Raw genomic sequence first — 72,089 nt, forward strand, 5'->3', positions numbered from 1 at the left:
TCTCAAGACTACCAGTAGTAACCACACATGAATGATAGACATGATATACTATAATAGAGTCTCCCACCGGTAAAGATACACACATGAAAGCACTCAGAAAATCACAAGGCACAACCAAATATGAAGCAAAATAGGAGGACACATAGGAATAAGTAAATCCTGGATCAAATAGAACTGAAGCATCTCTATGGCAAAGTGGTATAATACCTGTGATCACAACATCAGATGACTCGGCCTTAGTCCTGGCTAGAAAAGCATAAAATTGGGGTTGAGCCCCACCACTCTACACTGCATCTCTAGGACGGCCTCTAGCTAGCTGGCCTCCACCTCTAACGGCCTGACCTACACCTCTAGCTGCCTGACCCCTACCTCTAGCTGGCTGAGCAGGCGGTGAAGTAACCGGTGCCGGTATGATGGCACGAGAATCCTGCCGAGATCTGTTACTCGACAACCTAGGGCAATACCTCTTGATATGACCAATGTTCCCACACTCATAACACCCAACCTGATGCCGTGGCTGCTGAAGCTGTAGCTAACCCGAACGGGCCAGATAACCACTGTAGTGACTCTAGAGTGGTGGTGCACTGATAGGAGCTGAATATGCACTAAATGCTGGCTTCTCAGAGTAAGGCATAATAGGACCGTGACTCCCTGAAGCACCGGGAGATGCCTGAAGTGCTGAATGAAACGGTCTGGGAGGATGACCCCTACCAAAATTACCCTTGCCTCCAGACGAGGCACCATTGAAACCACCGAACTAATGAGGCCTCTTATCAGACCTCTGCCCTCTCTCCTGTGGAAGAACCATCTCGATCCTCCTATCGACATTAGTAGCCGCCTGAAAGGAAATCTCACTTCCGGTCTCCTTGGCCATCTGAAGCCTGAGAGGGTGAGTGAGTCCCTCAATAAACCTCCTCACTCTCTCTTCCTCAGTAGGTAGTAAAAGGAGAGCATGAAGGGCTAAATTCACAAAACGGGACTCATATTGAGTAACAGTCATACTGCCCTGCTGTAGACGCTCAAATTGCTTGCGGTAATCCTGTCTCAGTGTGATAGGAAGGAACTTCTCCAGAAATAGCTGAGAGAACTGCTCCCATGTAAGTGCAGGCTTTCCAACTGGTCTGGTCAATGTATAATCTCTCCACCACCTCTTGGCGGAACCCATCATCTGAAATACAGCAAAATGGACCCCATTGGTCTCAACTATACCCATGTTCCGCAGCACCTCATGGCAGTGGTCAAGATAATCCTGTGGGTCCTCAGAAGGTGTACCATTGAAGTGAACTGGGAAGAGCTTAGTAAACTTGTCCAGTCTCAATAAGGCCTCAAAAGACATGGCGGGCCTATCACCAGTCTGTGCCGTAACAACTGGCTGAACTACCCCAACTGGCGGGGCTGCTGGAGCCTGATTCTGGGGAGCCATCTGCTCCGGAGCGAGAGTAGTGGGAGTTTGTGCTCCTCTCCCAGCCTGTGAGACGGTTGGTGCCACTGGAAAGTACCATTCTGGGTCACGCCCTCCATAAGACTCACCAAACAGACTAGAGCATCCTGAAGCACTAGAGTAGCTATGAATCCTTTCGGGATCTGAACTGGTCCAACTGGTACATTCTGAACTGGAACCTACTCCTGAAGACCCAACTGAAGTTCTACAACAGGTGCAGCTGCTCGTGCTCTAGACTGAGCTCTACCTCTGCCTCTGCCTCTGCCTCTGCCTCTGCCTCTGCCTCTAGCACGACCTCAGCCTCGACCTCTACCCCTGGCCATAGTTGCCACCGGGGACTCAGGTCCCTGTCCATTGGTAGATATATTACGTGTTCTCACCATCTGCAAGAGAATAAGAGTAAAATGGTTCAATCATCGATGATAGAAATAAATCGCACGACAAAATAAGAAAGAAGTGATATTGTTCCTAAACTTCATAGCCTTTGAGAGATAAGTACAGACGTCTCCGTACTGATCCTTCAGACTCTACTAAGCTTGCTCGTGACTCGTGAGACCTATGTAACCTAGTGCTCTGATACCAACTGTCACGACCCGAAATTCCCACATTCGGGACCGTGATGGCAAGCCAACATTAGAATAATATTAGCCATTTTAAAACAATTTTAAATTAATTAATAACAAAGAAACCAATGCGGAAGTAAAGTCTGAAATGTAGTGATTAATCCATAAAAATAGCGATGTCTAAATACCATCCCAAAACTGGTGTCACAAGTGCACGAGCTTCTAGAATAATACAAATAAAGGTATGAATAAAATAAAGTTGTCTGAAAGAAAACACACAGCTAAAATAAGGTAGACAAGGACTTCAGAACTGTGGACACTGTGCAGTTATACCTCAAGTCTCCTCTGAATAGCTGAAATCCGAGCAAGTCTATGGTACGCCGCTGGGACCAACTCCGAAATCTACACAAGAAGTGCAAAGTGTAGTATCAGTACAACTGACCCCATGTACTAGTAAGTGTCGAGCCTAACCTCGACAAAGTAGTGACGAGGCTAAGGCAGGTCACTTACATTAACCTGTACGCAATAATAGTAATAACCACAATAATAGAAATAAATCAGGTAACTCATTTTAATAGTTAAAGCCAACTCAGTAGTCATAACCAAATATTATTTCAATCATTTTTCATTGCAGCATGCAACCCGCTCCCACAATATATTCATATTCAATTCTGTTGCGTCGTGCAACCCGCTCCTCTAATATATTTATTTTACTCAAGTCTGTTGCGGCGTGCAACCCGATCCCCCAATATATATAGACTTTTAAATAAGTCTGTTGCGGCGTGGAACCTGATCCCCCAATATGAACTTTTAATAAGTCTGTTGCGGCGTGCAACCCGATCCCCCAATATGAACTTTTAATAAGTCTGTTGCGGCGTGCAACTCAATCCCCCAATATGGACTTTTAATAAGTCTGTTGTGGCGTGCAACCCGATCCCCCAATATATATTCATTTTCATTTTTGTTGTGGTGTGCAACCCGCTCCTCCAATATATTTATTTTCCAATTCTTATAAAAGAAATTGCCCTAATAAATGCAACAATTAATATGAAATTATAAAACAACAAGCATACAATAATTATAATTTATTTATAAAACAAACAATGACAAGTAACAATTTATTATGGAAATCAGGGAGAAAATAGGCAGTTTAATATTTAATATGCTAAGTGTCAAGTAGCAATTAAGATACATAAATCAAATAAGCATGTAACAATTATTGCAGAAATTCAAGAATTAATATTTGACAAAGAATAGGAGAGAAACAATTATTATAACAATTAATTCGTGTCTTAAAATAATTTAAGATGTTTAAACAATTAAGAAACCAATTTAATTGACAAAGTATAAGCACTCGTCACCTTGCCTATACATCGTTGCACATGAAATTCACATAGCAAATAATTCAGGGGTTCTATTCCCTCAAGTCAAGGTTAACCACGACACTTAGCTCGCTTTGCAAATTTCAATTAATTACTCGACCACAACTTTTCCTTTTCAATTTGTCTTCAAAAGTATCAAATCTATTCACAAACAATTCGATATACTCAATACGAATCATAGGAATTAATTCCATATGAATTTATTAATATTCTGGATTAAAATCCGAAATTCATTTTAAAAATCGACAGTGGGGCCCACGTCTCAAATCTACAAAATACTTACAAATTCTGAACACCAATTCCGAGACGAGTCCAACCACACAAAAATTATCAAATTCCGATGTGAAATGGACTTTCAAATCTTAAATTTTCATTTTTGGAATCATGAAATATAATCAATATAGGATAAGGAACACCTACCCCAATGTTTTCCCGTGATAATCTCCCAAAAATCGCCTTACCCCAGCTCAAAAATAGAAAATGGTTGAAAATGGGACGAAATCCCATTTATAGAACTTAAGTTCTGTTGCCCAGCTTTTTTACCCTTCGCAAACGCGGTCAGTGCCTCGCGTTCGCGAAACACAAATTTGTGTTGTTCAAATTCTACCCTTCGCTAATGCGAGGGCTACCTCACGAACGCGATGCTTGTCTAGCTTGGCCTTCGCGAACGCAAAGACAAATTTTCCTGACCAGCCTTTTTCCCTTCGCGAACGCGAGACCCCTCTCGCGAACACGCGAAGAAGGAAACGAGAAGCAGATTTCTGCAGTTTTTCCAAGTCCAAAAATGATCCGTTAACCACCCGAAATCAACCCGAGCCCTCAGGGCCCCAAACCAAACATGCACCCAAGTCCTAAATATCATACGAACTTGCTCAAGTGATCAAATCGCCAAAAACACCTAGAACTATGAATCGGACACCAAATCAAAGGAAATTTTCAAGAAAAACTTTAAAACTTATATTTTCACAACTGGACGCCTGAATGACGTCAAATCAACTCCGTTTCTCACTAAATTCGACAGACAAGTCATAAATATTATAATGAACCTGTACCGGGCTTCGAAACCACAATACGAACCCGGTATCAACAAGACCAAACATCGGTCAATTCTTAAAATCATCATACTTTCAAACTTTTAATATTTCATCAAAATTCCATATCTCGAGTTAGGGACCTCGGAATTTGATTCCGGGAATACACCCAAGTCCCAAATCATGATACGGACTACCAAAACTGTCAAAGCACTGATCTGAGTCCGTTTGCTTAAAATGTTGACCAAAGTCAACTCAGTTGAGTTTTAAAGCTCTATTTCATATTTTAATCCATTTTTAACATAAAAACTTTTCGAAAATTTATACGAACTGCGCACACAAGTCGAGGAATGATAAATAGTGCTTTTCAAGGTCTTAGAACACATAATTAATTATCAAATTTAAAGATGATACTTTGGGTCATCACTGTTGCGAAGAGAGTTAAGTATCGTGGTTAACCGTGACTTGAGGGAGTAGGACTTATTTATCTATTTGTTACGTGATTTAATGTGCGGGTATAATGTATATGTGAGGTGACGAGTACTTATACGTTGTGGTTGAGTCAAAGCATGCGGGTGGAATTTGTTTACAGTGAATAATTGTCTATTTAATTAAGATATTCCTACTTAAGTTATTATTGTTTATTTGAACTTTTTTTTCATGAAATTATTGTTGAATATTTTGGAAAGTGAGGTCGTTATTCTGGTATTGAATTGATTGATAAGTATATATCCCCGCATTTTAATACTCTTCCGAATTTGTATTATTATTATTATCATGGTAAGGAAGAGTGTAAATCACGAAGGGTGATGTCGTGCCAATTTCACATTATTATTTATTGAATTATGAAGTGAGGAAGAGAGTTAAAGCATGAAGAGTGATATCGTGCCATTTTCAAAGAGTGTAAAAGCACGAAGGGTGATGCCGTGCCAGAAGAGAGTTAAAGCACGAAGGGTGATGCCATGCCAAAAGAGTGTAAAAGTACGTAGGGTGATGTCGTGCCAATTATTATTATTTATTTATCAAATTATGGGAAGAATGAGAGTAAAATCACAAAGGGTGGTGCCGTGCCATTTTCATATTATCAGTTTCTCATTTTATTATTGAGGAATTAATTGGCTGCTAAGTGATACTTCTCCTGCTGAAATTATTATTTCATCCCCTTTCGCATGTTCCCTCCCAAATTTATAAATTGTTATTTTTTTTATTATTGTTTCTTCGTATTTGTATATACTTGTACAGGTTGTTTACGTACGTGTCTTGTCATAGCCTAGTCACTACTTCGTCGAGGTTAGGGTTGACACTTACAGAGTACATGGGGTCGGTTGTACTCATACTACACTCTGCACTTCTTGTACAGATTTTGGAGTTGGTCCCAGTAGCGTACCATAGACTTGATCGAATTCAGCTACCCAGAGGAGACTTGAGGTATAACTACACAGCGTCCGCAGTTCTGAAGTCCCCTTCTATCTTATCTTAGTTGTGTATTATCTTTCAAACAGCTTGAATTTTATTCAGACCTTTATTTGTATTATCCTAGTAGCTCGTGCACTTATTACACCAGATTCGGGGATGTATTTTGATGATTCGGTTGTTGTGGTCTTCCGCACTTTATTTCAGTAATTGACTTCCGCTTAAATTGATGTTTTTAAAAATGGCTAAGATTTTTATAACGTTGGCTTGCCTAGCAAGTGAAATTGTCACTACCCAACTTAACCCTCCGTAAGGTGTCGTGATGGCACCTAGTCTTTACGACTAGGTAAGCCTAATATTACGAAAAATATAAAGAAAACACAACATCTTAAAGATAAATAGCATATAATGAATAGCCAAGAGTAGTACCACTCGGCATATACAAAATAATTTTTCTAAGACCCGGAATATCACTAAGTCACAAGCTGCTATAATCTATGTAGCTCTATACAAAAGTCTGAAGATAATAAAGAAAGTCTATAGGCGAGGGAGTAGAAGGGGACTCCGAAGATCTGCGGACGCAAGCATAAGTACCTTGAAGTCTCCTAGAATTAGCAGCACGCACTAAAACCAAGGTTGATAGCTCGTACCTGGATCTGCACACGAAAACATGTGCAGGAAAGGGCATGAGTACACCACAATGGTACCCAATAAGTGCCAAGTCTACCCTCGGTCGAGTAGTGACGAGGTCAGGTCAAGGCCCTACCGGAGTAAATATAATAAATTAAACAGTAAAAGATATAAGCAAAATTTATGGTAACGCAGTTAAAGAAATTCTCGACAATTTAACAGTTAAAGGAGCCCTCGGCTCAGAACAAAGTAAACACAATGGGGAATCTCCCGGGATACCGTCCCATAGTTCCAAAGTAAATATGCAGTGCTGGGGGATCTCCCGGAATACGTCTGTAGTCCCATAGTAAATATGCAGTGCTGGGGGATCTCCCGGAATATGTCTGTAGTCCCAAATTAAATATGCAAGATAGGGGGATCTCCCGAAATATGTTTGTAGTCCCAAAGTAAATATGCAGTGCTGGGGGGATCTCTCGGAATACCTCCGTAGTCCCAAAGTAAATATGCAAGATAGGGGGATCTCCCGGAATACGTCTGTAGTCCCAATTTAAATATGCAATGCAAGATGAAATGGCAGGTATGGCATCGAGTTATACAGTTTATACTGAACACAGACAAGGAAAATAGGGATTTAACTAAGCATGGCGCACAGAATGTCAAATAGGCAGTTAAAACACGCAAGCATGCTTTTCTAGTCTAAACTAAATAATTAAGCATATTAGTGCAATTTAATAAGAGGAACAGTTTATGATAAAAAACAAGGGATAAACGGTATTTTTGCAATAACAGCCCATGTACGTACTCGTCACCTCACGTAACGGCGCTCACACACCAAATTATATCGAAATTTCCTAAGGGGAAAGTCCCCAACACAAGGTTAGGCAAGTCACTTACCTCGAACCGCTCAAATCACCTCGATAATACATTCTGGCCACGAGTATCCGACTCCAAATGGCCCGAATCTATTCAAATAAATTGCATAATGTAAATATAATTACAAGTAACTAATTTAGCTAATTAATTCGAAGCTAAAGCGTGAAATTAGGAAAAACGTCCAAAAGTCATCCCGGGCCCAAGCCTTGGAATCGGGTAAAAATTACAATTTATAAACACCCATTCACTCACGAGTTCACTCGAACTAAAATCATCTAAAACCGACGGCAAATTCTCATTCAAATCTCAGATTTTCAATTGGGGAACCTTTTCCCCCATTTCCAAACTTTTACACTCTAATTCCTTAATTAAACTAGGAAAACAATAATAGATTATTATATTATGATCAAAATAGAGTTAGAATTTGTTACCCAATAGTTCTCCTTCAAAATCCCTCGAGAAATCGTCTCCCACCGAGCTCCAAATCAAATTTTTTGTTATGAAATTCAAACCCTCGAAATCCCCTTTTCTGCCCAGCGATTTCCACATCTGCGCTTATGGGGCCGCATCCGCGGTCTCACACCTTCAGAAAAATCAACGCAGGTGCAGAAGTCACTTATTGGGCTGGGTCGCATCTGCGGCTCCGCTTCTGCGGACGACCAGCCGCACCTGCGAGCCCAGCATGCCCTATCCATTTCCGCATCTGCGAACTCTCAAGCGCACCTGCGAGTTCGCACCTGCAGACTCTCCTCCGCAGGTGCGAAACACCAGAACCAGCAATGCACTAGATTTTCCTAAGTCCAAATTTCTTCCCGTTAAATATCCAAAACACACCCGAGGCCCCCGGAACCTTAACCAAACATACCAACCACTCCTAAAATACCATACGAACTTAGTCGAGCCTTAAAACCACGTCGAACAACACCAAAATCATGAATTAAGCACGGATTCAAGCCTAAGAATTTAAAATTTTCCAAATTCTACAAACGATACCGAACCACATCAAATCTAGTCCGAATGACCTCAAATTTTACACCTACAACCACTTTCAGAATTCCATTCCGAGCTCGATATCAAAATTTTCACTATAGGCCGAAATCGCCGAAAAACTAACTTTCGCCAATTCAAGCCTAAATCTACTACAGACCTCCAAAACACATTCCGAACGTGCTCCTAACCCCAAAATCACTCAACGGAGCTAACGGAGTCGATGGAATTCCATTTCGGATTCGTCTTCACATAGTTCCGACTACGGTCCAAACTCTAAGGCTTAAACTCACAACTAGGGACTAAGTGTCCCAAACCTCCCCGAATTCCATAACCAAACACTCCGGCAAATCCCAAAAGCAGGAAACAAAATGGGGAAAGCAGATATTAGGGGATCGGGGCTCAAATTCTCAAAACGACCAACCAGATCATTACAGAAATGATAGACATCATCATGGTCCAGAAGGTGGAAATTTCGGGTCGTGACACATAGTAGGTACTGTAGGGACCCACATAGGTTGTGTACATATTGAATTATCTGCTAAATTGTTGTTTTGTAATCAGTCACAGTTTTACTTGCATATTAGATCTTAGTCTTTATTGTTCATTATTGATGCATTATATCCTTTCTGTTGGGGCTGATTCTCAAGATTTCTGAGATCCCGAGAGACTGTAGAGAGTTATGACGGAGTGAGGCCGAGGACCTGTGTCACGACCCAAAATCCCACCATAGGCGTCGTCATGGCACCTAGTCTCTAAGACTAGGTAAGCCGATTTCAATTACATTTTTGAAGCCATTTTTTTCTGAATTAAATAAGTAATCAAAACTAACAGTGGAACAAATATAAATATACAACCTCCCAAGACTGGTAGTACTGAGTCACGAACTCTAACTGACTACATGGAATGATTACGAGGACCGAATATACAATACTGTTTGATTACAAATTAACAGTACAATGAAATGAAAAGATTCCAAGGGACTGCGACGACCAAACAGCTCTGCCTTGAATCCTTACAATCCTGCTTTAATTCTGCTCAAGCCCGATATCTCCAGTACCTGGGTCTGCAAAAAAATGTGCAGAAGTGTAGTATGAGTATACCACGATCGGTACCCAGTAAGTATCAAGACTAATCTCAGTGGAGTAGAGACGAGGTACAGTCAAGACACTTACTAGTCTAATAACTTGTACAATATAATATACAAAATAGTAGGAAACAAATAACAATAAGGGAAACATAAAACAACCAGTGATATGCACAGCAGACAACAATAATACCATTAATATCGCTCAACAATTAATAAATACAAATACACCCAATTAAATCAAGTCCTTTAAATAAATGTCTTTCACATATAATTCTTTCAAATAACTCTCTTTCAAATATAATTTTCTCAAATAATTACCTTTCAAATATAATTCTTTCAATAAATCTTTTCAAATATAATTTTCCTCAAATTAATATCTTTCAAATACAATTCTTTCATATAATACTTTATAAATAAAAATCCTTCCAAATAAATATTTTGAATATAATTCTTTCAATTAAAAAGTCACCATGTTACACCTCAATTCATAATCATAAAATTATGGGTCTCAGCCCATTTTCATATTTTTCGTAAACATGGGTCTCAACCCATTTTTTATATTTTCACGGCACCTCGTGCCCATAATTAAATTATCATATTTCCCCGGCACCTCGTGCCCTCATTTCATATCACAACTACACGGACAATTCACTTGCCAAATATCATAATCATTTAATCATAGCACCTCGTGCCCATATTTTATATCACAACTGCACGGACAATTCACGTGCCAATATCCTCATTATTTACTCACGGCACCTCGTGCCCACATTTCATTTCATAATTCGCCTAGAAATAGCCACATGCTCTCAATTTCAATATAAATCAGATTGTTATCAATTTACCAACAACAAGACCAATGGCACAAGATATTAAAATAAACACAAGAAAAATCACAATATGACATAACAATCACCAATGCAACAACTCCACATCATCACATATCACCCTGACAATAACCACCCTTATCCCTCCTATAGCCACCCTTATCCCTCAGTCCTGACAATATCAATAGCCACCCTTATCGCTCTTATAGCCACCCTTATCACTCTGCCCAGACAATATCCCAACACACATAACAACAGTGAAATGCCATCCTTATACCCACATAATATCAATAATGGAAGGCCACCCTTATATCCTCAAAATAACAACTCACACAACACAATAATTTACACGGAAAATTACCGTGGCAACATAACAAAAATCAATTCACAATAAAATTTGCCCAATAGCCACAACAAATTCCAAGGAAATAATACAATCAATTAATTCACAACATATAGCCCAAGGCTCCATACAATGTATATAAAACCTCAAAACAATCAACAGAGATAGAAAATAATCAACATAGGGCACACCTTCATTAATCCAAAGTTAGATAATTATATTAACACCTCTTCTTAAGTTCATTTAATTAATTATTTGCAGAGAAAAAAATCCATAATGAAATTAAATCCCACGAATATCAAACCATCAAACTCACGGAATTCACATAAATATACAGGTAACATGCACATCAAATCGTCATATAAAAATAAATTCGATAAATGCGAATTGAAGCATGGCAAACAGATGACTAAATAAACGCCAACAATTATCCAATTTACTACACAATATGCTCAAGACTTAACTCAATAAAATTTGTACATATAAGTCGAGTACGTACTCGTCACCGCACGTACATGGCTTTTCATATTTCACAAATGGCACATAAGACTCGATGCCTAAGGGGTAATTCCCCCACTCGAGGTTAAGCAAGACACTTACCTCGACTTGCTCCAATTTAATCAAGTAGTATGTATTTTCCTTGATTTTTCCAACTCCGGTCGACTCGAATCTAGTCATAATTAATTCGATACAGTCAACAAAAATTATAGAATCAATTCCATAAAAAAATACTATATTTTTCAATCAAAACCCGAAATTAACTCAAAATTTTACCCGTGGGGCCCACATCTCGAAATTAGGCAAAGGTTACGAAATATGAACAACCCATTCACTCACGAGTTCAACCATACTAAAATCATCAAATTTCGATATCATTTCATCTCTCAAATCGTGATTTTTTATTTTGAAAATTTGCTTCAAAAACCAACATTTACCTCAACTCAAAACACAAATTAAATGATAAAAATAAAGATAAAATCATGGAATATATTAAATTCTAGGTAAAGAACACTTACCCAATCGATTTGCTTGAAAATCCCACAAAGAATCGCTCAAAACCGAGCTCTACAACTCAAAATATGGTGAAAATGGTCTAACCCTCGATTTGAGAATATATTATGCTTGCCCAGGTATTTGTACATCGCGATCGCGGAAGAAATGATGTGATCACGTAGAAGGAAATTGGCTACTGTCCAAAATGTGCTACGCGATCGCGGAAGGGCTTATGAGATCGTGTAGTGAAGGAATTATCTGCTGCCCAAAGCCACACTTCGCGATCGCGAAGAAGAAGATGCGATTGCGTAGAAGGAGTAGACAGACTTCGGCGATCGCGAATCGTATGTATTTTGTGGGTCTTCTACTTCTTTTTCGTATTTAAGTATTTTTTCCCAAATATCTATTTTTATGTCAGTAGGTTTTAATTCTTTGATAAAATATAGGACTAGTATTTTATATTTTTCTAGCATTCTTTTTGTCATGTAAGTAGTTATTCTGTATTTTTCTATCATTCTTTAAAAGTGGTTCAGATTATATTTTTGTTTAGTCTTTAGTGGATTTGTTGTATTTATGACTATTTTTATATTGTAAATATTTTATTGTAATATTCTGTTTGTAACGGTTTTATTTTTAATATTTCCGTTATGTCTTGTTGTATATTTATCAGAAGGTCTATATCCTTTGTTATTAAGTAAGTATTGATTGTTAATTTTAGTTGTTGTTCTAAAGCTTCTATTTTTTCCGTAATTTCTATCCAGTATGGTAAATATTCTTGATTTATCATGCTTAATCATAATATTCTCTTATTATAGATTCTAATTTTGATATTTCTATTTTATAATTTGTTATATATTCTACATATTCTATTTCTCCTGTTTCTATATATTCGTTTATATTAATTTTTTGGAGTTGGAAGAATGTTATTAATTTGTTTATATTTAGTTTTTCTAGTTTATCCTTATTATGTAGTTCTTTTAATTGTTTTATATTATCTCTTATATGTTCTAAAAAGATTAGATCTTTAGATTCTTGATATAATTGCATATTTTGATGTAATCTATGTTCTTGTAATTCTATTATTTTTCGGGTTTCTGTTAGGTTCATCTAGTCTGAATATATATCCTCTGTAAGTATATCAAATTCAGATAGGCTTATTGTATTCTCTTCTTCTAAGTCAGATAATTCTGCTAAATCATACCATTGTTGGGTCATTAGTTCTAGTATTTCGTTCATAAGTAATTTGTCAAATATTATATTTTTGATATCATTATTTAGTGATCTAAGTATGTGTAAAATGGTTATTTTATATTCATCAGTGTTATCTAAGATGTAAGGATGATCCATTTTTGTTTGATGTTTTGGCTAAAAATATTCCTTTAATCTCTTCGTTTATCATGTTTATCGTCATCCTATAACAAGTTATTAAGAACAATTCTTTTAGTCACTACCATGATTTTTTGCTTCAATCGTTTTACCCTAACAGCGCCTCAACTCTGGTTACTTCCCTACCACGGCCTTCTGCCTTACTGGTTTCACCCTTAGGATGGCATAGTCTGGGCTTAAACTACTCTCAGCATAATTATTCATGGCAAACTTACTAAAATTATTCTAAATAACAGTTATAACATGATAACAATTATGATAATCTAGAGATTTCAGGAATATATGTATTTAGCTATACATATTTTAAAAAAAAACTTACTTGATACTGTATATCGGGGATTTCTTCTTTCATAGGTTTGGATTGCTCCATAGATTAAAGATGTTAATTTATTTCACTGAATAGATTTTTACAAGAGAGGTTACAAGAGAGTTTTTTCAGAAGGATGTGAAAGGGGTAAGGTAAGGTGTGTCCCTCTAAGCCTTAAGGGCTGTCTATTTATAACGGAAACTAATCCAAACATCGTCCTCCTAACTTTACACTTGGACGGTCTAAAATTAAAGTAAAAGACGCGTTCCCAACAGTTTTTCCACTGACAGTGGTAGTGATAAAGTGGGACTCACAACAACAACTTAAAAACTAAAAGACGGAAAATAATTTACATAAAGTCAAAAGTTGCTTTAATAATTACATAGCTTTTTTCTTTATGTCATTTTCTGCTTCTTCTTGGGTCCTGCCGATCCTGCTAGCTGTCCTTTTGTTTTTGTCTTGTAGCTTTTGTTGTAAGATTCCTTTGTCTCTTTCTTGATATTTTGTTGCGTATCTTTTTAGTTTTCTTCTTCTTCAAATTTGATTTCTGGAACTATGTTTTTCTCTCCTTGACATTTCGAACATATGTGCTCTGAGTAGATTGGACTAATTTGTTTGCAGTATCTTGTCATTAAGTTTTGAGAAATAAATTCTCCTCTAATAGCTCTTGTAATGGGTGCTTCTTCTGGTTGGATTAATGTTTTAATCCATCTCCGTATCTCTTCCATGTCGTTTTCCCTTAGGTTTTTTGAATGGGTGTAGATCATCGTGTGTTCTCGGGATTGGTATCCCCAAATAGGTTTTTCTTCTACATAATTGTTGACTAGTTCACTTAGAATGGTTGATAGTCCTATAATTCTTTTGTTTGAGTAGAATGCTGGTATATCAGGTTTGGGTATTTCTGGTTGTATTTGTACATTTTCTGGGATAATCATTTCTCTAGTTAGTCCTAATTTAATAACTTGGATTATTGGTTTTATCTCGTTATAGAGTATCTCTGCTGGTGCTACATAAAATTTTATATAAAATAGGTCTCCTTTGGTGATTCTCTTGTAGGTAGTAAAGGCACTATATAGCTCTGGTATTGTAGCTATTTCTTGTCCGGTTTGTGTGTACACTGTACTTAATAGTCCGTAATTGTAACATGTTTTAACTAAATTTGCATTCGTCCCTGGTTGGGCAATCAGTCGGTTGTATCCTTGTAATGGTTGTGTTATATAGTCTGTTTTTGGGTTTTGGATTGTTTTTGATCTCGGATTTAGGTTTAAAAAGGTTTGAATCTTGTGGATATTTTGTATATAGCTGTTGGTAATATAATCGTAGGTTTGTTTTTCCTGGTTTAAGCTTTCTCTATAGCTAGTTGTTTGTGGTGATGGTGTCAAAGGATTTTGGGATTTTGGGGTATATGGCTTGTTGAACATGGCGTTCATATTTGTATTTGTATGTTTTCCTTTTCTTATTGCTGATGTTGATGTACCTGCAGCTGTATGTAAAATAGTGTTAGTTTGTAGGTTTTGGGTTTTTAGGTGTTTCCCAACGTCACCTCCTAGGTCCGCATGTTTTGAGCCATGCTGCTGGCTTAGTTCCGCATGTTTTGAGCCATGCTGCTGGCTTAGGTTTTTTGCTTCTATAATCTGCAACCTCTTTTCTACTTCCGTCATTTGTAGTGATAGTGTAGTAAGTATTGAAAATAGGTCTTGTGTAGTTTCTTCTTCATTTGTTTGTGTACTTTTGTCTTGATAAGTAATCTGCAATCACATTCTTGTCAGTAGGAATTATTTCTATTGTAAATGTGAAATTTAGTATATTTAATACGAGTCTTCGTATTTCTTTCGTTGTAACTGAGTCTTGTACCTTTTTGGTTATCCACCATTTAACTTGTGTGTTATCTGTTCTAACAATAAATTTGTTATATACTATATATGGTTCAAACGATAATAAACACTTATATAAAGCTAATAATTCTTTTCTATTTATTTCCCATTTTAACTGTGGTTCCGTAAATGATCCTGAATAATATCTACAGTGATGTTCTATTTTTTCATCCTTATATTTGTATTTAAGTACTCCTCCATAACTATGGTTACTTGAGTCTGTCTCTACTATATATATAAATTCTCTATTTTCATCTGGAAAATATAGTTTTGGTAATTTTTTACACATATCTTTTATTTTTTGTATATATGTTTTGTCTTTTTCATCAAAGTGATATTCTATATCTTTCTTTAATTTTTTCTGTAAAGGTTTTAAATTTTCTGCCAATTTAGGTATATATTCTCTAACTTGGTTAACTAATCCTAAGAATGATTGTAATTTCTTTTTTGTATCTAGGGTTTCATTTAAATTTATTATTTTTTGTACTATATGTGTTTGCATTTTAATTCCATTTTTATCTATTTGAATTCCTAAGAATTCCACCTGATTTTTAAGTATTTCTGCCTTATTTTTACTAAGGCTAATTCCTGAGGATTCTATTATATGTATGAATTTTTCTAATAATTTTATATGTTGATCTTGTGTCCTTGAGTATAGTAGTATATCGTCTATGTAGATTATACAGTTTTCTAATTGATTAAAATAGCTATCCATAAAATGTTGGTATCTTCCTGGTGCATTTTTATATCCAAATGGTAAAACGTTCCATTCATAAAATCCTTGTGGTACTGTAAAAGCTGTTAATTTTTTAGATTCTTCTTCTAATTTTAGGTGATAAAATCCTGATTTACAATCGAATTTACTGAAGTAATTATATCCTTGTACTTGCCTTATTTTTAATATTTTATTTGGTATCGGGTAATTATATGTTTTTGTTTTTGCATTTAAATTCCTATAATCTATTACCATTCTACTTTTACCTCTTTTTTGCTCATTATGTTTATTTACTATAAATGCTGGGCTATTATGTTTACTATTACTTTCCTGTATATAATTATTTTTTAATAGTTCTTTTATATGCATTTTGAATTCTTCTAGATCATTAAAATTATATTTTAATGGTTTCTGTGTTATTATACTATTTTCATCTATTAATTCTATTTTTACTTTCGTTTTATGTTTATCCCATCCTTGAAGGGGATTTTCATTATATAATGATTCTAATTTGTCTTGAATTATTTTTATCTTATTTATAGCAAATATTATTAATTCTATTTGTTGCTCATTTATTTTTTCATTTTCTAATTTTTGGGTTACCTTTTCACTTCCTTTAATCCACGGTGTTGTTTTTCTTATTTTATTTCTTACTCTTTTTGCTCCTATTTTTTGTTTGCATGGTGTAGTAAACCACCAATGAGTTTTTGTTATTATATGTGGGTATAATTTATCTAAAAAGGGCATTCCTATTAATATATCTTTATTTGTAAATTCATAACTATATATTTCATCCATAGTTAGTATTTTATCCCATATTTGTATTTTTATATTTTTTGCTTTTTGCGTTATCAAGCTTCCTTCATTGTTAAATCCTGTTACCACAATAGGTGTTAATAATTTTTCCCATTTATCTTCAGGTAAACAGTTATGTCTGCATACATTTACTCCTGCTCCTGTATCTATCATGGGTGTATAATATCTGCTGTAATATCCTTCTATTATTATTTTTGCTAGTATATATATTTTTGTCATGTTAAGGTTCTTTCAATTGTTATTTTCTTATTTTTATATGTTATTATAAGATGTCTATCTCCTAGGTTATATGGTTTAACTGTTTCTAACCATTTTATTCCTAAGGTAATATTTTCATTTCCTTGGTAAATATTAAATTCTATTTCTACTGGGATTCCTCCAATAATTAGTTCCTTCTTTGTTATTTCTTCTGTTCCTACCAAATTTTTAGGTAATCCTGGGCATATTATTTCTGTAGTTATTATTTCACTTTCTTTAACTAGTTCTTTAGTTATATAATTGTCTTCTTGTCCAGTATTTATCATTATTAGGTATTTTCTTTGATCTATTACTCCTGTTATATAATAGTTGTGTAACTCCGGTTCTTTTATTAATCTTTGTGGGTTTGTATATTCTAATCTTCTCGAGGTACTTGCTCTTGAAGATGTAGTTTGTGGGGATTCATAATTTATTCTTTTAGATGTGCTTAGTCTTTCTCTTACTATTTCTAAATCTCCTTCCATATCTATATCTTTGTAACTATAATCATTATTGTCTATGACTGATATTATACTATCAAATGGGTTTTCTATCTTTATTTTTTCAATCTTATTTCGTGCTGTTATTTTGTGATTGGTTGTTAATATATATAAATTTTTACATTTTGCTGTAAATATTTTACTTCCTGGTGCCAGCTCTATTCCTGACATTTTCCAGTACAATACTAGTGATTTATCTATATTAGCATCTTTTAATGCTACTGTATAGTTAGCACTAATTATAAATTTAAATTTTTGGTATATCAAATTTCCTTTTATTGCACAAATTATACTCTTTTCTATAGGTTGTACTATTCTATCATCTGCTAAATATATTTCTATTGGTGTATCTATCCCTTCTCTAAAACAGGCTTTTATAAGTATTTCTGTTCCTCCTAAGTGTACATATTTGATCGGATTTTTTGCTTTTATATTCTGAATTTCTTTATTTATTGTTCTTTTATTTATTATAGGTATTTTAGCTTTTCCTCTAGTATATTTACAATCTATTATATGTTCTTTTTGACTTATTACATAATATTCTTCTTTTTTAATTTTGAACCAGTTTTTTATTGTTGGTACTTCTAATATTTTACCGATGCTTAAATCTAAATCTTTTCCTTTTATTTTTTCAAAAATATCATTATCAAATATTACTTTTTGTTCACTTGATTCTTCATCCTTATATTCTTCTCTGCTTATTATTTGTATATCGTTTTCAGTCATTTTCCTCTATATCTGATAGTTCTTTTTCTGATTCTATTTCTGTTTCTAATTCAGGTTCTAATTCATAAATACTATCTTCACTATCTATTTCATAATCTATATAGTCTAGTTGCATGTATTCTTCATTATCAGTGTTAATTTCTGTTATTTGTTTCTTTTTAGGGTCTCTAGGTAATTTACAATCTTTGGCTAGGTGTCCTAATTTTCCACAATTGTAACAAGTACATTCGGATAATTTTTTCTTAATTCTATATGGTCTTTTTCTTTTGTAATCTTTTATATAATATCTTTTCCTCGGGTTTTTATACTTATATTTTAACTTATTTCTTCTATATTTTTTATATTTTCTTTTATAATTTTTCTTTTTATAATAATTATCTGTACATCCAAACTGGGGTGCAGTTTTAATTTTACAACATGTAAGGTTTTTTATCAGTGTTTTTTCCATTTTAATTTCTTCTTTATGTTTTTCACATAATTCTATAAACCAATTCTTTAAATATCTAATTCTAGCTCCTAAGGTATCTTCTAATCCTGCTTTTTCCCAATCTCTTATTATTTTAGAACTAAAAGGTTCTGGTAATTTTGTAAAGTATATTTTTCTGATTTCTTTTCCTTCTTCAACACTATATGTTCCTTTATAGTAATATTCTTTAAATGCACACGTATATTCGTCTATGTAACACATGTTACATATAGCTAGTTTGTTCATTAGATTTCTACTTACTGTTTTTTCTTTTTGTTGCTCTTCTATTTCTGTTGTCATACTACTAAATTCATTTCTTATAGCTAATTCATATTTTATTAATATGTCTATAGTTGTTGTAGCTGATTCACCATCGAATTTTTTATTACTTCTTAATGCTTTTATACTTTCATCATTTAGATTTTGTATCCATAATTTTACTGTTCCTATTATTGTCCTTTCTATATATCCTGGTGCTTCTGGAATTGGTATTTTATTATCTATTAATTGTTTTGATATATATCCTACCCATAGTTGTATTATTTTATTAACGTCTTCTACGCAATCTGATACCATTTTGGGGGGTTTGTGGGTCGGATTTAGCTCCGATTAGCTTTTGTTCATAAATCTTCATAAGTCTGAATATTCTTCTACCAAATCGTATGTATTTTGTGGGTCTTCTACTTCTTTTTCGTATTTAAGTATTTTTTCCCAAATATCTATTTTTATGTCAGTAGGTTTTAATTCTTTGATAAAATATAGGACTAGTATTTTATATTTTTCTAGCATTCTTTTTGTCATGTAAGTAGTTATTCTGTATTTTTCTATCATTCTTTAAAAGTGGTTCAGATTATATTTTTGTTTAGTCTTTAGTGGATTTGTTGTATTTATGACTATTTTTATATTGTAAATATTTTATTGTAATATTCTGTTTGTAACGGTTTTATTTTTAATATTTCCGTTATGTCTTGTTGTATATTTATCAGAAGGTCTATATCCTTTGTTATTAAGTAAGTATTGATTGTTAATTTTAGTTGTTGTTCTAAAGCTTCTATTTTTTCCGTAATTTCTATCCAGTATGGTAAATATTCTTGATTTATCATGCTTAATCATAATATTCTCTTATTATAGATTCTAATTTTGATATTTCTATTTTACAATTTGTTATATATTCTACATATTCTATTTCTCCTGTTTCTATATATTCGTTTATATTAATTTTTTGGAGTTGGAAGAATGTTATTAATTTGTTTATATTTAGTTTTTCTAGTTTATCCTTATTATGTAGTTCTTTTAATTGTTTTATATTATCTCTTATATGTTCTAAAAAGATTAGATCTTTAGATTCTTGATATAATTGCATATTTTGATGTAATCTATGTTCTTGTAATTCTATTATTTTTCGGGTTTCTGTTAGGTTCATCTAGTCTGAATATATATCCTCTGTAAGTATATCAAATTCAGATAGGCTTATTGTATTCTCTTCTTCTAAGTCAGATAATTCTGCTAAATCATACCATTGTTGGGTCATTAGTTCTAGTATTTCGTTCATAAGTAATTTGTCAAATATTATATTTTTGATATCATTATTTAGTGATCTAAGTATGTGTAAAATGGTTATTTTATATTCATCAGTGTTATCTAAGATGTAAGGATGATCCATTTTTGTTTGATGTTTTGGCTAAAAATATTCCTTTAATCTCTTCGTTTATCATGTTTATCGTCATCCTATAACAAGTTATTAAGAACAATTCTTTTAGTCACTACCATGATTTTTTGCTTCAATCGTTTTACCCTAACAGCGCCTCAACTCTGGTTACTTCCCTACCACGGCCTTCTGCCTTACTGGTTTCACCCTTAGGATGGCATAGTCTGGGCTTAAACTACTCTCAGCATAATTATTCATGGCAAACTTACTAAAATTATTCTAAATAACAGTTATAACATGATAACAATTATGATAATCTAGAGATTTCAGGAATATATGTATTTAGCTATACATATTTTAAAAAAAACTTACTTGATACTGTATATCGGGGATTTCTTCTTTCATAGGTTTGGATTGCTCCATAGATTAAAGATGTTAATTTATTTCACTGAATAGATTTTTACAAGAGAGGTTACAAGAGAGTTTTTTCAGAAGGATGTGAAAGGGGTAAGGTAAGGTGTGTCCCTCTAAGCCTTAAGGGCTGTCTATTTATAACGGAAACTAATCCAAACATCGTCCTCCTAACTTTACACTTGGACGGTCTAAAATTAAAGTAAAAGACGCGTTCCCAACAGTTTTTCCACTGACAGTGGTAGTGATAAAGTGGGACTCACAACAACAACTTAAAAACTAAAAGACGGAAAATAATTTACATAAAGTCAAAAGTTGCTTTAATAATTACATAGCTTTTTTCTTTATGTCATTTTCTGCTTCTTCTTGGGTCCTGCCGATCCTGCTAGCTGTCCTTTTGTTTTTGTCTTGTAGCTTTTGTTGTAAGATTCCTTTGTCTCTTTCTTGATATTTTGTTGCGTATCTTTTTAGTTTTCTTCTTCTTCAAATTTGATTTCTGGAACTATGTTTTTCTCTCCTTGACATTTCGAACATATGTGCTCTGAGTAGATTGGACTAATTTGTTTGCAGTATCTTGTCATTAAGTTTTGAGAAATAAATTCTCCTCTAATAGCTCTTGTAATGGGTGCTTCTTCTGGTTGGATTAATGTTTTAATCCATCTCCGTATCTCTTCCATGTCGTTTTCCCTTAGGTTTTTTGAATGGGTGTAGATCATCGTGTGTTCTCGGGATTGGTATCCCCAAATAGGTTTTTCTTCTACATAATTGTTGACTAGTTCACTTAGAATGGTTGATAGTCCTATAATTCTTTTGTTTGAGTAGAATGCTGGTATATCAGGTTTGGGTATTTCTGGTTGTATTTGTACATTTTCTGGGATAATCATTTCTCTAGTTAGTCCTAATTTAATAACTTGGATTATTGGTTTTATCTCGTTATAGAGTATCTCTGCTGGTGCTACATAAAATTTTATATAAAATAGGTCTCCTTTGGTGATTCTCTTGTAGGTAGTAAAGGCACTATATAGCTCTGGTATTGTAGCTATTTCTTGTCCGGTTTGTGTGTACACTGTACTTAATAGTCCGTAATTGTAACATGTTTTAACTAAATTTGCATTCGTCCCTGGTTGGGCAATCAGTCGGTTGTATCCTTGTAATGGTTGTGTTATATAGTCTGTTTTTGGGTTTTGGATTGTTTTTGATCTCGGATTTAGGTTTAAAAAGGTTTGAATCTTGTGGATATTTTGTATATAGCTGTTGGTAATATAATCGTAGGTTTGTTTTTCCTGGTTTAAGCTTTCTCTATAGCTAGTTGTTTGTGGTGATGGTGTCAAAGGATTTTGGGATTTTGGGGTATATGGCTTGTTGAACATGGCGTTCATATTTGTATTTGTATGTTTTCCTTTTCTTATTGCTGATGTTGATGTACCTGCAGCTGTATGTAAAATAGTGTTAGTTTGTAGGTTTTGGGTTTTTAGGTGTTTCCCAACGTCACCTCCTAGGTCCGCATGTTTTGAGCCATGCTGCTGGCTTAGTTCCGCATGTTTTGAGCCATGCTGCTGGCTTAGGTTTTTTGCTTCTATAATCTGCAACCTCTTTTCTACTTCCGTCATTTGTAGTGATAGTGTAGTAAGTATTGAAAATAGGTCTTGTGTAGTTTCTTCTTCATTTGTTTGTGTACTTTTGTCTTGATAAGTAATCTGCAATCACATTCTTGTCAGTAGGAATTATTTCTATTGTAAATGTGAAATTTAGTATATTTAATACGAGTCTTCGTATTTCTTTCGTTGTAACTGAGTCTTGTACCTTTTTGGTTATCCACCATTTAACTTGTGTGTTATCTGTTCTAACAATAAATTTGTTATATACTATATATGGTTCAAACGATAATAAACACTTATATAAAGCTAATAATTCTTTTCTATTTATTTCCCATTTTAACTGTGGTTCCGTAAATGATCCTGAATAATATCTACAGTGATGTTCTATTTTTTCATCCTTATATTTGTATTTAAGTACTCCTCCATAACTATGGTTACTTGAGTCTGTCTCTACTATATATATAAATTCTCTATTTTCATCTGGAAAATATAGTTTTGGTAATTTTTTACACATATCTTTTATTTTTTGTATATATGTTTTGTCTTTTTCATCAAAGTGATATTCTATATCTTTCTTTAATTTTTTCTGTAAAGGTTTTAAATTTTCTGCCAATTTAGGTATATATTCTCTAACTTGGTTAACTAATCCTAAGAATGATTGTAATTTCTTTTTTGTATCTAGGGTTTCATTTAAATTTATTATTTTTTGTACTATATGTGTTTGCATTTTAATTCCATTTTTATCTATTTGAATTCCTAAGAATTCCACCTGATTTTTAAGTATTTCTGCCTTATTTTTACTAAGGCTAATTCCTGAGGATTCTATTATATGTATGAATTTTTCTAATAATTTTATATGTTGATCTTGTGTCCTTGAGTATAGTAGTATATCGTCTATGTAGATTATACAGTTTTCTAATTGATTAAAATAGCTATCCATAAAATGTTGGTATCTTCCTGGTGCATTTTTATATCCAAATGGTAAAACGTTCCATTCATAAAATCCTTGTGGTACTGTAAAAGCTGTTAATTTTTTAGATTCTTCTTCTAATTTTAGGTGATAAAATCCTGATTTACAATCGAATTTACTGAAGTAATTATATCCTTGTACTTGCCTTATTTTTAATATTTTATTTGGTATCGGGTAATTATATGTTTTTGTTTTTGCATTTAAATTCCTATAATCTATTACCATTTTGGGGGGTTTGTGGGTCGGATTTAGCTCCGATTAGCTTTTGTTCATAAATCTTCATAAGTCTGAATATTCTTCTACCAAATCGTATGTATTTTGTGGGTCTTCTACTTCTTTTTCGTATTTAAGTATTTTTTCCCAAATATCTATTTTTATGTCAGTAGGTTTTAATTCTTTGATAAAATATAGGACTAGTATTTTATATTTTTCTAGCATTCTTTTTGTCATGTAAGTAGTTATTCTGTATTTTTCTATCATTCTTTAAAAGTGGTTCAGATTATATTTTTGTTTAGTCTTTAGTGGATTTGTTGTATTTATGACTATTTTTATATTGTAAATATTTTATTGTAATATTCTGTTTGTAACGGTTTTATTTTTAATATTTTCGTTATGTCTTGTTGTATATTTATCAGAAGGTCTATATCCTTTGTTATTAAGTAAGTATTGATTGTTAATTTTAGTTGTTGTTCTAAAGCTTCTATTTTTTCCGTAATTTCTATCCAGTATGGTAAATATTCTTGATTTATCATGCTTAATCATAATATTCTCTTATTATAGATTCTAATTTTGATATTTCTATTTTACAATTTGTTATATATTCTACATATTCTATTTCTCCTGTTTCTATATATTCGTTTATATTAATTTTTTGGAGTTGGAAGAATGTTATTAATTTGTTTATATTTAGTTTTTCTAGTTTATCCTTATTATGTAGTTCTTTTAATTGTTTTATATTATCTCTTATATGTTCTAAAAAGATTAGATCTTTAGATTCTTGATATAATTGCATATTTTGATGTAATCTATGTTCTTGTAATTCTATTATTTTTCGGGTTTCTGTTAGGTTCATCTAGTCTGAATATATATCCTCTGTAAGTATATCAAATTCAGATAGGCTTATTGTATTCTCTTCTTCTAAGTCAGATAATTCTGCTAAATCATACCATTGTTGGGTCATTAGTTCTAGTATTTCGTTCATAAGTAATTTGTCAAATATTATATTTTTGATATCATTATTTAGTGATCTAAGTATGTGTAAAATGGTTATTTTATATTCATCAGTGTTATCTAAGATGTAAGGATGATCCATTTTTGTTTGATGTTTTGGCTAAAAATATTCCTTTAATCTCTTCGTTTATCATGTTTATCGTCATCCTATAACAAGTTATTAAGAACAATTCTTTTAGTCACTACCATGATTTTTTGCTTCAATCGTTTTACCCTAACAGCGCCTCAACTCTGGTTACTTCCCTACCACGGCCTTCTGCCTTACTGGTTTCACCCTTAGGATGGCATAGTCTGGGCTTAAACTACTCTCAGCATAATTATTCATGGCAAACTTACTAAAATTATTCTAAATAACAGTTATAACATGATAACAATTATGATAATCTAGAGATTTCAGGAATATATGTATTTAGCTATACATATTTTAAAAAAAACTTACTTGATACTGTATATCGGGGATTTCTTCTTTCATAGGTTTGGATTGCTCCATAGATTAAAGATGTTAATTTATTTCACTGAATAGATTTTTACAAGAGAGGTTACAAGAGAGTTTTTTCAGAAGGATGTGAAAGGGGTAAGGTAAGGTGTGTCCCTCTAAGCCTTAAGGGCTGTCTATTTATAACGGAAACTAATCCAAACATCGTCCTCCTAACTTTACACTTGGACGGTCTAAAATTAAAGTAAAAGACGCGTTCCCAACAGTTTTTCCACTGACAGTGGTAGTGATAAAGTGGGACTCACAACAACAACTTAAAAACTAAAAGACGGAAAATAATTTACATAAAGTCAAAAGTTGCTTTAATAATTACATAGCTTTTTTCTTTATGTCATTTTCTGCTTCTTCTTGGGTCCTGCCGATCCTGCTAGCTGTCCTTTTGTTTTTGTCTTGTAGCTTTTGTTGTAAGATTCCTTTGTCTCTTTCTTGATATTTTGTTGCGTATCTTTTTAGTTTTCTTCTTCTTCAAATTTGATTTCTGGAACTATGTTTTTCTCTCCTTGACATTTCGAACATATGTGCTCTGAGTAGATTGGACTAATTTGTTTGCAGTATCTTGTCATTAAGTTTTGAGAAATAAATTCTCCTCTAATAGCTCTTGTAATGGGTGCTTCTTCTGGTTGGATTAATGTTTTAATCCATCTCCGTATCTCTTCCATGTCGTTTTCCCTTAGGTTTTTTGAATGGGTGTAGATCATCGTGTGTTCTCGGGATTGGTATCCCCAAATAGGTTTTTCTTCTACATAATTGTTGACTAGTTCACTTAGAATGGTTGATAGTCCTATAATTCTTTTGTTTGAGTAGAATGCTGGTATATCAGGTTTGGGTATTTCTGGTTGTATTTGTACATTTTCTGGGATAATCATTTCTCTAGTTAGCCCTAATTTAATAACTTGGATTATTGGTTTTATCTCGTTATAGAGTATCTCTGCTGGTGCTACATAAAATTTTATATAAAATAGGTCTCCTTTGGTGATTCTCTTGTAGGTAGTAAAGGCACTATATAGCTCTGGTATTGTAGCTATTTCTTGTCCGGTTTGTGTGTACACTGTACTTAATAGTCCGTAATTGTAACATGTTTTAACTAAATTTGCATTCGTCCCTGGTTGGGCAATCAGTCGGTTGTATCCTTGTAATGGTTGTGTTATATAGTCTGTTTTTGGGTTTTGGATTGTTTTTGATCTCGGATTTAGGTTTAAAAAGGTTTGAATCTTGTGGATATTTTGTATATAGCTGTTGGTAATATAATCGTAGGTTTGTTTTTCCTGGTTTAAGCTTTCTCTATAGCTAGTTGTTTGTGGTGATGGTGTCAAAGGATTTTGGGATTTTGGGGTATATGGCTTGTTGAACATGGCGTTCATATTTGTATTTGTATGTTTTCCTTTTCTTATTGCTGATGTTGATGTACCTGCAGCTGTATGTAAAATAGTGTTAGTTTGTAGGTTTTGGGTTTTTAGGTGTTTCCCAACGTCACCTCCTAGGTCCGCATGTTTTGAGCCATGCTGCTGGCTTAGTTCCGCATGTTTTGAGCCATGCTGCTGGCTTAGGTTTTTTGCTTCTATAATCTGCAACCTCTTTTCTACTTCCGTCATTTGTAGTGATAGTGTAGTAAGTATTGAAAATAGGTCTTGTGTAGTTTCTTCTTCATTTGTTTGTGTACTTTTGTCTTGATAAGTAATCTGCAATCACATTCTTGTCAGTAGGAATTATTTCTATTGTAAATGTGAAATTTAGTATATTTAATACGAGTCTTCGTATTTCTTTCGTTGTAACTGAGTCTTGTACCTTTTTGGTTATCCACCATTTAACTTGTGTGTTATCTGTTCTAACAATAAATTTGTTATATACTATATATGGTTCAAACGATAATAAACACTTATATAAAGCTAATAATTCTTTTCTATTTATTTCCCATTTTAACTGTGGTTCCGTAAATGATCCTGAATAATATCTACAGTGATGTTCTATTTTTTCATCCTTATATTTGTATTTAAGTACTCCTCCATAACTATGGTTACTTGAGTCTGTCTCTACTATATATATAAATTCTCTATTTTCATCTGGAAAATATAGTTTTGGTAATTTTTTACACATATCTTTTATTTTTTGTATATATGTTTTGTCTTTTTCATCAAAGTGATATTCTATATCTTTCTTTAATTTTTTCTGTAAAGGTTTTAAATTTTCTGCCAATTTAGGTATATATTCTCTAACTTGGTTAACTAATCCTAAGAATGATTGTAATTTCTTTTTTGTATCTAGGGTTTCATTTAAATTTATTATTTTTTGTACTATATGTGTTTGCATTTTAATTCCATTTTTATCTATTTGAATTCCTAAGAATTCCACCTGATTTTTAAGTATTTCTGCCTTATTTTTACTAAGGCTAATTCCTGAGGATTCTATTATATGTATGAATTTTTCTAATAATTTTATATGTTGATCTTGTGTCCTTGAGTATAGTAGTATATCGTCTATGTAGATTATACAGTTTTCTAATTGATTAAAATAGCTATCCATAAAATGTTGGTATCTTCCTGGTGCATTTTTATATCCAAATGGTAAAACGTTCCATTCATAAAATCCTTGTGGTACTGTAAAAGCTGTTAATTTTTTAGATTCTTCTTCTAATTTTAGGTGATAAAATCCTGATTTACAATCGAATTTACTGAAGTAATTATATCCTTGTACTTGCCTTATTTTTAATATTTTATTTGGTATCGGGTAATTATATGTTTTTGTTTTTGCATTTAAATTCCTATAATCTATTACCATTCTACTTTTACCTCTTTTTTGCTCATTATGTTTATTTACTATAAATGCTGGGCTATTATGTTTACTATTACTTTCCTGTATATAATTATTTTTTAATAGTTCTTTTATATGCATTTTGAATTCTTCTAGATCATTAAAATTATATTTTAATGATTTCTGTGTTATTATACTATTTTCATCTATTAATTCTATTTTTACTTTCGTTTTATGTTTATCCCATCCTTGAAGGGGATTTTCATTATATAATGATTCTAATTTGTCTTGAATTATTTTTATCTTATTTATAGCAAATATTATTAATTCTATTTGTTGCTCATTTATTTTTTCATTTTCTAATTTTTGGGTTACCTTTTCACTTCCTTTAATCCACGGTGTTGTTTTTCTTATTTTATTTCTTACTCTTTTTGCTCCTATTTTTTGTTTGCATGGTGTAGTAAACCACCAATGAGTTTTTGTTATTATATGTGGGTATAATTTATCTAAAAAGGGCATTCCTATTAATATATCTTTATTTGTAAATTCATAACTATATATTTCATCCATAGTTAGTATTTTATCCCATATTTGTATTTTTATATTTTTTGCTTTTTGCGTTATCAAGCTTCCTTCATTGTTAAATCCTGTTACCACAATAGGTGTTAATAATTTTTCCCATTTATCTTCAGGTAAACAGTTATGTCTGCATACATTTACTCCTGCTCCTGTATCTATCATGGGTGTATAATATCTGCTGTAATATCCTTCTATTATTATTTTTGCTAGTATATATATTTTTGTCATGTTAAGGTTCTTTCAATTGTTATTTTCTTATTTTTATATGTTATTATAAGATGTCTATCTCCTAGGTTATATGGTTTAACTGTTTCTAACCATTTTATTCCTAAGGTAATATTTTCATTTCCTTGGTAAATATTAAATTCTATTTCTACTGGGATTCCTCCAATAATTAGTTCCTTCTTTGTTATTTCTTCTGTTCCTACCAAATTTTTAGGTAATCCTGGGCATATTGTTTCTGTAGTTATTATTTCACTTTCTTTAACTAGTTCTTTAGTTATATAATTGTCTTCTTGTCCAATATTTATCATTATTAGGTATTTTCTTTGATCTATTACTCCTGTTATATAATAGTTGTGTAACTCCGGTTCTTTTATTAATCTTTGTGGGTTTGTATATTCTAATCTTCTCGAGGTACTTGCTCTTGAAGATGTAGTTTGTGGGGATTCATAATTTATTCTTTTAGATGTGCTTAGTCTTTCTCTTACTATTTCTAAATCTCCTTCCATATCTATATCTTTGTAACTATAATCATTATTGTCTATGACTGATATTATACTATCAAATGGGTTTTCTATCTTTATTTTTTCAATCTTATTTCGTGCTGTTATTTTGTGATTGGTTGTTAATATATATAAATTTTTACATTTTGCTGTAAATATTTTACTTCCTGGTGCCAGCTCTATTCCTGACATTTTCCAGTACAATACTAGTGATTTATCTATATTAGCATCTTTTAATGCTACTGTATAGTTAGCACTAATTATAAATTTAAATTTTTGGTATATCAAATTTCCTTTTATTGCACAAATTATACTCTTTTCTATAGGTTGTACTATTCTATCATCTGCTAAATATATTTCTATTGGTGTATCTATCCCTTCTCTAAAACAGGCTTTTATAAGTATTTCTGTTCCTCCTAAGTGTACATATTTGATCGGATTTTTTGCTTTTATATTCTGAATTTCTTTATTTATTGTTCTTTTATTTATTATAGGTATTTTAGCTTTTCCTCTAGTATATTTACAATCTATTATATGTTCTTTTTGACTTATTACATAATATTCTTCTTTTTTAATTTTGAACCAGTTTTTTATTGTTGGTACTTCTAATATTTTACCGATGCTTAAATCTAAATCTTTTCCTTTTATTTTTTCAAAAATATCATTATCAAATATTACTTTTTGTTCACTTGATTCTTCATCCTTATATTCTTCTCTGCTTATTATTTGTATATCGTTTTCAGTCATTTTCCTCTATATCTGATAGTTCTTTTTCTGATTCTATTTCTGTTTCTAATTCAGGTTCTAATTCATAAATACTATCTTCACTATACCAGCATTCTACTCAAACAAAAGAATTATAGGACTATCAACCATTCTAAGTGAACTAGTCAACAATTATGTAGAAGAAAAACCTATTTGGGGATACCAATCCCGAGAACACACGATGATCTACACCCATTCAAAAAACCTAAGGGAAAACGACATGGAAGAGATACGGAGATGGATTAAAACATTAATCCAACCAGAAGAAGCACCCATTACAAGAGCTATTAGAGGAGAATTTATTTCTCAAAACTTAATGACAAGATACTGCAAACAAATTAGTCCAATCTACTCAGAGCACATATGTTCGAAATGTCAAGGAGAGAAAAACATAGTTCCAGAAATCAAATTTGAAGAAGAAGAAAACTAAAAAGATACGCAACAAAATATCAAGAAAGAGACCCGTTATAAATAGACAGCCCTTAAGGCTTAGAGGGACACACCTTACCTTACCCCTTTCACATCCTTCTGAAAAAACTCTCTTGTAACCTCTCTTGTAAAAATCTATTCAGTGAAATAAATTAACATCTTTAATCTATGGAGCAATCCAAACCTATGAAAGAAGAAATCCCCGATATACAGTATCAAGTAAGTTTTTTTTTAAAATATGTATAGCTAAATACATATATTCCTGAAATCTCTAGATTATCATAATTGTTATCATGTTATAACTGTTATTTAGAATAATTTTAGTAAGTTTGAATTTTTTGGAGTTGGAAGAATGTTATTAATTTGTTTATATTTAGTTTTTCTAGTTTATCCTTATTATGTAGTTCTTTTAATTGTTTTATATTATCTCTTATATGTTCTAAAAAGATTAGATCTTTAGATTCTTGATATAATTGCATATTTTGATGTAATCTATGTTCTTGTAATTCTATTATTTTTCGGATTTCTGTTAGGTTCATCTAGTCTGAATATATATCCTCTGTAAGTATATCAAATTCAGATAGGCTTATTGTATTCTCTTCTTCTAAGTCAGATAATTCTGCTAAATCATACCATTGTTGGGTCATTAGTTCTAGTATTTCGTTCATAAGTAATTTGTCAAATATTATATTTTTGATATCATTATTTAGTGATCTAAGTATGTGTAAAATGGTTATTTTATATTCATCAATGTTATCTAAGATGTAAGGATGATCCATTTTTGTTTGATGTTTTGGCTAAAAATATTCCTTTAATCTCTTCGTTTATCATGTTTATCGTCATCCTATAACAAGTTATTAAGAACAATTCTTTTAGTCACTACCATGATTTTTTGCTTCAATCGTTTTACCCTAACAGCGCCTCAACTCTGGTTACTTCCCTACCACGGCCTTCTGCCTTACTGGTTTCACCCTTAGGATGGCATAGTCTGGGCTTAAACTACTCTCAGCATAATTATTCATGGCAAACTTACTAAAATTATTCTAAATAACAGTTATAACATGATAACAATTATGATAATCTAGAGATTTCAGGAATATATGTATTTAGCTATACATATTTTAAAAAAAACTTACTTGATACTGTATATCGGGGATTTCTTCTTTCATAGGTTTGGATTGCTCCATAGATTAAAGATGTTAATTTATTTCACTGAATAGATTTTTACAAGAGAGGTTACAAGAGAGTTTTTTCAGAAGGATGTGAAAGGGGTAAGGTAAGGTGTGTCCCTCTAAGCCTTAAGGGCTGTCTATTTATAACGGAAACTAATCCAAACATCGTCCTCCTAACTTTACACTTGGACGGTCTAAAATTAAAGTAAAAGACGCGTTCCCAACAGTTTTTCCACTGACAGTGGTAGTGATAAAGTGGGACTCACAACAACAACTTAAAAACTAAAAGACGGAAAATAATTTACATAAAGTCAAAAGTTGCTTTAATAATTACATAGCTTTTTTCTTTATGTCATTTTCTGCTTCTTCTTGGGTCCTGCCGATCCTGCTAGCTGTCCTTTTGTTTTTGTCTTGTAGCTTTTGTTGTAAGATTCCTTTGTCTCTTTCTTGATATTTTGTTGCGTATCTTTTTAGTTTTCTTCTTCTTCAAATTTGATTTCTGGAACTATGTTTTTCTCTCCTTGACATTTCGAACATATGTGCTCTGAGTAGATTGGACTAATTTGTTTGCAGTATCTTGTCATTAAGTTTTGAGAAATAAATTCTCCTCTAATAGCTCTTGTAATGGGTGCTTCTTCTGGTTGGATTAATGTTTTAATCCATCTCCGTATCTCTTCCATGTCGTTTTCCCTTAGGTTTTTTGAATGGGTGTAGATCATCGTGTGTTCTCGGGATTGGTATCCCCAAATAGGTTTTTCTTCTACATAATTGTTGACTAGTTCACTTAGAATGGTTGATAGTCCTATAATTCTTTTGTTTGAGTAGAATGCTGGTATATCAGGTTTGGGTATTTCTGGTTGTATTTGTACATTTTCTGGGATAATCATTTCTCTAGTTAGTCCTAATTTAATAACTTGGATTATTGGTTTTATCTCGTTATAGAGTATCTCTGCTGGTGCTACATAAAATTTTATATAAAATAGGTCTCCTTTGGTGATTCTCTTGTAGGTAGTAAAGGCACTATATAGCTCTGGTATTGTAGCTATTTCTTGTCCGGTTTGTGTGTACACTGTACTTAATAGTCCGTAATTGTAACATGTTTTAACTAAATTTGCATTCGTCCCTGGTTGGGCAATCAGTCGGTTGTATCCTTGTAATGGTTGTGTTATATAGTCTGTTTTTGGGTTTTGGATTGTTTTTGATCTCGGATTTAGGTTTAAAAAGGTTTGAATCTTGTGGATATTTTGTATATAGCTGTTGGTAATATAATCGTAGGTTTGTTTTTCCTGGTTTAAGCTTTCTCTATAGCTAGTTGTTTGTGGTGATGGTGTCAAAGGATTTTGGGATTTTGGGGTATATGGCTTGTTGAACATGGCGTTCATATTTGTATTTGTATGTTTTCCTTTTCTTATTGCTGATGTTGATGTACCTGCAGCTGTATGTAAAATAGTGTTAGTTTGTAGGTTTTGGGTTTTTAGGTGTTTCCCAACGTCACCTCCTAGGTCCGCATGTTTTGAGCCATGCTGCTGGCTTAGTTCCGCATGTTTTGAGCCATGCTGCTGGCTTAGGTTTTTTGCTTCTATAATCTGCAACCTCTTTTCTACTTCCGTCATTTGTAGTGATAGTGTAGTAAGTATTGAAAATAGGTCTTGTGTAGTTTCTTCTTCATTTGTTTGTGTACTTTTGTCTTGATAAGTAATCTGCAATCACATTCTTGTCAGTAGGAATTATTTCTATTGTAAATGTGAAATTTAGTATATTTAATACGAGTCTTCGTATTTCTTTCGTTGTAACTGAGTCTTGTACCTTTTTGGTTATCCACCATTTAACTTGTGTGTTATCTGTTCTAACAATAAATTTGTTATATACTATATATGGTTCAAACGATAATAAACACTTATATAAAGCTAATAATTCTTTTCTATTTATTTCCCATTTTAACTGTGGTTCCGTAAATGATCCTGAATAATATCTACAGTGATGTTCTATTTTTTCATCCTTATATTTGTATTTAAGTACTCCTCCATAACTATGGTTACTTGAGTCTGTCTCTACTATATATATAAATTCTCTATTTTCATCTGGAAAATATAGTTTTGGTAATTTTTTACACATATCTTTTATTTTTTGTATATATGTTTTGTCTTTTTCATCAAAGTGATATTCTATATCTTTCTTTAATTTTTTCTGTAAAGGTTTTAAATTTTCTGCCAATTTAGGTATATATTCTCTAACTTGGTTAACTAATCCTAAGAATGATTGTAATTTCTTTTTTGTATCTAGGGTTTCATTTAAATTTATTATTTTTTGTACTATATGTGTTTGCATTTTAATTCCATTTTTATCTATTTGAATTCCTAAGAATTCCACCTGATTTTTAAGTATTTCTGCCTTATTTTTACTAAGGCTAATTCCTGAGGATTCTATTATATGTATGAATTTTTCTAATAATTTTATATGTTGATCTTGTGTCCTTGAGTATAGTAGTATATCGTCTATGTAGATTATACAGTTTTCTAATTGATTAAAATAGCTATCCATAAAATGTTGGTATCTTCCTGGTGCATTTTTATATCCAAATGGTAAAACGTTCCATTCATAAAATCCTTGTGGTACTGTAAAAGCTGTTAATTTTTTAGATTCTTCTTCTAATTTTAGGTGATAAAATCCTGATTTACAATCGAATTTACTGAAGTAATTATATCCTTGTACTTGCCTTATTTTTAATATTTTATTTGGTATCGGGTAATTATATGTTTTTGTTTTTGCATTTAAATTCCTATAATCTATTACCATTCTACTTTTACCTCTTTTTTGCTCATTATGTTTATTTACTATAAATGCTGGGCTATTATGTTTACTATTACTTTCCTGTATATAATTATTTTTTAATAGTTCTTTTATATGCATTTTGAATTCTTCTAGATCATTAAAATTATATTTTAATGGTTTCTGTGTTATTATACTATTTTCATCTATTAATTCTATTTTTACTTTCGTTTTATGTTTATCCCATCCTTGAAGGGGATTTTCATTATATAATGATTCTAATTTGTCTTGAATTATTTTTATCTTATTTATAGCAAATATTATTAATTCTATTTGTTGCTCATTTATTTTTTCATTTTCTAATTTTTGGGTTACCTTTTCACTTCCTTTAATCCACGGTGTTGTTTTTCTTATTTTATTTCTTACTCTTTTTGCTCCTATTTTTTGTTTGCATGGTGTAGTAAACCACCAATGAGTTTTTGTTATTATATGTGGGTATAATTTATCTAAAAAGGGCATTCCTATTAATATATCTTTATTTGTAAATTCATAACTATATATTTCATCCATAGTTAGTATTTTATCCCATATTTGTATTTTTATATTTTTTGCTTTTTGCGTTATCAAGCTTCCTTCATTGTTAAATCCTGTTACCACAATAGGTGTTAATAATTTTTCCCATTTATCTTCAGGTAAACAGTTATGTCTGCATACATTTACTCCTGCTCCTGTATCTATCATGGGTGTATAATATCTGCTGTAATATCCTTCTATTATTATTTTTGCTAGTATATATATTTTTGTCATGTTAAGGTTCTTTCAATTGTTATTTTCTTATTTTTATATGTTATTATAAGATGTCTATCTCCTAGGTTATATGGTTTAACTGTTTCTAACCATTTTATTCCTAAGGTAATATTTTCATTTCCTTGGTAAATATTAAATTCTATTTCTACTGGGATTCCTCCAATAATTAGTTCCTTCTTTGTTATTTCTTCTGTTCCTACCAAATTTTTAGGTAATCCTGGGCATATTGTTTCTGTAGTTATTATTTCACTTTCTTTAACTAGTTCTTTAGTTATATAATTGTCTTCTTGTCCAGTATTTATCATTATTAGGTATTTTCTTTGATCTATTACTCCTGTTATATAATAGTTGTGTAACTCCGGTTCTTTTATTAATCTTTGTGGGTTTGTATATTCTAATCTTCTCGAGGTACTTGCTCTTGAAGATGTAGTTTGTGGGGATTCATAATTTATTCTTTTAGATGTGCTTAGTCTTTCTCTTACTATTTCTAAATCTCCTTCCATATCTATATCTTTGTAACTATAATCATTATTGTCTATGACTGATATTATACTATCAAATGGGTTTTCTATCTTTATTTTTTCAATCTTATTTCGTGCTGTTATTTTGTGATTGGTTGTTAATATATATAAATTTTTACATTTTGCTGTAAATATTTTACTTCCTGGTGCCAGCTCTATTCCTGACATTTTCCAGTACAATACTAGTGATTTATCTATATTAGCATCTTTTAATGCTACTGTATAGTTAGCACTAATTATAAATTTAAATTTTTGGTATATCAAATTTCCTTTTATTGCACAAATTATACTCTTTTCTATAGGTTGTACTATTCTATCATCTGCTAAATATATTTCTATTGGTGTATCTATCCCTTCTCTAAAACAGGCTTTTATAAGTATTTCTGTTCCTCCTAAGTGTACATATTTGATCGGATTTTTTGCTTTTATATTCTGAATTTCTTTATTTATTGTTCTTTTATTTATTATAGGTATTTTAGCTTTTCCTCTAGTATATTTACAATCTATTATATGTTCTTTTTGACTTATTACATAATATTCTTCTTTTTTAATTTTGAACCAGTTTTTTATTGTTGGTACTTCTAATATTTTACCGATGCTTAAATCTAAATCTTTTCCTTTTATTTTTTCAAAAATATCATTATCAAATATTACTTTTTGTTCACTTGATTCTTCATCCTTATATTCTTCTCTGCTTATTATTTGTATATCGTTTTCAGTCATTTTCCTCTATATCTGATAGTTCTTTTTCTGATTCTATTTCTGTTTCTGGGATAATGTACAAATACAACCAGAAATACCCAAACCTGATATACCAGCATTCTACTCAAACAAAAGAATTATAGGACTATCAACCATTCTAAGTGAACTAGTCAACAATTATGTAGAAGAAAAACCTATTTGGGGATACCAATCCCGAGAACACACGATGATCTACACCCATTCAAAAAACCTAAGGGAAAACGACATGGAAGAGATACGGAGATGGATTAAAACATTAATCCAACCAGAAGAAGCACCCATTACAAGAGCTATTAGAGGAGAATTTATTTCTCAAAACTTAATGACAAGATACTGCAAACAAATTAGTCCAATCTACTCAGAGCACATATGTTCGAAATATCAAGGAGAGAAAAACATAGTTCCAGAAATCAAATTTGAAGAAGAAGAAAACTAAAAAGATAGGAGGACGATGTTTGGATTAGTTTCCGTTATAAATAGACAGCCCTTAAGGCTTAGAGGGACACACCTTACCTTACCCCTTTCACATCCTTCTGAAAAAACTCTCTTGTAACCTCTCTTGTAAAAATCTATTCAGTGAAATAAATTAACATCTTTAATCTATGGAGCAATCCAAACCTATGAAAGAAGAAATCCCCGATATACAGTATCAAGTAAGTTTTTTTTAAAATATGTATAGCTAAATACATATATTCCTGAAATCTCTAGATTATCATAATTGTTATCATGTTATAACTGTTATTTAGAATAATTTTAGTAAGTTTGGATTTTTTTGGAGTTGGAAGAATGTTATTAATTTGTTTATATTTAGTTTTTCTAGTTTATCCTTATTATGTAGTTCTTTTAATTGTTTTATATTATCTCTTATATGTTCTAAAAAGATTAGATCTTTAGATTCTTGATATAATTGCATATTTTGATGTAATCTATGTTCTTGTAATTCTATTATTTTTCGGGTTTCTGTTAGGTTCATCTAGTCTGAATATATATCCTCTGTAAGTATATCAAATTCAGATAGGCTTATTGTATTCTCTTCTTCTAAGTCAGATAATTCTGCTAAATCATACCATTGTTGGGTCATTAGTTCTAGTATTTCGTTCATAAGTAATTTGTCAAATATTATATTTTTGATATCATTATTTAGTGATCTAAGTATGTGTAAAATGGTTATTTTATATTCATCAGTGTTATCTAAGATGTAAGGATGATCCATTTTTGTTTGATGTTTTGGCTAAAAATATTCCTTTAATCTCTTCGTTTATCATGTTTATCGTCATCCTATAACAAGTTATTAAGAACAATTCTTTTAGTCACTACCATGATTTTTTGCTTCAATCGTTTTACCCTAACAGCGCCTCAACTCTGGTTACTTCCCTACCACGGCCTTCTGCCTTACTGGTTTCACCCTTAGGATGGCATAGTCTGGGCTTAAACTACTCTCAGCATAATTATTCATGGCAAACTTACTAAAATTATTCTAAATAACAGTTATAACATGATAACAATTATGATAATCTAGAGATTTCAGGAATATATGTATTTAGCTATACATATTTTAAAAAAAACTTACTTGATACTGTATATCGGGGATTTCTTCTTTCATAGGTTTGGATTGCTCCATAGATTAAAGATGTTAATTTATTTCACTGAATAGATTTTTACAAGAGAGGTTACAAGAGAGTTTTTTCAGAAGGATGTGAAAGGGGTAAGGTAAGGTGTGTCCCTCTAAGCCTTAAGGGCTGTCTATTTATAACGGAAACTAATCCAAACATCGTCCTCCTAACTTTACACTTGGACGGTCTAAAATTAAAGTAAAAGACGCGTTCCCAACAGTTTTTCCACTGACAGTGGTAGTGATAAAGTGGGACTCACAACAACAACTTAAAAACTAAAAGACGGAAAATAATTTACATAAAGTCAAAAGTTGCTTTAATAATTACATAGCTTTTTTCTTTATGTCATTTTCTGCTTCTTCTTGGGTCCTGCCGATCCTGCTAGCTGTCCTTTTGTTTTTGTCTTGTAGCTTTTGTTGTAAGATTCCTTTGTCTCTTTCTTGATATTTTGTTGCGTATCTTTTTAGTTTTCTTCTTCTTCAAATTTGATTTCTGGAACTATGTTTTTCTCTCCTTGACATTTCGAACATATGTGCTCTGAGTAGATTGGACTAATTTGTTTGCAGTATCTTGTCATTAAGTTTTGAGAAATAAATTCTCCTCTAATAGCTCTTGTAATGGGTGCTTCTTCTGGTTGGATTAATGTTTTAATCCATCTCCGTATCTCTTCCATGTCGTTTTCCCTTAGGTTTTTTGAATGGGTGTAGATCATCGTGTGTTCTCGGGATTGGTATCCCCAAATAGGTTTCTCTTCTACATAATTGTTGACTAGTTCACTTAGAATGGTTGATAGTCCTATAATTCTTTTGTTTGAGTAGAATGCTGGTATATCAGGTTTGGGTATTTCTGGTTGTATTTGTACATTTTCTGGGATAATCATTTCTCTAGTTAGTCCTAATTTAATAACTTGGATTATTGGTTTTATCTCGTTATAGAGTATCTCTGCTGGTGCTACATAAAATTTTATATAAAATAGGTCTCCTTTGGTGATTCTCTTGTAGGTAGTAAAGGCACTATATAGCTCTGGTATTGTAGCTATTTCTTGTCCGGTTTGTGTGTACACTGTACTTAATAGTCCGTAATTGTAACATGTTTTAACTAAATTTGCATTCGTCCCTGGTTGGGCAATCAGTCGGTTGTATCCTTGTAATGGTTGTGTTATATAGTCTGTTTTTGGGTTTTGGATTGTTTTTGATCTCGGATTTAGGTTTAAAAAGGTTTGAATCTTGTGGATATTTTGTATATAGCTGTTGGTAATATAATCGTAGGTTTGTTTTTCCTGGTTTAAGCTTTCTCTATAGCTAGTTGTTTGTGGTGATGGTGTCAAAGGATTTTGGGATTTTGGGGTATATGGCTTGTTGAACATGGCGTTCATATTTGTATTTGTATGTTTTCCTTTTCTTATTGCTGATGTTGATGTACCTGCAGCTGTATGTAAAATAGTGTTAGTTTGTAGGTTTTGGGTTTTTAGGTGTTTCCCAACGTCACCTCCTAGGTCCGCATGTTTTGAGCCATGCTGCTGGCTTAGTTCCGCATGTTTTGAGCCATGCTGCTGGCTTAGGTTTTTTGCTTCTATAATCTGCAACCTCTTTTCTACTTCCGTCATTTGTAGTGATAGTGTAGTAAGTATTGAAAATAGGTCTTGTGTAGTTTCTTCTTCATTTGTTTGTGTACTTTTGTCTTGATAAGTAATCTGCAATCACATTCTTGTCAGTAGGAATTATTTCTATTGTAAATGTGAAATTTAGTATATTTAATACGAGTCTTCGTATTTCTTTCGTTGTAACTGAGTCTTGTACCTTTTTGGTTATCCACCATTTAACTTGTGTGTTATCTGTTCTAACAATAAATTTGTTATATACTATATATGGTTCAAACGATAATAAACACTTATATAAAGCTAATAATTCTTTTCTATTTATTTCCCATTTTAACTGTGGTTCCGTAAATGATCCTGAATAATATCTACAGTGATGTTCTATTTTTTCATCCTTATATTTGTATTTAAGTACTCCTCCATAACTATGGTTACTTGAGTCTGTCTCTACTATATATATAAATTCTCTATTTTCATCTGGAAAATATAGTTTTGGTAATTTTTTACACATATCTTTTATTTTTTGTATATATGTTTTGTCTTTTTCATCAAAGTGATATTCTATATCTTTCTTTAATTTTTTCTGTAAAGGTTTTAAATTTTCTGCCAATTTAGGTATATATTCTCTAACTTGGTTAACTAATCCTAAGAATGATTGTAATTTCTTTTTTGTATCTAGGGTTTCATTTAAATTTATTATTTTTTGTACTATATGTGTTTGCATTTTAATTCCATTTTTATCTATTTGAATTCCTAAGAATTCCACCTGATTTTTAAGTATTTCTGCCTTATTTTTACTAAGGCTAATTCCTGAGGATTCTATTATATGTATGAATTTTTCTAATAATTTTATATGTTGATCTTGTGTCCTTGAGTATAGTAGTATATCGTCTATGTAGATTATACAGTTTTCTAATTGATTAAAATAGCTATCCATAAAATGTTGGTATCTTCCTGGTGCATTTTTATATCCAAATGGTAAAACGTTCCATTCATAAAATCCTTGTGGTACTGTAAAAGCTGTTAATTTTTTAGATTCTTCTTCTAATTTTAGGTGATAAAATCCTGATTTACAATCGAATTTACTGAAGTAATTATATCCTTGTACTTGCCTTATTTTTAATATTTTATTTGGTATCGGGTAATTATATGTTTTTGTTTTTGCATTTAAATTCCTATAATCTATTACCATTCTACTTTTACCTCTTTTTTGCTCATTATGTTTATTTACTATAAATGCTGGGCTATTATGTTTACTATTACTTTCCTGTATATAATTATTTTTTAATAGTTCTTTTATATGCATTTTGAATTCTTCTAGATCATTAAAATTATATTTTAATGGTTTCTGTGTTATTATACTATTTTCATCTATTAATTCTATTTTTACTTTCGTTTTATGTTTATCCCATCCTTGAAGGGGATTTTCATTATATAATGATTCTAATTTGTCTTGAATTATTTTTATCTTATTTATAGCAAATATTATTAATTCTATTTGTTGCTCATTTATTTTTTCATTTTCTAATTTTTGGGTTACCTTTTCACTTCCTTTAATCCACGGTGTTGTTTTTCTTATTTTATTTCTTACTCTTTTTGCTCCTATTTTTTGTTTGCATGGTGTAGTAAACCACCAATGAGTTTTTGTTATTATATGTGGGTATAATTTATCTAAAAAGGGCATTCCTATTAATATATCTTTATTTGTAAATTCATAACTATATATTTCATCCATAGTTAGTATTTTATCCCATATTTGTATTTTTATATTTTTTGCTTTTTGCGTTATCAAGCTTCCTTCATTGTTAAATCCTGTTACCACAATAGGTGTTAATAATTTTTCCCATTTATCTTCAGGTAAACAGTTATGTCTGCATACATTTACTCCTGCTCCTGTATCTATCATGGGTGTATAATATCTGCTGTAATATCCTTCTATTATTATTTTTGCTAGTATATATATTTTTGTCATGTTAAGGTTCTTTCAATTGTTATTTTCTTATTTTTATATGTTATTATAAGATGTCTATCTCCTAGGTTATATGGTTTAACTGTTTCTAACCATTTTATTCCTAAGGTAATATTTTCATTTCCTTGGTAAATATTAAATTCTATTTCTACTGGGATTCCTCCAATAATTAGTTCCTTCTTTGTTATTTCTTCTGTTCCTACCAAATTTTTAGGTAATCCTGGGCATATTGTTTCTGTAGTTATTATTTCACTTTCTTTAACTAGTTCTTTAGTTATATAATTGTCTTCTTGTCCAGTATTTATCATTATTAGGTATTTTCTTTGATCTATTACTCCTGTTATATAATAGTTGTGTAACTCCGGTTCTTTTATTAATCTTTGTGGGTTTGTATATTCTAATCTTCTCGAGGTACTTGCTCTTGAAGATGTAGTTTGTGGGGATTCATAATTTATTCTTTTAGATGTGCTTAGTCTTTCTCTTACTATTTCTAAATCTCCTTCCATATCTATATCTTTGTAACTATAATCATTATTGTCTATGACTGATATTATACTATCAAATGGGTTTTCTATCTTTATTTTTTCAATCTTATTTCGTGCTGTTATTTTGTGATTGGTTGTTAATATATATAAATTTTTACATTTTGCTGTAAATATTTTACTTCCTGGTGCCAGCTCTATTCCTGACATTTTCCAGTACAATACTAGTGATTTATCTATATTAGCATCTTTTAATGCTACTGTATAGTTAGCACTAATTATAAATTTAAATTTTTGGTATATCAAATTTCCTTTTATTGCACAAATTATACTCTTTTCTATAGGTTGTACTATTCTATCATCTGCTAAATATATTTCTATTGGTGTATCTATCCCTTCTCTAAAACAGGCTTTTATAAGTATTTCTGTTCCTCCTAAGTGTACATATTTGATCGGATTTTTTGCTTTTATATTCTGAATTTCTTTATTTATTGTTCTTTTATTTATTATAGGTATTTTAGCTTTTCCTCTAGTATATTTACAATCTATTATATGTTCTTTTTGACTTATTACATAATATTCTTCTTTTTTAATTTTGAACCAGTTTTTTATTGTTGGTACTTCTAATATTTTACCGATGCTTAAATCTAAATCTTTTCCTTTTATTTTTTCAAAAATATCATTATCAAATATTACTTTTTGTTCACTTGATTCTTCATCCTTATATTCTTCTCTGCTTATTATTTGTATATCGTTTTCAGTCATTTTCCTCTATATCTGATAGTTCTTTTTCTGATTCTATTTCTGTTTCTAATTCAGGTTCTAATTCATAAATACTATCTTCACTATCTATTTCATAATCTATATAGTCTAGTTGCATGTATTCTTCATTATCAGTGTTAATTTCTGTTATTTGTTTCTTTTTAGGGTCTCTAGGTAATTTACAATCTTTGGCTAGGTGTCCTAATTTTCCACAATTGTAACAAGTACATTCGGATAATTTTTTCTTAATTCTATATGGTCTTTTTCTTTTGTAATCTTTTATATAATATCTTTTCCTCGGGTTTTTATACTTATATTTTAACTTATTTCTTCTATATTTTTTATATTTTCTTTTATAATTTTTCTTTTTATAATAATTATCTGTACATCCAAACTGGGGTGCAGTTTTAATTTTACAACATGTAAGGTTTTTTATCAGTGTTTTTTCCATTTTAATTTCTTCTTTATGTTTTTCACATAATTCTATAAACCAATTCTTTAAATATCTAATTCTAGCTCCTAAGGTATCTTCTAATCCTGCTTTTTCCCAATCTCTTATTATTTTAGAACTAAAAGGTTCTGGTAATTTTGTAAAGTATATTTTTCTGATTTCTTTTCCTTCTTCAACACTATATGTTCCTTTATAGTAATATTCTTTAAATGCACACGTATATTCGTCTATGTAACACATGTTACATATAGCTAGTTTGTTCATTAGATTTCTACTTACTGTTTTTTCTTTTTGTTGCTCTTCTATTTCTGTTGTCATACTACTAAATTCATTTCTTATAGCTAATTCATATTTTATTAATATGTCTATAGTTGTTGTAGCTGATTCACCATCGAATTTTTTATTACTTCTTAATGCTTTTATACTTTCATCATTTAGATTTTGTATCCATAATTTTACTGTTCCTATTATTGTCCTTTCTATATATCCTGGTGCTTCTGGAATTGGTATTTTATTATCTATTAATTGTTTTGATATATATCCTACCCATAGTTGTATTATTTTATTAACGTCTTCTACGCAATCTAAGTCCAAAAAGTTATATTGTTCATTTATTATTTTTGGTGTCCATTTTCTGTTTAATCTTTTATCCCATAATACTTTACTTCTGTCACTTCGTTCATAATTATTATTGTAATATGTTGGTATTGTTTGTTTGTATTTTCTTTCTTTTGATGTACTTGGTTTTTCGCTTATATCTCCGGCATATATTTCTGGATTTATTATGTTATTTGTTTTAGTTATAAGTTCTGTATATGTTTCACTTATTTCTGAATCTTCTGAACTTTCTGTATTCTGTTCATTTTCATTATTAGTTTCATTTATTTCTTCAAGTTTTACTTCTATGTCCTCTTTTAATTTTTCCCTAAATTTTTCTATTTCTTCCTTCAATCTTTCTTCTTGCTCTAATTCTTTTTTCTTTTCTCTTTCTCTCTGTTTGTTTTCATACAATTCTTTTAATATTGCTAATTCTTTTTCTAATTCCATTATCCTGGTGTTTTTGTTTTCTTCCACTTGCTGTAATTCTTTTTTAGCTTGTTGCCTAATTTTTTCAATTTCATTTTTCCTATCAATTTCTTCATTTTCTTTTATTATTCTTGTCATTGCTGTTAAACTATCTTCTAATCTTGCAGTTTCTTTTTCTAACATTAAATATATGTTTTCTCCTACTTTCTTATATCTTCTTCCTATATTTGAAGTTATTATTTTTATTTTTAATCCATCCAAATTTTCGTATGTTTTTTCGTCTACCGCAAATTCTTCTTTATTCATATTTTATGTTTAATCTTAAGTTGTAAGATATACTTATATTCTAGTTTTGACATTTTGTTTATTAATTTGTCCTTTTTCGTGGTTTTATATTCTTTATATAATTCCTGTAATTTTGTTATTGTTTTCTTTTCTTTTTTAGGATTTTTACTTGTTAATTTTTTATTATTTTTATCAATTATAATTGGTATAGTGTATTTATTTGTTATGGCTCTGATACCATTTTGGGGGGTTTGTGGGTCGGATTTAGCTCCGATTAGCTTTTGTTCATAAATCTTCATAAGTCTGAATATTCTTCTACCAAATCGTATGTATTTTGTGGGTCTTCTACTTCTTTTTCGTATTTAAGTATTTTTTCCCAAATATCTATTTTTATGTCAGTAGGTTTTAATTCTTTGATAAAATATAGGACTAGTATTTTATATTTTTCTAGCATTCTTTTTGTCATGTAAGTAGTTATTCTGTATTTTTCTATCATTCTTTAAAAGTGGTTCAGATTATATTTTTGTTTAGTCTTTAGTGGATTTGTTGTATTTATGACTATTTTTATATTGTAAATATTTTATTGTAATATTCTGTTTGTAACGGTTTTATTTTTAATATTTCCTTTATGTCTTGTTGTATATTTATCAGAAGGTCTATATCCTTTGTTATTAAGTAAGTATTGATTGTTAATTTTAGTTGTTGTTCTAAAGCTTCTATTTTTTCCGTAATTTCTATCCAGTATGGTAAATATTCTTGATTTATCATGCTTAATCATAATATTCTCTTATTATAGATTCTAATTTTGATATTTCTATTTTACAATTTGTTATATATTCTACATATTCTATTTCTCCTGTTTCTATATATTCGTTTATACCCGAAGAGTAACGAGTACCAGTGCTCAACGCTAGGTTTATACTATGCGAACGCAAAGAAGGGAAAGCTAGGCTTCCGCTATCATGCAAGGAGTTCTGCAAATGCGTAGAACAAATAATTCATCCTCCAAAATTACTCTTCGCGAACGCGAAAGAAGAGACGCGAACGCGATTAAGGAAACCAGATGATAGAAAATAGCAGTTCAAAAATACACCCGAGGCCCCCGAGGCCCCGTCTAAACACGCAAACAAGTCCCAAAACCTAACATGGACTCGCTCGAGGTCTCAAATCACATTGAACAATGCCGAAAATACGAATCGCACCATGAATCGAACTTAAGAACTTTCAAATCTTCCAATTTTGAAAACTCGTGCCAGAACCTATCAAACCAACCCGGAATGACGTTAGATTTTGCAGGCAAGTCCCAAATAACATAACAGAGTTGTTCCGACTCTCGGAATCGCATTCCGACCCCGATATCAAAAAATTCACTTCCGGCCCAAATCTCCAAAAATTCGACTTTTGCCATTTCAAGCCAAAATCAGCTACATACCTCAAATTCACGGTCCTGGCAAGCTCCTAAGTCTAAAATTACCCAACGGAGCTAACGGAACCGACGGAACTCCATTCCGGAGTCGTCTTCAAACAGTTCCGACTACGGTCAAAATCCTAAGACTTAAGCTTCCGTTTTAGGAACTAAGTATCCCAAATCACTTTGAATCATTCGGTAACTGATTTCAACCACGCACGCAAGCCAATACATATAATACGAAGCTGCTCAGGGCCTTATGCTGCCAAACGGGATTTAAATTCTCAAAACGATCGACCGGGTTGTTACAGCCTGATTGTGAGATATTATACTAGCACGTGAGTTGTCCATGCAGTACGTGAGTTGTCCGTGCGATCCAGATATTATACCAGCACATGAGTTGTCCGAGTGGATCCAGATATTATACTAGCACATGAGTTATCCATGCGGATCCAGATATTACACTAGCACGTGAGTTGTCCGTGCAGATTATAGCGCTTAGGCTGAAGGAGCCCATCCGGAGTCTATACACACCCCTATTAAGCGCAGGTACATACTGGGTGCGAGTGCCGAGTGTAGAGTGATTTTGAGGTTGGAATGAATGGGAGGACTGAGTGATTGTTGCTCTGAGAATTTCATTATTATTGTACTTTAGTTGTCATATATCACTGTTTTGGAAATTTCTGAGAGATATTATCTTCTGTTTCAGTTGAACATGACATGAAATTACTGTTTTGGACTTAATTATCGAACTTGAAAGCATGCCTACCTTCTTATATTGGAAATTACTGTAATTGAACTTAGCTGTGAAGCTTTTTACTACTTTCACTTCTTTATTTAGTATTGTTACTTACTGAGTTGGTTGTACTCATACTACACTCTGCACTTTGTGTGCAGATCCAGGTGTTCCCGGACACAGTGGATGTTGATTTTTTCCCGCAGTTGATCTTCTGGAGATCTCGAGGTAGCTGCCGATATTCGCAGACCTTATCTCTCCTTCCCTTCAGTTATTGTACTGTTCTATATTTTCATACAGTATTTTTATCAGTCAGACTTTGTTATTATTTAGATGCACATGGACTCAGTGACACCGGGTTTTGGGAGTGTATTTATATCAGTATGTGTGGGGGTTTTTTTGTTAAATTTAAATATTATGTTTTTCAAAATTAATAGAAATTGTGGTTTATCGAGAATGTCGGCTTGCCTAGTATTAAGATAGGCGCCATCACGACATGGGAATTTTGGGTCGTGACAAATGGCCCGCCTAAAAGTTACTTCGTCTGGTCAAGATGGCTAAAATTTGGGAAAGTTTCGTAAATACAACCTTTATTAGAGTATATTATATCATCTACAAATATGATTTGATTCACATTTTGTAAAATATTTATACAATTAATAATTATTCAGCTTAAAAAATCTTTCTCTCTCTACGAAAATCATTTAATAAGAATCCCAAAAATTTAGCAAATTTAATGAGATGTTCATATTTCCTAAATTTAAGCTTAACTGAATTGACTACAACCATTTATTTCTTAAAACATCTGTAAATCCCTAAAATTTAGCCTAATGAAATTTACTACAACTTAAATACAATGAATCATGTCTTAAAAGATGTCTTTTGGCTTTCATTAAAATTAAATAGGTGAAAGAGTACATCATATATCTATGTTCATTGAGTAATAAATCTTTTTGCACTATTGCATACAATAGATATATAGTATATTGTATACTATTTACATAGTGATATAGATATATTGTAATATATTGTATAAGGTATATTTTTGAATGTTTTAATAAATAATATATATATATATATATATATATATATATATATATATATATATATATATATATATATATATATATATAGTGTGTGTGTGTGTGTGTGTGTGTGTGTGAAATAATGGTTAAATAACATATATAAATAAAACAACATACTTTCTACGTAAAATATGCAATATACTTAAAGCTATTGTATATTATACATAGTATAAATATATTATATACTATATATTATAAATATGCTATATATAGTTCTATTAAATCCAATATTCTTTATATTGTATATAGAATATAGAGCTCTTAAATATATTCTATAAATATGTATATTTATATACAAATAATGTATTCATATATAGTATATGCATTTTATGGTACTTACTTAGTATAGTCCTCGTAAATGTCACGACCCAATTTCACCTATAGGTCGTGATGGCGCCCAACACTACAGCTAGGCAAGCCAACTTAATAAATTAAGCATATATTGACAAAATTTAAAACCAAAAAAAATAATAAAACCCAAATCCTTCCATTGTATGTGCCAAGAACTGGTATCACAAGTGTATGAGCATCTAGTAGATTATACAAAATCTCAAATACTGTCTGAAATAAAAATAGACAGAATGAGAATACAAGGAGAGACACTAGTAACTGCAGAACGGCTCATAAAGTGCAGCTCGCCATTATTCCCCTGGATAATGTGGGTGTAAGACGATAGGTCCCCCACTAGTACTTGCCTCAGGTCCTGCACAAAAAGTGCAGCAAGTGTAGTATGAGTACGTAAACAATGTGTACCCAATAAGTATCAAGCCTAATCTCGAAGTGGTAGAGACGAGATGGCCGACTTTGACACTCACTATGGGTCAATAATAATAACTGAAATACAATTAGAATATTTAATTCAGCATCATTTACAAAATTTAGAATAATTTATTTAAGCAGCGGAAATAATCAAATTCCTTCAAATGCAACAATTCTCAATATATTCATTAAATTCTTTAAATTCAAATAATTTCCAATTTATCAATTAATCTAATTTACAGGAATAACAATTTATTTCCTTAACAAGCAGGAATAATAATTCATTAAATTCCAAGGATTTTCTAATTTATCAATTAGTTTCGCAAGCTGAAATAACTATTAAAGTATCGTGCAATTATTATTATTAAGCACGATTTCTGCCGAGGACGTACGACCCGATCCAGAGTGTCGTGTACACTGCCGAGGGACATGCGGCATGATCCATAGATGCATCTATCCTGTCGAGGCGTTCGACCCGCTCCACAAGAAAAGAGGACATTTTCTTATGTACCTCCGGAATGAGAGTATATTTGTTATAAGATAAATTTAGGAGGAAGAACAATTTCTCTTAACAACTAATTAATTTAAACAGAAAAATCAAGTATATGAGATTTTCATCATTTAATATTTTTATCTAACAATTCACAATATAAATATATATATCAAATAATATTAATTAAACAAAGAATACAATTTACACAAGTAATTCATGCTTTGAGTCCTAAACTATCCGAACTTTAGCATTAATAGTAGCTACGCACGGACTCTCGTCACCTCATGCGTACATAGCCCCCACAATTAGCAATAATTATTTAATTTTAATCACCTATGAGGTAATTTCTCCCTCACAAGATTAGACAAGAGACTTACCTCGTCTTGCTCCAATTTAATCCACTAGAAGGCCTTTTTCACGATTATGCAACTCTGTCTGGCTCGAATCTAGCCAAAAAAAATTTGATACAATCACTAAAAATTATAGGAATCAATTCTATAAGAAAATACTATATTTTCAATAACAATTCTGAAATTATTTAAAAATTCATCTGTGGGACCCACGTCTCAGAATCCGGCGAAAGTTATGAAATATGAACCCCGACTCAACCACGAGTCTACCCATACCAAAATCACTAAATTCCGATAACAATTCGGCCCTCAAATCCTCAAATTTATCCAAGAGGGTTTTCAAACTTTTCCAATTCAATTCACCAATTAAATAATAAAAATAGTGATGGATTCGGGTAATTTAACCAATATTGAGTTAAGAACACTTACCCCATTGTTTTCTCTGAAAATCTCCCAAAAGTCGCCTAAATCCGAGCTCCAAATCGTTAAAAATGGAAAATGGGACGAAGTCCCATTTTCAGAACTTATACTCTCTGCCCAGTGATTTCTTCTACGTGATTGCGAACTTCTTCACGCGATCGCGTAGCACAAATTTTACTCCCCAAACATTAACCCTACGCGATCGCAGAATGTCCCACGCGATCGCGAAGCACAGTCTCCGCAAGCCTGCGCGATCGTGAAGCATTAAGCGCGTGGTCAGCTTCTGCTTCGTTTCCTCTTCGCGAACACAACCTTAGCCACGCGTTCACATAGCACAACTGAATCCAACCCACGCGATCGTGGACTTGCCCAAGCGATCGCATAGAACAAAATTCTCAGCTGCCAAATTAAGCCTACGCGATCGCAACCTAATCCACGCGATCGCGTATAAGGAAATCAGAAGAAAATTTCCAGCAGCTATCAGCAATGTTCCAAAAGCCAAAAATGATCCGTTAGTCGTCCGAAACTCACTCGAGCCCCTCGGGACCTCAACCAATTATACCAAAAATTCCTAAAACATCATACGATCTTAGTTGAAACCTCAAATCACATCAAACAATGCTAAAACCATGAATCATCCTCCAATTCAAGCTTAATAAAACTTAAAATTTTCAACTTTTTCATTCGGTGCGAAACTTATCAAATAAAATCCGATTGACCTCAAATTTTGCACACAAGTCATAAATGACATAACTATGAAAATTTTCAAAACTGGATTCCGACTCCGATATCAAAAAGTCAACTCATCGGTCAAACTTCCAAACTTAAATTCCTATTTTAGCCATTTCAAGCTTAATTTAACTACAGACTTCCAAATAAAATTCCGAACATGCTCCTAAGTCCAAAATCACCATACAGAGCTGTTGGAATCGTCAAAATTCTATTCTGGAGTCATTTTCTCAAAATGTTGACCGAAGTCAAACTTAGCGCTTTAAGGCCAACTTAAGGAACCAAGTGTTCCGGTTTCAATCAAAACAGAAACCCAAACCAACCATCCCCGCAAGTCATAAATCATTAAAAGCACATACGTGAAGTTCTTTTTTAGGGAAGGGATTCTAAAAGTTAAAATGACCGATTGGGTCATTACAGTAAATGCGATTTTCTTTATATATATATATATATATACAGAAATGGTCCAAAAATACCCCTGAACTTTACAACTAGGAGCAAATATACCCTCCATTAATAGTTGGGCCTCTTTATACCCTTCCCGTTACTCAACTGGAGCACAAATACCCTTTTCCCAAACGGATGACCACTAAAAATAATAACTTTACGACTAGGAGCAAATATATCCACCGTTAATAGTTGGGCCTCTTTATACCCTTGCCGTTACTCAACTGGAGCCCAAATACCATTTTCCCAAATGAATGACCACTAAAAATAATTAAAGGTTCAAAATTACCCCTGAACTTTATGACTAGGAGCAAATGCACCCTCCGTTAATAGTTCAGGGGTATTTTTGAACCTTTAATTATATTTAGAGTATATTATACCCCTGATAACTAAATCTACGTGGCAAAAAATAATTAAAGGTCCAAAAATGCCCCTGAACTATTAACGGAGGGTATATTTTCTCCTAGTCGTAAAGTTCAGGGGTATTTTTGAACCTTTAATTATTTTTAGTGGTCATCCATTTGGGAAAATGGTATTTGTGCTCCAGTTGAGTAACGGCAAGGGTATAAAGAGGCCCAATATATAACGGAGGATATATTTTCTCCTAGTCGTAAAGTTCAAGGGTACTTTTGGACCCCATATATATATATATATATATATATGTGTATATATATATATATATATATATATATATATATATATATATATATATATATATATATATATATATATATATATATATATATTATACTAAATATATATCTTTGATTTTTCTTGGTATATTGTATGTAACGACCCGACTTGTCATTTTAAGAATTAACGCCCCGTTCAGTGACTTAAGGTTTCGAGTACCTTTGTAATATATATTATGACCCGCGGGTGTGGTCGAGTTTGAATTACTGAAGATTCAGAATTTAATTAAAAGAACAATCCTTATTTAGAAAGTTAAATGAAAATAGTTGGCCGGAGAGTTGACTTTTGAGCAAACGACTCCGGAATGAAATTTTGATGATGTCAATAGCTCTATATGGTGATTATGGATTTAGGAGTGTGTCCGAAAAATTATTCAGAGGTCTGTAGAGGAATATGGCTTGAAATGGCGAAAGATGAATTTTTGGGGAAGTTTGACCGGTGGGTTGACTTTTTGATATCAGGGTCGAAATTTGATTCTGGAAATTGAATAGCTTTGTTATGTCATTTATGACTTGTGTGCAAAATTCAAAGTCATTCCGGATTGATTTGATAGGTCCCGGCGCCATATGTGAAAACTTGAAATTTCAAAGTTCATTAGGCTTGAATTGGGGTATGATTCGTGATTTTAGCATTGTTTGAGGTGATTTGAGGGTTCGACTAAGTTCATATGATGTTATGGGACTTGATGGTATGTTTGGTTGAGGTCTCAGGGGGATCGGGTGAGTTCCGGGGGGGTTAACGGATCACTTTTAGCCTTGGTCAAATTGCTGATATCTGCTGCTACATTCTTCTGGTTTTCTTATTCGCGTTCCCAAGTGGGCCCTCGCGTTCGCGAAGGGGAATTTGAGGCAGGCAAGATTTGCCCTTCACGTTCGCGAGGGAGGTCTCGCGTTCGCAAAGAGGAGATGGTGTAAAGCTTCGCGTTCGCGAAGATTGGCTCACGTTCGTGAAGAAACGAATTCAATTGGGGATCCCAGGTCGTTGTGATACGCGTTCGTGAGGTGGTGGTCGCGTTCGCGAAGGTCTGAGCTGGTAAAGCCTTGCGTTCGCGAAGCCAGTGTCACGTTTGCGAAGGTTGAGATTGTAAAGCTTCACGTTCGCGGAGCCAGTGTCGTGTTCGTGAAGGGTTAATTGTTGGCAGTCAAGTTTTTGCTTCGCGAACACGAAGCAATGGTCGCGAACGCGAAGAAGACCTATCTGTGCAGAATTAAAAGTCCCAAAAATGGGGGTTTGAGTTCATAACACAAAATCAAATTGGGAGCTCGGTAGAAGGCAATTGTTGGAGAGATTCTTGCGTGGGTGTTTGGGGTAAGTGATTTTTATCCAGTTTTGATTAATTTTCATGATTATGCCTTTGAATCCATCATTTAATTCGGATTTAAATGGAGAAAAATCAAGATTTTTGTAAAATCTTCCAAAAATAAAAATTTAAGATTTAGAGGTCGAGTTGTTATTGGAATTAGATAAAATTGTTATGGTTGAACTCATATCGGAATGGGTGTTCGGATTTCATGAAAATTTTGTCGGGTTCCGAGGGGCGAGCCCTGCGTTGACTTTTGTTGACTTTTTGGAATAAATTTTTAAGTCGACGTGTTATTATCCGGAATTGTGTACGATGAATTTTAATGAAGTTATACAATTAATTTGGATAGATTTGAGTGGTCCGGAGGTCAATTCAAGCAAGAAGACGATTTTGAAATATCGTCATAACCTCAAAAAGGTAAGCGTCTTGCTTAACCTCGAGTGGGGGAATAACCCCTTATTCATCGAGTCCTATGTGCCATTTGTGAAATGTTAAAAGCCGTGTGCGCGATGTGACAAGTACGTACTCGGGCTTATATGTGCAAATTTTACTGGATTAAAATCTTGGGCATTATCGTGTAGTAAATTGGATAATTGTGGACATTTATTAGATCGTCTGTTTGCCATGCCTAAATCCTTGTTGTTGAATTTATTTTTATATGACAATTTGATGTATTTGTTACTTGAAATGTTTATGTAAATTCGTGAGTATTGTTGGTTTAATATTTCTTGGAAATTAAATTTCAATATGAATTTTCCTTATGCAAATAATTAATTAAGCAAGTTTAAAAAGAAGTGTTAATATAATTATCTAAATTTGGATTTAATGAAGGCTTTGCTTTATGTTGAGTAATTTCTATCTCTGTTGATTGTTTTTAGGGTGTTATACACATTGTGTGGAGCCTTTGGCTATTTGTTGTGAAATTAATTGATTTGGTTGTATCTTTGGAATGTTGGTTGTGGCCATTGGGCAAATTGTGATATGAATTGATTTTGTTATGTTGTTGTGATAATTTTTCATGTAAATTATTGTGTTGTGTGAGTTATTAGTTTGAGGAGATAATGGTGGTATTTCACCGTTGATATTATGTGAGTATAAGGGTGGCATTTCACTATTGTCGTGTTTGTTGCAATATTGTTTGGGCGGAGCGATAAAGGTGGCTATAGGAGCGATAAGGGTGGCTATTGATATTGTCAGGGCGGAGGGATAAGGGTGGCTATAGGAGAGATAACAGTGGCTATAGGAGAGATTTTGTTGACTATTGTTAGGGACGATATGTGATGATGTTGAGTCGTGGTGTTGGTGATTTTCATGTGATGTTGTTATTTTCTTGTTTTTATTTTTATACCTTGTACAATTTATCTTGTTGTTGGTAAATTGATAATAGTATGATTTATGTTGAAATCTATTGTCAGGCGGATTATAAAATGAAATGTGGGCACGAGGTGCCGTGAGTAAATAATGAGGATATTGGCATGTGAATTGTCCGTGCAACTGTGATATGAAATGTGGGCATGAGGTGCTGTGAGTAAATGATAATGATATTTGGCACGTGAATTGTCCTTGCAGTTGTGATATGAAATAAGGGTACGAGGTGCCGGAAAATATGATGATTTAATTATGGGCACAAAGTGCCATGAAAATATATGAAAATGGGCTGAGACCCGTATTTCTTTTAAAAGATTATGAAATGAGGTGTCACATGGTGACTTCTTAATTAAAAAAATTATATTCAAAATATTTATTTGGAAGTATTTTTATTTAGAAAGTAGTATATGAAAGAATTGTATTTGAAAGATATTTATTTGAGGAAATTTTATTTGAAACGATTTATTGAAAGTATTATACTGGAAAGATATTTATTTGAAGAAACTATATTTGAAAGAGTTTTATTCGTAAGAATTATATGTGAAAGATATTTAATGGGAGGACTTGATTTAATTGGGTGTACTCTCACGACCCGAAATTCCCACCTTCGGACCGTGATGGCGCTTAATATATCACTTGCTAGGCAACCCAATGTTAGAATAATATTAACCAAATTTTAAACAATCTTTACATTATTAATAATCAAGGAAACAAAAGCGGAAGCAAAGTTTGAAATATAGTGAAATAATCCATAAATGCAATAGTGTCTAAATACCATCCCAGAATTGGTGTAACAAGTGCACGAGCTTCTAGAATAAATACAAATAAAGGTCTGAATAAAATAAAGCTGCCTGAAAATAAATACACAGCTAAAGTAAAATCGACGGGGACTTCAGAACTGCGGACGCCATGCAGTTATACCTCAAGTATCCTCTGATAGCTGAAATCCGAGCAAGTCTAGGGTACGCCACTGGGACCAACTCTGAAATCTGCACAAGAAGTACAGAGTGTAGTATCAGTACAACCGACCCCATGTACTGGTAAGTGCTGAGCCTAACCTCGACGAAGTAGTGACGAGGCTAAGGAGGGTCACTTACATTACTTGTACGCAATATTAGTAACAACAAAAAATAGTAGAAATAAATCAGGTAACTCATTTATAATAATTTAAGCCAACTCAGCTGTCACGACCAGAAATTTCCCACCGACGGGACCATGATGGCGCCTAACATTTCACTTGATAGGCAAGCCAACGTTAGAGAATCATTAACCAATTCCTTATTTTCATTCAGTAATTAACAATAATTAACTAAGATGAAATATAATAAGTGCGAAATATCATAAAACCGTATTAACTACTACCACCCGGATTTGGAGTCACAATTCACGAGCATTATAGAATTTACGACAAGTAATAGTCTTAAAGAAATACAAATGCCTGAATGAAAGAAAATAATAGGACATAAAAGGTAGACAGGGGCTTCAAGGTCTGTGAATGCCGACAGATCTACCTTGAGTCTCCGGACAGCGGACCAGTAGCAAATCTCGATCAACCTGAGCCGGTATCAAAATCTGCACAGAAAGTGTAGAGTGCAGCATCAATACAACCGACCCCATGTACTGGTAAGTGTCGAGCCTAACCTCGACGAAGTAGTGACGAGGCTAGGACAAGACATCCACATATAACCTGAACAGTATAATCATGCTAGTGGCAACAACAGTAAATAAATCAATAACGCAGAAATAATGGGAAGGGGACATATAGTGGGGGAATACAACATAAAGAGTGAGATTATGAAAAGACAGAATTAAAAAGAAAATCCTTAAACGAATCGAGCAATTAGGACAGCATAGAAAAATTGCACGGCATCACCCTTCGTGCTTTACACTCTTCCTCACCATATAAATAAATCACGCACGGCATCACCCTTCGTGCTTTACACTCTTTCTCACAATATAAATAAATCATGCACGGCATCAACCTTTGTGCTTTACACTCTTCCTCACAATATAAATAAATCATGCACGGCATCACCCTTCGTGCTTTACACTCTTCCTCACAATTCACAGAATCAATAACAACGGATAGAGAGAAGTTTCACGAAGAAATCAATATTTCATCAATGATTACTTTCACAATTTAACATCTCAACCTCGAATCAATTATTCACAATTTTTATCAACCTTGGTGGGACCGGATACAAATTTCCCAACATTTCAACAACAACAATAAGCATGGATAACAAGATTTAAGACTACAAATTTGTAAGAATGGAATTTCACTCGCATGCTATGACTCGACCACAACGCATAGATGCTCGTCACCACAACTATACATCGTATTCAACAACAAAACACGTAGCGAATACTCACAAAATACCTATTCCCTCAAGCCAAAGGTAGACACAACACTTACCTTGCTCTGAAGGCCACTTAATTCTCAATCACAGCTTTTCCTTTGGAATTCACCTCCAAACTACTCGTATCTATCCAAAAATGACTTAATAATATCAAATATTGCTAAAGGAATCAATTATATTTCATAAATTAAATTTTCCAAATTTTCCTCCAAAAAGTCAAAAAATCGACCCCGGGCCCGCTTGGTCAAAATCCGAGGTTCGGACCAAAATCCTTTTACCCATTCACCCCCGAGCCCGAATATGTGATTAGTTTTGGAATCCGACCTCAAATTGGGGTCTAAATCCTCAAATTTTCGAAATCCCTAGTTTCTACCCTAACCCCTAATTCTACCATGAAAACTCTAGATTTTAGGTTGATAATTCATAAAATGTAATGGGTAATTGAAATAAAATGGTTTAGAATCCTTTACCAACACTTTGGAGAAGAAAATGACTCTTAAGAATCGCCTCCACCCGTTTGGATCTTGAAAAATGTTGAAGAAATGGTTTAAACCCGTGTTTGGAGTCTGTTTTAAGTCACTGGAAAGGCCTTCATCGCGTTCGCGAGAGGCCTGTCACGTTCGCGATGAACAGCGGCCTAAGGCCCTCGCGTTCACGAGTCTTTCTACGCGTTCGCGTAAGGAAGCTCCCCCCGAGCCTTCGCGTTCGCGAACCCGTGGATGTGTTCGCGTAGAAGAACATGACCCCCTCCCCCAGGTCCCTTTAACTATCGCGTTCGCGTGAGACAGATCGTGTTCGCGAAGGGTACCACCCCCAACGCTTCGCGTTCGCGAAGAAGAAAATTCCCCTGCCCCATTTTACCTTTTGCGTTCGCGACACTACCTACGCGAACGCGAAGAAGGGCACACCAGAACAGCTGCTGCAGCAAAAATCTCAGATTTTCTAAGTGTAAATCACCCCGTAGCCTATCCGAAACTCACCCGAGCCCTCGGGGCTCCAAACTAAACTTGCACATAAGTCTAAAAACATCATACGGACCTGCTCGCGCGATCAAATCGCCAAAATAATGCCTAGAACTATGAATTTAGTACCAAATCAAATGGAATTCTCAAGAATACTTTAAAATTACTATTTTCTCAACTAGATGTCCGAATCACGTCAAATCAACTCCGTTTCTCACCAAATTTCACAGACAGGTCTTAAATATCATAACAAACCTGTACTAGGCTCTGGAACCAAAATACGGACCCGATACTAACAATTCCAAACATCAATCAATTCTTAAAAATAATTAATTTTCAGACTTTTAATTTTCATCAAAATTTCATAACTTGAGCTAGTGACCTCCGAATTTGATTCCGGGCATACGCCCAGATCCCATAATTCGATACGGACCCACCGGGACATTAAAAACACAAATCCGGGCCCGTTTACCAAATATGTTGACCGAAGTCAACGAAAATTAAATTTTAATACAAAAATTCTTATTTTCATTAGTTTTCAACATAAAAGCTTTCCGGAAACCTGCCTGGACTGCGCATGCAAATCGAGAAGGGTAAAAATGAGATTTTTAAGGCTTAAGAGTGCAGATTCGAGTTCTAAAACATAAGATGACCTTTTGGGTCATCATATTCTCCACCTCTAAAACAACCGTTCGTCCTCAAACGGACATAGAAGAGTACCTGGGCTGGTGAAAACGTGGGGATATCTACTCCGCATATCGGACTCGAACTCCCAAGTAGCTGCTTCAATAGGTTGACCTCTCCATTGCACTCGAACTGAGGGGTAACTCTTTGATCTCAACTGGCGAACTTGCCGGGCTAGAATTGCCATCGGCTCCTCCTCGTAAGTCAAATCCTTGTCCAACTGGACAGAGCTGAAATCGAACATATGGGACGAATCGCTGTGATACTTTCGAAGCATGGACACATGGAATATAGGATGAACAGCTGCTAAACTAGGTGGCAACGCAAGCTTGTAAGCCACCTCTCCCACTCTCTCCAGAATCTCAAAAGGTCCGATATACCTAGGGCTCAACTTGCCCTTCTTTACGAACCTCATTACACCCTTCATGGGTGATACCCGAAGTAACACCCTCTCTCCGACAATAAATGCAACATCACGAACTCTACGGTCGGCATAACGCTTCTGCCTGGACTGAGCTGTGCGAAGTCGATCCTGAATAATCTTGACCTTATCCAAGGCATCCTATACTAAGTCTGTGCCTAACAACCGAACCTCTCCCGGCTCGAACCACTCAACTGGCAACCGACATCGCCTACCATATAACGCCTCATAGGGAGCCATCTGAATGCTCGACTGGTAGTTGTTATTGTAGGCGAACTCTGCAAGGGGCAAGAACTGATCCCACGATCCTCAAAAGTCTATAACACAAGCGCGGAGCATATCCTCCAAGATCTGAATTGTACGCTCGGACAGCCCGTCCATCTGAGGATGGAATGCTGTGCTCAACTCAACCCGCGTACCCAACGCACGCTACACTGCCCTCCAAAAGTGCAAGGTAAACTGTGTACCTCGATCAGAAATGATAGACACGGGCACACCGTGAAGACGGACGATTTCCCGAATATAAATCTCTGCTAACCGCTCCGAGGAATATGTAACTGCCACAGGAATGAAATGCGCTGACTTAGTTAGCCTGTCCACAATAATCCAAACTGCATCGAACTTCCTCTAAGTTTGTGGGAGTCCAACAACAAAATCCATAGTGATACACTCCCACTTCCACTCAGGAATTTCTAACCTCTAAAGTAAACCACCAGGCCTTTGATGCTCACACTTTACCTGCTGGCAATTTATTCACCGAGCTACATAGGCAACTATGTCCTTCTTCATTCTTTTCAACCAATAATGCTGCCTCAAGTCCTGATACATCTTGGCGGTGCCCGGATGAATAGAATACCGGGAACTGTAGGACTTCTCAAGGATCAACTCACAAAGTTCATCCATATTAGGCACACGGATACGACCCTGCATCCTCAAAACTCTGTCATCTCCAACAGTAACCTGCTTGGAATCACCGTGCCGCACTGTGTCTCTAAGGACAAGTAAATGAGGATCGTCATCCTGCCGATCTCTAATGCACTCAAACAAAGAAGACCGAGAAACTGTACAAGCTAGAACAAGGCTGGGCTAAGAAACATCTAACCTCACGAACTGGTTGGCCAAGGCTTGAATATCCAATGCAAGCGGTCTCTCATCAAATGGAATATATGCAAGGCTACCCATACTGACTGACTTTCTACTCAAAGCATCGACCACCACATTGGCCTTCCCAGAATGATACAATATGGTGATATCATAGTCCTTCAATAGCTCTAGCCACCTCCTTTGCCTCAAATTGAGTTCCTTCTGCTTGAACAAATACTGCAAGCTCCGATGATCAGTAAATACCTCACATGGCACGCCGTAAAGGTAGTGTCTCCAAATCTTCAGCGCGTGAACAATGGCTGCCAGCTCTAGATCATGAACAGAGTAATTCTTCTCGTGAACCTTCAAGCTGCCGTGAAGCATATGCAATAACCTTGCCACCCTGCATCAATACCACACCCAGACCTATACGAGATGTGTCATAATATACTATATAAGATCTTGAACCTGTGGGTAACACCAATACCGGTGCCGTAGTCAAAGCTCTCTTGAGCTTCTGAAAGCTCACTTCACACTCGTCTGACCACTTGAACGGGGCATCCTTCTGGGTCAATCTGGTCAACGGGGCTACTATGGATGAAAACCCCTCCACATATCGACGGTAATAGCCCGCCAAACCTAGGAAACTACGAATCTCTATAGCTGATGTGGGTCTAGGCCAATTCTGGACTGCCTCAATCTTCTTAGGATCCACCTGAATACCCTCTGCTGATACAACGTGACCCAAGAAAGCAATTGAACTCAACCAAAACTCGCATTTTGAGAACTTAGCATATAACTGGCTATCTTTCAGAGTCCGAAGAACGATCCGAAGGTGCTGCTCATGCTCCTCTCAACTGTGGGAGTAGATCAAGATATCATCAATAAACACAACCACAAAGGAATCCAAGTAGGGTTTGAACACCCGGTTCATCAAATCCATGAATGCTGCTGGGGAATTTGTCAGCCCAAATGATATCACTAGAAACTCATAATGCCCATACCGAGTCCGAAAAGCTGTCTTAGGAACATCGGATTCCCTAATCCTCAACTCATAATGCCCATACCGAGTCCGAAAAGCTGTCTTAGGAACATCGGATTCCCTAATCCTCAACTGATGGTAGCCAGATCTCAAATCAATCTTTGAAAATACCTTGGCACCCTGAAGCTAATCAAATAAATCATTAATCCTCGGCAATGGATACTTGTTCTTGATGGTGACTTTGTTCAACTGCCGATAATCTATACACATCCTCATCGATCCATCTTTCTTCTTCACAAACAACACAGGTTCACCCTAGGGCGAGACACTAGGTCTAATGAAACCCTTATCAAGCAATTCTTGCAACTGCTCCTTCAATTCTTTCAACTCTAGCGGGGCCATGCGATATGGCGGAATGGAAATAGGTTGAGTGCCCGGAGCCAAATCAATGCAGAAATCAATATCCTTGTCAGGTGGCATCCCCGTCAGGTCTGCAAGAAACACCTATGGAAACTCACGAACAACCGGCACCGAACCTATGGAAGGAACCTCCACACTAGAATCGCGGACATAAGCCAAATAAGCTAAACACCCCTTCTCGACCATATGCCGAGCCTTCACATAAGAGAAAACCCTGCTGGCAGAATGGCCAAGATTTCCTCTCCACTCTAATCGAGGCAACCCCTGCAAGGCTAAGGTCACCGTCTTGGTGTGAAAATCTAATATAGCATGATAAGGTGACAGCCAATCCATGCCCATTATGATATCAAAATCAACCATGTCAAATAGTAGAAGATCTACACGAGTCTCCAGACTCCCAAGGGTGACCACACACGAACGATAAACACGATCTACAACAATAACATCTCCCACTGGTGTGGACACATATACAGGAGCACTCAAAAAATCACGAGGCACAACCAAATAGGAAGCAAAATAGGATGACACATAGGAGTAAGTAGATCCCGGATCAAATAGAACTGAAGCATCTCTACTGCAAACTGAAATAGTCCCTGTGATAACAGCATCAGATGACTCAGCCTCAGTCCTGGCTGGGAAAGCATAACACCGGGGCTGGGCCCCACCACCCTAAACTACATCCCTGGGATAACCTCTAGCTGGCTGGTCTCCACCTCTAACAGCCTGACCTCCACCTCTAACAGTCTGGCCTCTACCTCTGGCTGCCTGACCCCTGCCTCTGGCTGCCTGAGCAGGTGGTGCAGCAACTGGTGCCGGAACCATGGCACCAGAACTCTGATGCTATGAGTTGCCTGTTGCCCGAGGGCAAAATCTAGCAATGTGCCTCGGATCACCACAAGTATAACATAACTTCGGTTGCTATGACTGCTGACCCTGAAACTGACCTTGTCGACCTGAATAACCACCCTGATGACTCTGGAGTAGAGGTGCACTAATAGGAGCTGGTGGTGCACTGTAGGCTAGCTTGTCGGAATAATGCATCTGAGGGCCATGACCACCTGAGGCACTGTGAGATGCCTAAAGCGCTAAATGAAATGGCCTGAGAGGATGGCCTCTACCAAAATTACTCCTGTATCTAGGTGAGGCACCGCTGAACTCACCGGAACGACGAGGTCTCTTGTCAGACCACTGACCTCCCTGAGTAAGAACCAGTTCGACTCATCTGGCAACATTAGCAGCCGCCTGAAAAGAAATCTCACTCCCCATCTCCTTAGCCATCTCCATTTTGATAGGCTGAGCAAGTCCATCAATAAACCTCCTCGCCCTCGCCCTCGCTCTCGCCCTCTCTCTCTCGGTGGGAAGCTGAAGAATAGCATGACAGGCCAAATCCACAAAATAGGTCTCATACTGAGTAACACTCATACTGCCCTGCTGGAGACGCTCAAACTGACGGCGACGCTCCTCTCTTAATGTGATAGGCAGAAACTTCTCTATGAAGAGCTGAGAAAACTGGTCCAAAGTAAGAGCAGGTGACCCAGCTGGTCTGGTCAACAAGTAATCTCTCCACCATTTCTTGGCGAAACCAGTCATCTAAAATGCAGCAAAATTGACTCCATTGGTCTCTACTATACCCATGTTCCGTAAAACCTCGTGATAGTTGTCAAGCTACTCCTAGGGATCCTCTGAGGGAGCACCACTGAAGTGAACAGGAAAGAGCTTGATAAACCTGTCCAATCTCCATAAAGCCTCGTAAGACATAGCTGGCCCATCTACGACCTGTGTCGCAATAACCAGCTGAGCTACTGGAGCTTGATACTGGGGAGCTATCTACTCCGGAGCGGGAGTGGTGGGAGTCTGGGCTTCTCCTCTAGCCTGAGAGACTGCTGAAGCCGTGGGAATTGCGCCAGTATGGGCCACACTCTCCATAAGGCCCACCAAACTGACCAAAGCATCTTGAAGCACTGGGTAGCAATGAACCCCTCCGGAACCTGAGCTGGTCCGGCAGGAACAGTCTAGGCTGGAACCTCCTCGTCAAGTTCTATCTGAGGCTCCACTGCTGGGACTGCTGCTCGGGCTCTAGGCTGAGCCCTGCCCCTGCCTCGACCTCTGGCATGGCCTCGGCCATGACTTCTGCCCCGTGTAGGAGCTGCCACTGGAGGCTCTGGCTGCTGCTCAGTTGAGGAGGCGGTACGTGTTCTCGCCATCTACGAGAGAATAAGAGTAGAAGAGTTCAATCAGTATTGAGAAAGCAAAATCGCACGATAGAGGAGAAAAGAAGTGAAACTTGTTCCAAAACTTTGTAGCCACTGGAAGATAAGCACATATGTCTCTGTACCGATCCTCCAGGCTCTACTAAGCTTGCTCGTGAATCATGAGACCTAGGCAACCTAGTGCTCTGATACCAACTGTCACGACCCAAAATTTCCCACCGACGGGACCGTGATGGCGCCTAACATTTCACTTGCTAGGCAAGCTAACGTTAGAGAATCATTAACCAATTCCTTATTTCCATTCAGTAATTAACAATAATTACCTAAGATAAAATATAATAAGTGCGGAATATCATAAAACCGTATTAACTACTACCACTCGGATCTGAAGTCACAATACACGAGCATTCTAGAATTTATGACAAGCAATAGTCTGAAAGAAATATAACTATCTGAATGAAAGAAAACAGTAGGACATAAAAGGTAGACGGGGACTTCAAGGTCTGTGAATGCCGACAGATCTACCTTGAGTCTCCGGACAGTGGACCAGTAACAAATCTCGATCAACCTGAGCCGGTATCAAAATCTGCAGTGAAAGTGCAGAGTGCATCATCAGTACAACCGACCCCATATACAGGTAAGTGTTGAGCCTAACCTCGGCGAAGTAGTGACGAGGCTAGGATAAGACACCCACATATAACCTGAACAGTATAATCATGCTAGTGGCAACAACAGTAAATAAAGTAATAATGCAGAAATAATGTGAAGGGGACATACAGTGGAGGAATACAACATAAAGAGTGAGAATAATGAAAAGACAGAATTAAACAGAAAATCTTTAAACGAATCGAGCAATTAAGACAGGAAAGGAAAACTGAACGGCATCACCCTTCGTGCTTTTACTCTCAACCTCACCAAATAATGAATAAGACTGCAAGGCATCACCCTTCGTGCTTTTACTCTCTTCCTCACAATATAAATAATTCATGCACGGCATCACCCTTCGTGCTTTACACTCTTCCTCACCATATAAATAAATCACGCACGGCATCATCCTTCGTGCTTTACACTCTTTCTCACAATATAAATAAATCATGCACGGCATTACCCTTCGTGCTTTACACTCTTCCTCACAATATAAATAAATCATGCACGGGATCACCCTTCGTGCTTTACACTCTTTCTCAGAATTCACAGAATCAATAACAACAGATAGAGAGAAGTTTCACAAAGAAATCAATATTTCATCAATGATTACTTTCACAATTTAACATCTCAACCTTGAATCAATTATTCACAATTTTTATCAACCTTGGTGGGACCGGATACAAGTCTCCCAACATTTCAACAACAACAATAAGCATGGATAACAAGATTTAAGACTACAAATTTGCAAGAATGGAATTTCACTCGCATGCTACGACTCGAACACAATGCATAGATGCTCGTCACCTCAACTATACATCGTATTCAACAACAAAACACGTAGCGAATACTCACACAATACCTATTCCCTCAAGCCAAAGTTAGAAACAACACTTACCTTTCTACGAAAGCCATTTAATTCTCAATCACAGCTTTTCCTTTGGAATTCATCTCCAAACCACTCGTATCTATCCAAAAATGACTCAATAATATCAAATATTGCTAAAGGAATCAATTATATTTCATAAATTAAATTTCCCAAATTTTCCTCCAAAAAGTCAAAAAATCGACCCCTGGCCCGCTTAGTCAAAGCCTGAGGTTCGGACCAAAATCCTTTTACCCATTTACTCCCGAGCCCGAATATGTGATTAGTTTTGGAATCCGACCTTAAATTGGGGTCTAAATCCTCAAATTTCTGAAATCCCTAGTTTCAACCCTGACCCCTAATTCTACTATGAAAACTCTAAATTTTATGTTGATAATTCATAAAATGTAATGTGTAATTGAAAGAAAATGGTTTAGAATCACTTATCAATACTTTGGGAAAAAGTGACTCTTAAAAATCGCCTCTACCCGTTTGGTTCTTGAAAGATGTTGAAAAAATAGTTTAAACCCGTGTTTGGAGTCTGTTATAAGTCACTGGACAGGCCTTCTTTGCGTTCGCGAGAGGTCTGTCGCGTTCGGGATGCACAACGGCCTAAGGCCCTCGCGTTCGCGAGTCTTTCTACGCGTTCGCGTAAGGCAGCTCCTCCCGAGCCTTTGCGTTCGCGACCCCGTGGACGCGTTCGCGTAGAAGAACATTACCCCCTCCCCCCAGGCTGTGGTGTACTCATACTACGCTTCGGACATCTTTTGTGCAGATCCAGGTATAACTTATCAGACCAAACATCAGTGAATTAGCCATACGAGGAGACTTCGACGTATATCTGCCAGTGTCCGCAGACTCCGGAGTCCCCTTCTATCCTTATTATGTTGCTTCCTTATTTTCTTTAGACTCTAATATATAGAGATATTGAGGATAAATCTTTAGAAGCTTATGACATATTTCTAGCGAGTTTTGGGAGTTGTAATTATGTGAATTTGTAGATTTATTTATTTCAGATTTCTATTGTTATTCCGCATTGATAAGCTTACCTAGTCTTAAAGACTAGGTGCCATCACGACATCCTACGAAGGAAATTTTGGGTCGTGACATTTAATTTTGCTGATTGCTATATCCTCTAAATAAATAGAGGTAGACTTGTTTAATCCGAGAAAATATTTTACATTGATGAAATAGTTTTTTAGGACAGTGCCCAGCACGACTCAAGCCAATTCATGTATCTGCTCATAAATAATATTATTGCAGTATTATCATTATTTCCTCGTGTCATTTTCCTACAATCTAAGAAACTATAGCAAGTAATACTACTACGGTATTTTTTATGATGCTGCCAATTTTGGTGTTTTCTCCGATGCTACTGTTCTAGTTGTCCTGCCAGATATCCACGGTGTTGCAAATACGTTATTGCATTCATTACTTTGGCAGACATTAATGTCAAAACATAGGTATGTGAATAGACATGGTTACATATCTAATGATAATTCAAGAAAAATGCACCTCAATACAAGAGAAGAGTTGGGATAAATGATAATCTCGCTAAGTAAAAATTAAATTTGACTAAAGCGGATAATATAATTGTTGCATTCATTTTCATAATAAATAATGTAGCCAATATGAGAAATTGAGTGATAGACTCTAGTGCTACTAGGCACATTTGTGCAGACAAACATGAATTTTTGTCTTACACCCAAGTAGAAGAAGGAGAAGAAACTATTTATCTTGGTGACTCAAGAACAACTCGCGTCTTGGGAATGGAAAATATTTTCTCAAACTCACATCTGGTAAAGCTCTAGCATTTAGAGATGTTTTGCATGTACCTAATACCCAAACCAATTTTGTTTCTGTGGGATTATTAGGAAAACCATTTAGAATGATGAGGTCGTATTGACCAAAAATAATATTTTTGTGGGCAATGGATATTGTAAACATGATTTGTTTGTGCTTAATATTTCTGATACTAGATATGAAAATACATCTTCTTCTACTTACATGGTTGAGTCTATTTCTTTATGGCATGCTAGATTAGGGCATATTAATATTGAATATATAATAAAAATGCAGTCACTAGGATTAATATCTGGTTTAGACTCAAATAATATTGACAAGTGTGAAATATTTGGTGAAGCTCAAAGTACTAGAAAGACTTAATTTTCTATAAATAGAGAAACTGATTATTATCATTGATTCACACTGACTTAGGCGATTTAAAGCAGACTATGACTAGAGGTTGTAAAAGATATTATGTGACTTTTATTAATGATTTTTCTAGATATACTAAGTTGTATTTGCTTAGAAATAAAGATGATGCTTTTAATGCTTTTATTTCTTATAACCCTGAGGTTGAAAATCAACTTAGTAGAAAAAACAAGGGGATTAGAGGTATAGAATATCTATCTTTAAATGATTTTTCTGAAAAGAATGGAATAATTCATGAAGTTATTTCGCCTTATTCACCTGAGTCAAATGGAGTAGCTGAAAGGAAAAATAGAACATTAAAAGAGATTATGAACTCTATGTTAGTTAGTTCTAATGCTCCTGATAATGTGTGGAGTGAAGCTATATTATCTGCTTGTTAGTTACAAAATAGAATACCACATAGAAGAACTGACAAAAGTCCGAATGAATTGTGGAAGGGTTATAAACCTAACTTGAAATACTTAAAAGTGTGGGATGCCTTGCTAAAGCTCTTTTGCCTGAACCTAAAAAGAGGAAAATGGGTTCTAAAACTGTTGATTGCATGCTTATTGGATATGCTGAACATAGTGGTGCATACATATTTCTTGTTTAAAAAAGTGACGTGCTTGATTGCAATACTATAATTGAGACAAAGAATACTGAGTTCTTTATATATTTATCCACTGTCTAGTAAAATTTCTCATACATCTGTTGAAACAATTAATGAAATTACCTCTAACGAGGAACTGAGAAGGAGCAAAAGGCCTAGGAAGGAATATTTTTATTATGGAAATGATTTTCAAATATTATTTTTTTTGATAATGAACCATAGAATTATTTTGAAGCCTATATCTTCTTCTGATGCTGAATATTGGAAAGAGGCAATAAAATTTAAAATTGATTCTATTATAAAAATTAATACATGGATTTTAACTGATTTACCTCATGGTGCAAAACCTATTGCTTGTAAATGGATTTTCAAAACGAAATTTAATCCTGATGGATCTTTAGATAAATATAAAGCTCGGTTAGTAGCAAAAGAATTTTCTCAAAAATAAAATATAGATTGTTTTGATATATTTGTACCAGTGACTAAAGTGTCTTCTATTTAAGTTATAATTGCCTTAGCTTCAATTCATAAGCATTTTATACACCAAATGGATGTCAAAAATGCTTTTCTAAATGGTGATTTAGAAGAAGAAATTTATATGGTTTAACCAGAAGACTATGTTATTCCTGGACAAGAAAATAAAGTTTGTGTCACGACCCAAAATCTGACTAGCCGTGATGGCACCTAACCTCACCTCCTAGGTAATCCAAATAACAACAATACAATTCAATTAATATTTAACTGACTCTAATACACTCCCCAAGGACTGGTAGTACAAATCCCCAAGGACTGGCACCTAACCTCCCGCCATGCACATGATTTGGAGGAGCGGGTTGCACGCCGCAGCAGAATTGATTGAAAAGATATAATGGGATCGGGTTGCACGCCGCAACAGAATTGAATATGAATATATTGTGGGATTAGGTTGCACGCCGCAATGGAAATTGACTGAAATAATAATTGGTTATACTGCTGAGTTGGCTTCAACTGTTAAAATGAGTTACCTGATTTAATTCTATTATTATTGTTATTACTATTATTGCGTACATGTTAATGTAAGTGACCTGCCTTAGCCTTATCACTACTTCATCGAAGTTAGGCTTGGCACTTACCAGTACATGGGGTCGGTTGTACTGATACTACACTCTGCACTTCTTGTGCAAATTTCGGAGTTGGTCCCAGCGGCGTACCATAGACTTGCTCGGATTTCAGCTACCCAGAGGAGACTTGAGGTATAACTGCACAGCGTCTGCAGTTCTGAAGTCCCCGTCTACTTTATTTTAGCTGTGTGTTTGCTTTCATACAATTTTATTTTATTCAGACCCTTATTTGTATCATTCTAGAAGCTCGTGCACCTGTGACTCCAGTTCTGGGATGGTATTTAGATATCGCAATTATTATGGATTATTCACTTTACTTCAGACTTTATTTCCACATTTGTTTCCTTGTTATTAATTAATTTAAAACATTATTAAAATGGCTAATTATATTCTAACGTTGGCTTGCCTACCAAGTGAAATGTTAGGCGCCATCATGGTTTTGAATGTGGGAATTTCGGGTCGTGACAATATTCCATGCGTACTACATTCTTCGCAATTTACAACTTAATCATTCCATGATTTTTCATATTTTCATAAGTATATTATATCCCTTATTCAGGAAATTTCCTTACTCGAGTCATCCTCAATCTCAACCTCTACAGTCATAACTGCTCCACAAGTATATCTCGGACTAAAACTTAATTTAACTTATAACCATGAAATCGAATTGTCAATAATAGGCTCCCTCACTTGGCTCAAAGCCATAGATCAAAACATTCAATAATTCACAATACTCATATTCAATTACTGCCATAACACCGTAGTGAGATTTAACTAAATTCTTCCCAAGCTCATGCATCACAACCTTTATGGTACCTCAAATCGTCTACTAAGCTCGCTTCATTCTCGTGACGGTTAGGTCAACTTTCTTCACCAATTAAAATTCCAATCCCAATACATCTGCCATACTGGTAGAAAATAAGATTCTCCACACAACATTATAAAGATCACACCTCTGTAGTTTATTCCGCAGGTGATAACCCGCATGTTTAGCGTCAAACTGGCATCTTTCTTTACCCCTTTTACTGCCACAACTCCTACGTAATCACTTAACCTTCATGAGTTTGAACCCATCAACAAGACATGAAAATTTAATTTGTTCCACAATTACACCACGTGAAAGATCCTTTAACACATTCATAACTCGAGACTCTACGTCATATCGAGACAAAAGTCAAATACCCAATAATCCTTTTTACATCTCAAGCAAACATTTTTTCCCGAAACTTTCAAACCATCTAAACACATCCCACAGTCACGATATAGTCATCATATGGTCATCCAGCCCATTCATCGAGCCACAAATTCTACTCATAGGGACACTACCGGACATATGAGTCAAATTGTACAAGTTCACACAACTGAAACTACTGAGCCTAAGCTGCGGTCTAATCCTGGCCTCAAGTCCTCCAAACTGGCCCATCTCCAAAACATAGAATACATATTTCAAACCTCGTTCATGGAATCACAAGCCGGCGATTCACAACTGATACCGAGCGCTCACATACGCACACGAATGCGTGAAAGGAATTCAAAGAGTTATGTCTCAAGCTGAATCAATTTCGCACGATAAGTAAAGAAAGATTGCAAATTATCCTAAATGCCATGTAGCCTATCGAAGATAAGTATGGACGTCATCATACCGGTCTGCAAGACTCTACTAGACACTTGGTCACGACTTGTAGAATGTAATGACCCAAAAGGTCATCTTATATTTTAGAACTCGAATCTGTGCTCGTAAGCCTTAAAAATCTCATTTTTACCCTCCTCGAATTGTGTGCCCAGTCCGGGCGTGTTTCAAAAAACTTTTATGTTAAAAACTGATGAAAATAAGAATTTATCCCTTAAAAGTTGATTTAGTTGACTTCGGTCAACAGTTTTGGTAAACGGGTCCAGATCTGTTTTTTGACGGTCCTGGTAGTCCGTATCAAATTATGGGACCTGGGTGTATGCCCGAAATTGAATTCGGAGGTCCCCAACTCGAGTTATGAATTTTTGATGAATATTAAAAGTTTGAAAATAAATGGTTTTAAGAATTGATTGATGTTGGGCATTGTTAGTACCGGGTCCGTATTTTGGTTCCGGAGCCCGGTACAGGTTCATTATAATATTTAAGACTTGTCCGTGAAATTTGGTGAGAAACGGAGTTGATTTGACGTGATTCAGACGTCCAGTTGAGAAGATAGGAATTTTAAAGTGTTCTTGAGAATTTCATTTGATTTGGTGTTAAATTCGTAGTTCTAGGTGTTATTTTGACGATTTGATCACGCGAGCAAGTTCGTCTGATATTTTTAGATTTGTGTGCATGTTTGGTTTGGAGCCCCGAGGGCTCGTGTGAGTTTCGGACAGGCCACAGGATGTTTGGACTTTGGAAAATCTAGTTTTCTGCAGATTCTGGTGCCTTCTGGTTTCCTTCTTCGCGTTCGAGAAGGCACTCTCGCGAACGTGAAGTAGAAATTGGGATGGCTGATTTTTACTCTTCGCGAACACGAAGGCCTGGTCGCAAACGCGAAGCGATGGGGGATTTACCCTTTGTGAACTCGACTGGCTCATTGCTAATGTGAAGCATATGGAACCTGGGGAAGGGTTGGTCGTTCCTTCATCGCAAACGCGAGCAATGTCTCGCGAATGCGAAGGCTAGGGGGAGTAGCCTATGCAAACATGAAGGCTTGGCAGCCAATGCTCTTCGCGAACGCGACAGTGGCCTCGCGAACGCGAGGCACACTGTCTCCCAGCACTTAACAGAATCCAAATACGGGATTTAACCAAAAAATTCATTTTCTCAAAAACCAAAATGTGAGAGGCAATTTTCAAGAGTCATTTTCTTCCCCAAAAGTGTTGGTAAGTGATTCTAAACCATTTTCTTTCAATTACCCATTACATTATATGAATTATCAACCTAAAATCTAGAGTTTTCATGGTAGAATTAGGGTTTTGGGGTAGAAACTAGGGATTTCGGAAATTTGGGGATTTAGACCTCAATTTGAGGCCGGATTCCAAAACCAATTATATATCCGGGCTCGGGGGTGAATGGGTAAATGGATTTTGGTCCGAACCTCGAGTTTTGACCAAGCGAGCCCAGGGTCATTTTTGGAGGAAAATTTGGGAAATTATATTTATGCAATATAATTGATTCCTTTAGCAATATTTGATATTTTTGAGTCATTTTTGAATAGATACGAGTGGTTTGGAGGTTAATTCTAAAGGAAAAACTATGATTGGGAATTAAGTGGCCTCCGAACCGAGGTAAGTGTTGTGTCTAACCCTGACTTGAGGGAATTAGGAACCTCAGATTATTTGCTATGTGAAATTCATGTGAGCGGCGTATATGTGAGGTGAAGAGTACTTATGCGCCGACAATTTACTTGT

General features: G+C 34.3%; 6 protein-coding genes across 6 annotated transcripts; all 6 read right to left on the reverse strand.

The window, feature by feature from the left end:
• Positions 1-12,926: 12,926 nt before the first annotated feature.
• Positions 12,927-14,927, reverse strand: LOC138898479 (uncharacterized). Its single transcript, XM_070184547.1, has one exon. It carries the CDS (start codon positions 14,925-14,927, stop codon positions 13,785-13,787), a length of 1,143 nt encoding a protein of 380 aa, XP_070040648.1. The 3' UTR covers positions 12,927-13,784.
• A 5,698-nt stretch (positions 14,928-20,625) lies between these two features.
• Positions 20,626-22,269, reverse strand: LOC138898480 (uncharacterized). The gene has a single exon (XM_070184548.1). The coding sequence runs from the start codon at positions 22,267-22,269 to the stop codon at positions 21,127-21,129; it is 1,143 nt and encodes a 380-aa protein (XP_070040649.1). The 3' UTR covers positions 20,626-21,126.
• A 2,632-nt stretch (positions 22,270-24,901) lies between these two features.
• LOC138898481 (uncharacterized) lies at positions 24,902-26,545 on the reverse strand. The gene has a single exon (XM_070184549.1). It carries the CDS (start codon positions 26,543-26,545, stop codon positions 25,403-25,405), a length of 1,143 nt encoding a protein of 380 aa, XP_070040650.1. The 3' UTR covers positions 24,902-25,402.
• A 4,795-nt stretch (positions 26,546-31,340) lies between these two features.
• LOC138898482 (uncharacterized) lies at positions 31,341-32,984 on the reverse strand. Its single transcript, XM_070184550.1, has one exon. It carries the CDS (start codon positions 32,982-32,984, stop codon positions 31,842-31,844), a length of 1,143 nt encoding a protein of 380 aa, XP_070040651.1. The 3' UTR covers positions 31,341-31,841.
• A 5,301-nt stretch (positions 32,985-38,285) lies between these two features.
• On the reverse strand, positions 38,286-39,428 carry LOC138898483 (uncharacterized). The gene has a single exon (XM_070184552.1). The coding sequence runs from the start codon at positions 39,426-39,428 to the stop codon at positions 38,286-38,288; it is 1,143 nt and encodes a 380-aa protein (XP_070040653.1).
• Positions 39,429-42,627: 3,199 nt separating this feature from the next.
• Positions 42,628-44,920, reverse strand: LOC138898484 (uncharacterized). The gene has a single exon (XM_070184553.1). It carries the CDS (start codon positions 44,413-44,415, stop codon positions 42,628-42,630), a length of 1,788 nt encoding a protein of 595 aa, XP_070040654.1. The 5' UTR covers positions 44,416-44,920.
• Positions 44,921-72,089: the final 27,169 nt, after the last annotated feature.

Source organism: Nicotiana tomentosiformis, chromosome 9, assembly GCF_000390325.3.
Source record: "Nicotiana tomentosiformis chromosome 9, ASM39032v3, whole genome shotgun sequence".
NCBI lineage: Eukaryota > Viridiplantae > Streptophyta > Magnoliopsida > Solanales > Solanaceae > Nicotiana > Nicotiana tomentosiformis.

Coding starts and splice junctions, on each gene's coding strand:
- LOC138898479 (XM_070184547.1), bottom strand. CDS start 14,927: ATGACGGAAGTAGAAAAGAGGTTGCAGATTATAGAAGCAAAAAACCTA.
- LOC138898480 (XM_070184548.1), bottom strand. CDS start 22,269: ATGACGGAAGTAGAAAAGAGGTTGCAGATTATAGAAGCAAAAAACCTA.
- LOC138898481 (XM_070184549.1), bottom strand. CDS start 26,545: ATGACGGAAGTAGAAAAGAGGTTGCAGATTATAGAAGCAAAAAACCTA.
- LOC138898482 (XM_070184550.1), bottom strand. CDS start 32,984: ATGACGGAAGTAGAAAAGAGGTTGCAGATTATAGAAGCAAAAAACCTA.
- LOC138898483 (XM_070184552.1), bottom strand. CDS start 39,428: ATGACGGAAGTAGAAAAGAGGTTGCAGATTATAGAAGCAAAAAACCTA.
- LOC138898484 (XM_070184553.1), bottom strand. CDS start 44,415: ATGAATAAAGAAGAATTTGCGGTAGACGAAAAAACATACGAAAATTTG.